Genomic DNA, 72,089 nt, shown 5'->3' on the forward strand with positions numbered 1-72,089 from the left:
TAGAGACGCCAGTAATACTGAGCGGCGTTCTCCCAGTCCACACCGGGAAAACTAATTCCAGCGGTCTCCGGAGGCAGGGCAGCAGCTGTCGGAAAAATTGAAGACCCTCCGCCGCCGATACACCGATACGCTGATTTCTCACAGGGGCAGGGTAGCGACAGCATCCGACACGCTACTTCTGATCTGTGCGTGACACTTGACGGAACTGACACAATCGCTTTACTTGACACCGGTGCAGACTATTCAGTAATGAGCCACGCCCTCGCCCAGGAATTGAGCAAAGTTGTGACGCCATGGTTGGGCCCTATCATTCGCACGGCTGGAGCATTAGTCCGGCCGGAAGGTGCACAGCCCGAATTGGGATCCGCGGTTTCGTCTACGTCGGGGAATTCGTTGTCTTGCGCGAATGTTCGATAGATTTGATTCTGGGGCTCGACTTTTTGCAGGCAAACGGTGCTGTGATCGACCTACAGGAGGCACGAGTCACAATCTCGATGAAACGGGCAGTGGCACGCTTAGACACCCGCGATCCCTGTAGCCATGCTTTGCGTAATGTGGAGGATGATGTCACGGTGCATCCACGGTGCAGTTTCGTAATGCGCGTGCAGAATTACTTATTTCATGACTTTGAGGGCATGGCGAAGGGTCATATCCCGCTGCTGCTGGAGAGGGATCTCACTTTTGCCCGAGGTCTCGTTCACCTACGGGGTGGCTGCGCTACCGCTCGGCTTACCAACTTTTCGAACGAATTTCAGCACCTGGTCAAAGGTACGGTGATCTTCCTCCAAGACGTCGCGGAGTGTCCACATTTGTGCACCGTGGAAGAAGCCCTTCAAGACGACACTGGACCTCGCCACGTTCTGCCACCTGTCGAAATAAACACCGAGTTATCGCCGGCTCAGAAGGATCTGCTTTCGGCTGTCTTGGCAGATTTTGCTGACTGCTTCGCAACGTCTTCGAAAGTGGGTCAAACTCCGGTCGCCAAGCACAGTATAATAACAGACAAGACCACGCGCCCCGCATGCCAACGCCCATACCGCGTTTCTCCAACGGAACGAGCAGCGATTCAGAGACAGGTCACCGAAATACTTTTCAACGATGTCATTCAGCCGTCCACAAGCCCGTGGGCTTCGTCGGTTGTTCTCGTCAGAAAGAAGGACAACACTCTGCGGTTCTGTGTCGATTACAGAAACCTTAATCTCGTCACTAAAAAGGACGTTTACCCACTTCCCCGCATAGACGACGCACTCGCTCGACTGCGAGATGCCCGATACTTCTCTTCGCTAGACCTAAAAAGTGGGTATTGGCAAGTAGAAGTGGATGAGAGAGACCGGGAGAAGACGGCTTTTGTGACACCCGATGGCTTGTATGAGTTTAAGGTGCTATCATTCGGCCTATGTTCGGCACCGGCCACGTTCCAACGCATGATGGACACCGTTCTGTCCGGTTTGAAGTGGCAGTCGTGTTTGGTTTACCTGGACGTTGTCGTCATATTTTCGACCACCTTCGACCAACACCTAGAAAGGTTACGCGTTGTGTTAAAAGCTCTCCGAGATGCCAACCTGACAATCAAATCGGAGAAATGTCACTTCGGCTTTGGGGAACTTCGCTTCTTTGGTCACGTGGTCAGCGCGAAAGGCGTTCGCCCGGACCCTGAAAAGACAGCTGCCGTTTCTGGTTTTCCGCACCCTACTGACAAGAAAGCTGTTCAACGGTTCCTAGGTTTGTGCTCCTATTACAGACGCTTTGTACGTGACTTTTCGCACATCGCGGAACCACACTGACTCGAGATGACACGCCGTTCCTGTGGGGAAGTGAACAAGAGGCCGCTTTCCTTGAGCTTGGCAGCCGCCTACAGAGTCCCCCGATACTAGGCCATTTTGACGAAAACGCCGCAACTGACGTCCGCACTGATGCCAGCAACGTTGGGGTTGGTGCAGTACTAATTCAGTGGCAAGACGGCGCAGAACGGGTCATCGCTTACGCGAGCCGAGCACTTACCCGCTCCGAAACAACTATTAAACAACTGAGAATGAATGTCTGGCGGTAATATGGGCCCTCACCAAGTTCCGACCATACCTCTACGGCCGACCTTTCAGCGTTATAAGCGACCACCATTCATTATGCTGGCTCGCGAGCCTCAGAGACCCCTCAGGACGATTGGCTAGATGGAGCCTTAGATTACAAGAGTATGACGTAACAGTCGTATACAAATCAAGACTGAAGCATCAGGATGCTGACTGTCTGTCGCGCTCGCCCATCGCCATATGTCCAGAAGAAACGGCCGATGATTTTCCCTTTCTGGGGGCTATTAGTACAACCCAAATGGCGCGACAGCAGAGAATGGACCCAGAGTTAGCGTCACTCGTCGACTATCTGCAGGGCGTCGACGCCCGTACTCCCCGTGTTTTTCATCGTGGGCTTCAAACGTTCATTCTGCGTGGTAACGTGCTCTACAAGCGAAATTTTGCTAACAGTGAAGAGACGTTTCTCCTTGTTGTGCCCTCCGAGTTGCGCCGAGATATATTGAGTGTCTGTTATGATGAACCCACCGCCGGCCACCTGGGGGTGCGCCGTACACACGCACGAATTCGTCAAAAGTATTATTGTCCCAGGTTACTCCCTTCGGTGCGGGCCTATGTACGCTCATGTCGTGACTGCCAACGTCGGAAGTCTCCGTCATTGAAACCCGCTGGATTTCTTCAGCCTATTGCTCCGCCGAAGACTCCTTTCCATCAAGTGAGCATGGATCTTCTCGGTCCTTTTCCGAAGTCCTCGTCTGGCAACCGTTGGGTAGTCGTCGCGACAGACTACCTAACACGGAACGCAGAGACCGCGTCCCTTGTTAAAGGTACTGCAGCCAAAGTTGCTCAGTTTTTCGTTCATAACATTGTCCTGGGTCATGGCGCCCCCGCCTGGTAATCACTGACCGTGGAACAGCTTTTACGGCTCGCCTAATTCGGTTGGTCATGACTCTGACTCACACTAGCCATCAACGTGCGATGGCGGATCACCCTCAGACCATCAACGTGGAGCGCCTCAATCGCACCCTCACCGACATGATTTCTATGTATGTGGACGCAGAACATCGCACCTGGGATGCGATTTCGCCCTATATAACTTTCGCGTACAATACCGCCACTCAAGAGACGACGCGACTGACTCCGTTCCAACTTGTCTTCGGTCGCCAAGTGAGCACGCTGTTGGATGCCATGATGCCAGTTGGTCCTTCTTGCGGCTCTGACGCCGAACTTGACGCCGACATTTGTTCAGAGCGCTGAAGAAGCGCGGCAACTAGCACGCCTCAGAATCCACCGACAACAGGCGAATGACGCTGCTCGGTATAACCTCAGCCGAAGAATCGTCACTTACGAGCCGGGCGACTTCGTGTGGGTGTGGACACCTGTTCGTCATCGCGGCCTATTTGAAAAGGTACTACGCCGATACTTCGGCCCTTACGAGATTGTTCGCCGTATCAGTGACGTCACCTACGCCGTTGTTGCCGCAGCTTCAGCTCCATCCCGAAGGCCACAGCGTTCTGAAGACCTGCGCGTGGTTCGGCTGAGGCCCTATCATGATCGTGCATGACTGAACTTTTCGCCAACGCCGCTGGGTCCTTGCGACACTTTTGTGCACCCTTTCGCTAACTTCTTCCTAGTAGCACCGCGTTGCATCAAGTCGATGCTACAGAGGAGGGAGGCAGTGATACAAGCTATAGTCGACGACGAAGCGGAGACAATCAGTGGCTAGTTGGCGTAGACGATGAAGTGGTTGCCGGTTGGCGTAGACGACGAAGTTGGTTGCTGGAACCGCGCTCAGACCGCTGCTCGGACAACTCTCGGACTTCGGCAGTCTTCTAGGCTCAGAGCGTTGCCTGGACGTTTGGCGCAGTACCCGTTACAATATGACAAGTTACAAGAGAAACGAATGCAAGTCGCAGTATTATAAAACAGTAATAGAGCAAGTGACGTAGCTGCCATTCGGGAAGGAATGAGAAGGCTACTTGTAAATTAAAACGGTAATTTTAGACAGTAGACCAGTTAACTCTGTCAGTTGAGCCCGCGTGAGCAGGTCGGGTTGTCAATGCAGATGAAGCCGCTTTGTGAGGAAAGGCATCAGCAAACCTTAGAAGTCTAAATTGGTCGACTACGTGATCAAGTGGAAGATGAAGTTCACAGGGCGCCATTAAGGGCGGTGAAGAATCCTGCTGCGCCGACTGTCACTACTTGTCACGCGCTGTATATACAGGTTACGAGGGTTGACCTGCCATCTGCAACATGAGTGGCGAAGATTTCCAGATTGCGTAATTGCGCTCTGGAGGCCGCAACGCTGAAAAACGCAGCTAAGTACTGGCATTCGGGACACGTAATTGTGATTCTACCCGCTAGGGACCATTAACTTAGCCGTCGAGAATATTCAGTCAGGAAACATATTGTTACGACGATGTTCAAGCCGATTGAGTCAGTTATGAAGTGCTACATCAGGAGGCACCAAGAGCTAGTTCCCAAAGAATCATACGGCTTAAGACAGAGAAACGTTGTGGTGATAAAAAGGCGAATGAAAGTTGCGGGCAAACGGAGAAGGCGAGGAGCTGCATTCGTAAGGTTGTGATGGTAGCCGGGGTCAGGATGATCTTGAAATAGCCAAACAGTAAGGTCGTAGTCTACAATATGAGCCTCTCATAGATGGGCTAAGGAGGCAAGGAACAGACATTGGAAGTTACAGAAAGGCATCTGGCTTGGCAGCAAATTAAACGTAGAACTAGTCATGTTATTCAGACAGAGAGCGAAAATGCCAGCTCTTCGGGTAAATTTACGATACGTGCCCTGAGAGTAGCAATAGTAGCAAGAGTGAGAAAAATTGAATTAGTAGTGGTGCCGGGGCAAAAATGCCAATGATTCGAGTTGATCGTGACTCTTGGCTGGCATAAGGGTAATCCAGGCTTTCCGGCGCGAAAAGTTGAAAGCAAAGAAGGTGAGAAGCTGAAATGACGGATTGACAATGCAAATAAACTTGACTGCATTATGCAGATGATATAAAGTTGGCAGGGCATTACACGAGAAAGTCGCCACAGTGTTAGGAATGTGTAAAGGCAATGGGCAATTGTTTGGTTGGCCCGTTTGAGCTTAGGGTCCACCTATTGAACCTTTTCAAATATGTCCCAGTTCTCATAGAGTTGCAGATTAATGGCTTTTTTGGAAATGTTTTCACATATGGCCAGCTCTATTGGCCGAGAATGAAGTTGTTCACTTCTTGCCATAAGAATAGAAATTCCTGAATATGAGAAAGATGGGACTCCATGGGTGATTGGGCTCGAGGAAAAGGGTTTGCTTTTTGACGGGGTTCCGACAATCGCGAGCGTCGAAAATTATCTGGAGCTGTAGCTGACATTGGTCTCACCCTGCTTCCTTCACACATCTACTCTTAAAATGCGAGGTATCAGACTTGTAGAACAAAACGTCACCGCCATAATTGTCGCGTCCGGTCGCTTCTATTTGCTGAAGCTTTCATGCATGTCTTCCCCATCATAGACTTCCTATTTCCAAAGAATGTTTTGTAGAGTTGCACAGTGACACCGGTCGGATCTGGGGTAATGGATAGAAAGGTGTTTCATCAGTTGCGGATCTTTTGTGCCCAAGGTCTCACCAATGCAGATATCTAACCTATATATAATGGCATGTCGTGATGTGGATCGTCTACCATGCTGTTACAGGCTGATGTTCCGTTAGCAGTAAGGCTCACACCCTCAAAGTACAAAATATATTTTCCTACCTGACAAGAAACGGAGAGCCTGTTTACATGCGTGCACGTACATCATCGTCGTTGTTCTAAACATCTAGAACTTGGTCATCTCTAGAAATGCATATAGCAAAATTAGTACCGTTAATAATGTTGTAGAAAAAGCCGCATAGGTTAATCAACTTTTACATGTGCTCTTCATTGTTTACCAGAAAAAATTTCACCCGGTCTAAGTGCCGGCCGTTATGCAGGCAGCCAAAAGCCTTAGTATAGAGGAGATATCAATGGAAATAAACATTCGAAGGAATATGCAATGACTCAGATACCTATATTCTCCTATTATATAAGTATAGTGCGTCACTGTAAAGAAAGCAGATAAGCGAGAAATATACCAGTCATCCGCTGAATTAATCCCATATGTATAGGAGGGACTCACAGAAATAAATCGAGAACCTCTGTGATTCTTATTTATGAAGAATACTAAAGTAATTTACAATTAGCAGATGATATTGCTTCGATACGTAAATGAAAAATCTGCAACCCAGTACCATTTACTTGAGAGGCTATTCTAAAAAAAAGCCCAAATTATCACTAAAAGTGTAGGCTGCTTACAGCTTTGGAATAGGCAGTGCTGTGCTCGAAATGCTAGGTTGTACGTAGTTCAGGTAAAACTACACCATTAAAAACGACTGTTTTAATAAAATGCAAGGTTTGGAATGGGATAAATCGTATATGCATGGGAAGCACCAGCACTACAGAAATGCTAGTTTACATTAGAATCAGAAATACCAGGGTTAAAGATAAGTGTATATAAGTAGATAATTGTATATTTTAGCAGTAGTCGCCTATGGAAAGACTACCTAAGTTTATGAAAAGGTTACATTTGACAGCACAGTAGGGTATTTAGACGTACATCATAAACAAAAGACGGCTAATCTATAAAATAAAAGCACCTAAATGAAGGCGTGGCCTAGATAAAAAAACGTAAATGGTGATATGCGTCGGAGGCAGAACAAAGGCGACAGACAGAAAGTCATGAGAGTAGCGCAAAAGGAATAAAAACACAGAAAGGGAACACAACACGGGCACCCATGTCATGTGATGGATCACCGTTACCGACTAGCCTAACTTTTAATTTAGACAGAAAGTATTTCATGTAATTGATAGATACAAAGACAACTCTTGCCTAGCAGGAGCGGCCTTTTTTATGTTGGCGGATTAGATTCCAAAGTTTGCAACTAAAAGTTGTCCGCACCAAAATGACGAAATGGTATTTTGAAAAACATCTGACAGGTTTTACTCTGCGGTATGGCTAGTGAAGATAGCTTGACTTATGAACTAGCTGTTCCAATATTTATTTTTTTGTTCAGGAAGCGTTGAACTATAGTCATCAATTACGTCCGTTTGGCACAGACTATGTCTTTCTGCGGGCACAACGTGTATGCCGAAAGATGTTATAAATACTTGAGACAGTACGGATGTTTACGATTGAAGTAGGCAAACATTTGTTAGGGTAGTGTGCATTATAATTCTCGCTGGCAGTAAGGTGGAACTTGCACAGTTATATTTTGCCTCAGCAAACATACAAATCTTCAAAAACGTTGCAAGAAAGGTTCAGACCAGATATAATCTCTCTATCCCTAATATAAATAAGTGGCACCGAATGATTTTATTGCTGAGCAAATATCAGTCAGTATCGCTCAAGAGAAAAGTATACAACAGTTGCATCTGACCTGTACTCACCTATGGGGCTGGAACGTGGAGGCTAGCCAAGAGGGTTCTACTTAAGTTAAGGACAACTCAGAGGGCTATGGAACGAAAGATGGTAGGGGTAACATTAAGAGATAGGAAGCGTGCAGAATGGGTCAGAGAAATAACTCAAGTTACTGACATTCTGGTGCAAATTAAGAAGAAATGGGCATGGGCAGGACATTTAGTTCGAAGAGAGGATAACCGATAGTCACTTAGGGTAACAAACTGGATTCCAAGGGAAGGAAAGCGTAGCAGGGGGGGGGGGGGGGCTAATCCGACAGGAACGCGCCCAAGAGACACAGAAGCTGGACGAAACTCTGCGAAAGGATGTTAATACAACTCTTACTGCTGCCCTCACTTCCATGCAGATCCATCTGCAGAGGAGTTCCAATGTACCACTCTGTCACGCGCTCGGTAATCACCGGAGGTCATCACCGAGACATTCCAAAAAGGGGGTGGTCGTTCGATGCCCGGCGTAGCTGGTAAGCAAACGCGGAGAATGAGATGATGTGGTGGTGGTGACAAACGTTTATTGATCAAAAAGATGTGGATGCATGCATCGGCCGGATCTATGAACATCCAGCCCCTACAGATACTGGGTGGGGTCCCTAGTACGGGACCTCAGTGGCGTCGGCAGCTGCCCGGGCACGCTCGACAAAGGCCTTTTTGCCTGCAGGTCACAGCAGCCGAGCAGGGTCGCCTCCCAGTCCTCCCGAGTGGGGTTGGGGTGAGGAGGAATAGCTGGGTTGGATGGGCAGATGTCCGAAGACTTCTCCGCACAGTGCGGACAACTGCCCGTGAAGGAGGGATTAAAATGTTTTAGTTCTGCGGGGCACAGCAGAGTGTTGGTATAAAGACGAAGTAGAAGCCGCTCCTCCGTCTTAGATATACCTTTACTCGGGCGAGGGTAAAAGCTATGACAAGATTGATAATAAAGAACAATGTCTTTAAAAGAATACGCGGGTTCCAATTCGAGATCCTGATCTAGGGGGTCGAGATGGGAAGCCCGGAAAGAGAGCGCGCGGGCGGCGGCGTCAGCTGCCTCATTCCCCTCGAGACCCATATGAGCAGGAGCCCATACTATTTTCCGGTAAGCGAGGTCCCCGGTGTAGGTGCAATTTTGAAGTAGTCGGTAGGCTAAGTAGGGCGCCCAGTCTTGCTCGACGTTCCGAGAGGCCCCTCGCGAGTCGGAGATAATTGTTTTAGAATCAGTGTGGGTAGCTGCCAGCGCAATGGCGACCTCATCCGCGTGGGTTATGGCACGGGCGCGAAATGTAAGCCTGTTAACAGTTTTAGACTGGTGGACCACTGCGGCCGTGTACCATCCCCCATGGTGGGGGCCGGAGGCGTCCAGGTAGTAAATGCTGGGTTTCGACCCATAATGGCGGCCCAGGGCTTCCGCCCGCGCCAGGCGCCGGCCATTGTGGTCTTCACGTGTCATGTTTTTAGGAAGAGGGCGTACGTGGAGGGCGCATCTCCACTCGTAAGGGAGGCGTACACGATCTTCCATAAGGGTGGTATGTTGGATGTGTAGCCGGGCAAGGAGGCGGCGACCCGACAGTGTCTTAGAAAGACGTGTGTATTGGTTGGTTAAGTGAGCCTCTCGGATCTCCCGGAACGTATTCACCATGCCCATGTGTTCACGGGGAGATCGAGGGCTCTCTTAAAAATTTTGCGCAGGACGACTTCGAGTGCGTCCTCGTCTTGTTTCCGAAGGTGGAGGTAAGGAATCGAATAAAAGATTCGACTGGTCACGAATGCATTCGCCAGCCGCAAGGCGTCTTTGCACCGCAACCCCCTACGTTTGTTAGAAACCCGGCGGACCATGCGGCCCACCTGGTCCCCCAACTTACGGAGTTTCGCCAAGGTAGTGTCCGACCGTCTATGTTGATGAATAAAGAACCCCAGTACCCGGACTTCTGTGCGTTCAGGAATTGATCCTGTCTCTAAAAAGAGCTCAATTTTGGCCGTACACTTTGGTGAGGGGCGTATGTGTACAAATTCAGATTTTTGAGGGGATAATTGAAGGTCGCAGCGGCGAGCATAACTGACTTTGGGGCCTCAGCAGCTCCTTTTTAAACCGTTGTCGACGATGCCTTGTGCGCAGGGCGGGTTCCGAAACAAAACACACACTTAGAGCGCACAAAGTAGTTCACTCACAGAGGATGGCGCACGTAGACACACCACACTTTAGCACTGCATGGCCGCCATCTTAGGTTTGAAAAACATAACGCACAACAAAAACAACAGTACCGTACGCCCCAACTTCGATTCTTCTGGGGGTCACATTTCCAGGGAAAAACGAATATACGGATATACAAAACAAGCTCTATACTTTGTACATAGTTGGGATTGACTATGAGTGGGGAACGTACGACACAGGCAGCACTTACTCTTCTGCTCGAGCAGGGAGAGAGTGGGAGCTAACACAGGGAAAGCTATACTGTTCCGAGGCAACTTACACATACACGTTCTTGAGCGCCCGACTGACGGTCACGTATACAGGTCCCGTGAACTTATGGGGTTTACAGAACAACAATTCCTCGTGTGTATAAATGCAACATGGGCAAATAATGGATGCCGCCTATTCTGTGACGCGGCCCAACACTTTCGGAATATTATCGCAGTATATTCTAGACTCACAGAAGGTGGCCCACGGACCTATACTATACACAAGTAAGCTTGCGGGAGAATCATATCCGTTATATAAAACTAGCACATAAGTCAACCTACACGTATCATACAGCATCTGAATGTCAATACACTCACTATCATGCGAAAGAATTCTTAACTTGCTAAGATAATCGGCTCCCGCGTTTTCCTTGCCCTTTATCTGCTCAATTTTGGACTGATACTCTTGGACCAGCAAGCTGCAGCGCAGGACTCTGCTGTTTAGTTGCTTGGCCCTTTGCATGTAGCTCAGCGGTTCGTAGTCCGTTCGAACAAAGAAGGGCACCCCGTACAAGTAGGCGGAAAACTTCTGAATCCCCCAAACCATTGCCAAGCACTCTCTCTCGATTGTGCTGTGCGCTGCTTCCCTGGGGAGCAACTTTCTATTAGCGTAAGCCACTGGGTGAAGCATACATCCATGCTCCTGCATTAGCACCGCGCCGAGGCTGGTTTCAGAGGCGTCTGTGCGCAGCACGAACTGCTTGGAGTCGTAGTATGGGAGGGGTCGCAACTCGCCGCTTGAGTTCTTCAAAGGCTTTCTGGTGGACCGGGATTCACTTTACGACGTTGCTCTCACCCTTCCTCGCGAGCAGGGTGAGGGGTTCGCTTATTCGAGCAAAGTCCGGAATGAAGTCGTGGTAATATTCACTCAACCAAGGAATGCTCGTACCTGACGCTTTATTCGAGGGGTTGGTGCCGCTTGAATCTTCTCCAGGGTTTTTCCAAGTTGCGCGAGTTCACCACCACCGATGCAATGCCCGAGGAACTTGATGTTCTCCATCCCGAACTCGCACTTGCTGGGTCGCACTGTCAGACCGGCTGCTTGGATCCTTGCAAACAGCTATCGTAGCGAAGAGAGAGGCTCTTCCCATGTAGTACTGACGACCAGGACATCGTCATAATAGTGTTGCACTCCCGTAATCCCTTCCACAAATCGCTGCATCAGCTTGGAAAATACTGCGGGGGCTGTCTTCATGCCAAACGGCATAAACCAAATTGGAAGAGTCCCGCAGTTGTTGAAAACGCAGTCTTGGGCTTGGACTCTTCGGTCAACGGAATTTGCCAATATCCTTTGACGAAGTCCACCTTCGCGAAGTATTTCTTCTCTACGGCTCAGGAACTCCGGAACTTTTTTTTTGAGTGGGGGGGGGGGGGCAAACTTTGTCAGGTCATAATTGTTATTTTTCAGGTAATTGTGATTTTATTTTATATCTGTTTTATTGTTATTTTATCATTTTGCATCATTTTTAAAATAAATTTAGCCACAAATATACACTTTGTAAATTTAGTTTTGCGCAATTTTGAAGCATGTTTTATCCCTAAAACAAAAATGATGTCATGAAATATTCGCAAATACAGCCTTCTAGAACACTATCGAACTTCATACTTTCAAAGTACTCGTTACTATACTAATTGAAAATTACCAACATGATTCAAGTTCAAGCAATCAAAAAGCTGGTTTAAGAGAATACATAACTTTAGAGAGCCAACAAAAGGTTGTTTAAGGGTCCCAACAACAACTTGCCTTCAGAATCTTTGCGAGAAGAAATTGGGTTGTTGGCTAAAGGGTGCCCTATTCTTGCAATCTGTCCATTTTCCCGCCAGCGAACGAAACTTTGGCAAAGAAATAAAAAAGGGCCTTCATTTGGTATGAAATATATATATATATATATATATATATATATATATATATATATATATATATATATATATATATATATATATATATATATATATATATATATATATAAAACCTTAGTTAAAAGTAGTATATGCGCGAACAATATACAATTGAGTTAAGGAAGTTCGCGCACGGCCTGTTTCAATCCCCTGGTTCTTGGTCATCAACTGTGGTCAGTCAATCAATACTTGTTTTCAATACACACTCATAGACGATAGTAAGCGCCGCAAATGTGTGCCCATTTCATGAGTACTGTGGCTCATGGAATTCAATGGAACTGTTGAAGCTTCAATCAGAAAGGTCCTACCCTTCGTACCTTTGTGCCGCAGCGCCGTCCTCTTTTCATACTCCTTCAAGAAACGCGCGGTCCTTGCAAAATTGTTGGTTACTGCACTTACCAGACACCTACTATCCAACATAAAAACGGCCGTTCAGAGGGACAGGCGGCCGTCTTAATCCGAAATGATTCTCCTTCCAATCAGCTCTCGCTTCAATCACTTTGCTCTTCCACTCGGGAGATTTTTGCAGTAAAAATCTTCCCCCCTGGCCAAAAACCTTTCGTCGTGGCATCGGCCTATTTCCGGCCAGGTAAGGTCATGGCAGAACCCTGTACCTGGCTGCCTGACCTTGAAAACGCAGCACACCATCATCCTATTCTTATCGGTGGAGATGTCAACGCGCACACAGCCTGGAGCTCATCTCAGCCTAATCAACGTGGTAAACACCTATATGGTGTCCTTGATCAAACTCTTCTTACCCTGCGCAACGAACCTAACACGTTGGCCCGCATCGGTCTCCATTCCTCTCAAGCGGACACTACACTAGACCTTACATTCTCATCACCGCGTCTTCTTCGGCGCTGGGAAGTCCTTTCTAATTCTTGGGGTAGTGATCACTTGCCCATCTTGATCACTCTCGATCGTAAATGTCTCCGCGTTCGGACAACACGTTCGGGTTTTAACTGGGACAAGTTTCGTGCTAATACTACGACCCCCTTCTAGAATATTGATCCTTCCCGTCTGTACTGCGACATGCCCGCACTCAAGCTCTCGAATATATCTCCTGTGGCGATTCCACAGTTGGCATGGATTCTCACCTGGCTAACATTTGGCGTCGCGCAGGCCCCCTCACGCAACGTTTTCGGACCCACAGAAAACGTCACAAAGATCTCGTACTTCTTCGACGACAATTCAAGCTTATCCGGTCATGCCAGCTTCACCTGCAAAGTGAGGCTTGGCACTCTACATGCGACCGTCTTGGACAAGTAGCGGGCCTATCACAACTTTGGCGTATCTTTCGTGGCCTAAATGGCAACGCACGCGGAGCCCCACCTCTCGTCGAGCTCCTTCTCAATCGCAAGAGGAAGTTATACGCACATTTTTCCCACTTGCCTGCCTAACGCCTCCACCAGCAGTTTCCCTTTTCCCAGTCAGAAACCCTGATCCAGACCTGGATCGCCTATTCTCTAAGTGAGAACTGCAAGCAGCTTTTAAGACGCTGACCTCGCGCCAAACCCGGGCATGACCGAGTCAGTTGGCAGGAGCTTCGCAATCTCGACTCGGCAGCCCAGGATACCCTTCTCAATATCATTAATTTTACTGGGAGGCCGGAACGGTACCGGATGATCCCAAGCTTTCTCTCATTCCGCCTATTCCTAAACCTGCCAAAAAACCTCGACTTCCTAGTTTGTGTTCAATCTCCCTGGCTTCACATCTGGGTAAACTCTTCGAGCGCCTGCTGCATACCCGAATTAGTCACTACATTGAAAACGTCAGTCCTGGATTTCATCCAGCTCAAGCCGGCTCCCGCACTAACCTCGGAACTCATGACTGCCTTTGGCTTTTGCGAAGAGTTCTGAATACAGCTCATCGTAAAGCGCTACCTGACTATCTCCTGGCTGTCAATATACACAAAGCCTTAGACAATGTTCGCCATGAGGTTATCCGGGAGGAACTCACCAAACGCTTTCCTAGTACTCATGCTCAAATCTGGATCTGCCATTCAGCTACAAGGTAAAGCTCCGGGACGGGTGCCCAAAACCTAGTGCTTGGATAGGGTTGTACATCAGGGCTCCATTCTCGGACCCATAATGTTCAACTTGGCCATGAGACGCGTAGCCGAGAATCTGAAACTCGGCCCAAGCGCAAGATTCGCTAAATATGCCGATGATATTACCGTCTGGACTGAGGCAGCGGATTACGTAGACAAATATTCTATGCAGACTGAACTTCAGGCCGCCCTTCTTTGTCTTGAAGATACACTAACCAAAATTGGCCTCGAACTCGCACCACATAAAACAGAATTGATTAGTATCGACGGAAAACATAAAACCAACCCCAGCATGCAGATTCATCTTCACAATGGAGGCAACACCATTGTGGTGGTTTCGAAGGTGGAAGCAGGATTAAGGAAATGCTATCCTCCAGTACAGTCCTCCAGATATTCGATCCGTCACTTCCAGTAATTGTGTCCACCGACGCTTCTCATTGTGGACTGGGAGCAGCCCTGCAAAAGAAAAGTGGCGACGAGCTCCACACAGTCGCTTTCGCACCTCGTACACTGTTGACTGCAAAGAGGAAATATCCGACCGGTGAACGGGAAACACTATCATGTATTTGGGCGTGTGAGCGATGGCACACATACCTTTGGAGTCGTTATTTCACTATTCGAACAGACCACCAAGCACTGGTGTCCTTACTGTCGTCCCAAGGACATGGAAGACGCCCACTCCGAATTGCACGCTGAGTGCCCGACTGCTTTGCTACAATTTCACTGTTGAATACCACAAGGGTTCCACAAACACTGTAGCAGATGCACTTTCTCGGCGGCAAGCACGTACCTCAGAGGCAGAGATTGCTAAGGAGGAAGAAATAATCTCGTTGATTGAGCCAGCCTGTGTTACAAAGAGAAGGTCAGGCACGCCGCCCTCCACGACGGTTGCCTGGAAACCGTCAAGACATTCGTACTGAATTCCTGGCCGCCAAAGAAGTCCATGCCAGAAGAGGCGAAGCCATTCTAGCCTATTTGGGAAGAACTGTCCGTTGTTGAAAAAACTTACTACTGCGGGTAAAGCGCCTCTTTGTTGCCACCTCCCTCACGGCTCATATCATCAGCACCGCGCACGAGACACATCCGGGTATCACGCGCACGAAGGCGTGACTGCGCGAGCGGGTCTGCTAGTCACGAATGGATGAGCAAGTGGAAATGGCAATAAAAAAACTGCCATATCTGCCTGGATGCAGATAAGTCCGCCCAATCATCACCCGCTCCGTTGCAAACTGTTGAATGGCGTGAGCAACCGTGGCTGAAGCTTGGCCTAGACATTGTTGGTCCTTTGGCGCATGCAGCTTACAACAGCCGATTTGTCATAACACTTGTTGACTACCATTCTAAATGGCCAGAAGTAAACTTTTGATGCGAAGTGTCCACAAGCCCCGTATAAGACTTTTAATAAGTGTTTTTGCCCGTGAAGGCTATCCAGGAGAGATAGTTTGTGATAATGAACCTCAGTTCACATTGCACGAATTCATCACCTTCCTGCAAAGCAGAGGCATCCGTCTATCGCCTTCGTCGGTGTACTATACTATCCCCACGCGAATTGGCAAATAGAGCGATTCAATCCCACACTGAAAAACTTCCTTCAAGTTGCACTCCTCGAATGACGACCACTCCGGAAAGCAGTCACAGAGTACCTTGCCATTTATCGATGTACTCCGCACACACAGGCGTCGCCCCAGCAGTTCTGCTACATGATGCAATGCCCCGAACCAGGCTGGATGTTCTGGGCTTCTCAGCACCAGGATGTGCGGAAGACCCAGCCAAGGACTTGGCGCGACTCCATCAGAGTCCGGCGTCAACGGCAGAGCAGCAAATGCTACACGGACAAAAGGAAAGCTGCCAAGAAGACTAAGATAGCCGTAGGCGATTTTGTCCTTGTCAGGAAACCACCACGCTGGTTCAAGGGAGGCTGCGCTTTTTCTCCACCGACAAAGGTGATCGAGAGGAGGGGACCAGCTTCTTTTCGTCTTGGAGATGGGCGTACACGGAATGCCTCCAAGCTTTCCAGGGTTCCGCAGCCCCGGTATACTGGCATGCTGCCTCCTGACACGCCGCAGCCCCGGTCTCCTGGTGTGCTGCCTCCTGCCACACCACAACCCAGGTCTCTTGGCGTGCTGCCTCCGGCAACACCGCAATCCCGGTCTCCGGGCATACTGCAGTCTGCTGAGCTGCAGCCGCCTTCCCCCAGGAACAGGCTCGGTCTCCTGGCATACTGCAGCAGCAGCCTACGAACCTGTCACCAGCGCCGACAGTGCGGCGTTCAAAGCCAGAGCCCCGGCCACCGCCCTGGCTCCAAGATTACCAGACCCATTAGTTGGGACAGACATGTACACATGTGTAAATATGTAAATACGTGTAAATAAGTACAGTGTGCATGTCTTGGGGTTTTTCTACTAATACCTACTAACAACTAATCACTAAAAATAAGGGGGGACTATGTTTTATTCAGTTTCGTTTTCGGTTTGAATTCTTTATTTCTCAGGGGGCGTTTCTGTTTTCTTTATATATTTGTGTGTATGTGTGAATAAACGGGCGTGTTCGTTCGGGTGGCTGGACTCTGCTTCCACCTTCGAAAGTGTCAAAAAGGCATTTGTTGTTTAGTTTCAGGCCTCCGTTTTTTTGATCTTTTGCGACACGGTCTTGTGCTCTTCTGCGTTTTTGCCAAAAATGATCACATCATCGATGTAGAACAACACTCCAGGGCAACGGTCGCGGATTGTCGCCATCATCTTCTGAAATGCCACTAGCGCAGAAGCCAACCCGAAGCAAATTCTTTTAAAGCGGAAAAGAGCGTCTTGAGTGATGAATGCTGTCAGGGTGCAAAAGAACCTGATGGTAAGCAAAAGCGAAGTCAAGTTTTGTGAAGTGTGCAACGCCTACCGAAGTGTGAGGCAGTTCCTCGGTATGCGGCAATTGGAGACTGCCTGGAACAATAGCTTTGTTCGGCTCACGAAATGCTACACTTATCCTGATGCTACCATCTTTCTTGTCAACAACAACAATAGGAGACACCCATTCAGAAGCAACGATGCTTCGATGATGTCAAGGCTCAGTAACCTCTGAAGTTCCTTTGATACTGGCGACTGGGGAGAATATTCAGACGGTGAAGCTTGGAAGCTACAGGCTTCACGCCTTGCCATGACTTGATGCGATGGATGAACCCCTTAGCAAATCCTATTTCCGGACTGAAAAGCGAACTGAACTCATGTGCTAAGGCTGGCGGCAAATCTTTGTTGCGGGACTGCTCGCTTGACGGTGTGGAAATGGAACGAGATAGCGGGTCATTGACAGTCGGCAGCTGATCAACAGACATGTGCAAGCATTCAAAAGCAGAACCCTCAATGCGAAGATCCATGGCTGGAATGCCGGAAAGACAGATCAGAGAAGTTCCTCGGTGAACAACATAAGCGGTCTTTAAACTGAACGTCTGCCTGGAAACAACCTGGCACGGAAATCGGCCGTTGAGAGTGGTCGAACAGAGTGACATGCGGAGCAGGCAACAGCGGAATGCTCTGTAAATATCGACTGTATTCTTGTTTCGATAGGATTGAAACAGACAACTCCTAATCGACAAGAAATGCCAAAGTGTCATTCGCGACTTGCACTTGAATATGAATTCCGCTACGTGCGGAACGCTGCAAAGTCAAAACCTGCACAGCACTGCTACATGACGAAACATGAAGCTCAACTTCAGGGACTCGGTCTTGCATTTGAGTTTATTTGTGGTTGCATACATTTTGAAAGTGGCCTTTGAGACCACAAAATCAACAAGTCTTCCCATGCGCTGGGCACTGCGGCGCTGACATAAAGAGATTGGTAAAGAGCGGACACTCCCATAGGGCCTAGCAGCCCATTTGACTGTAGCGCACCAAGCGGCCTGTGGCAAGTACTTCCGGTTTTGCTAAAAGGCGCGAGATTTGAATGCTAGCATGCGCAGCGCCCTTCCCTACCCTTTTGGCGTAATATATTGCTTTTACATAGTCTGCTATGTTTCTGCTTATTTTCAGCATGCATAACAACATGAAAATTAGATTCCCAGTTCTCTAAACTGGCCAACGCAGCTACGCCACAGCCTTTGCAAAACAGTATTGCAGAAAAGACGAAAAGTACTTTCTGAAATGAAACTTTATTTTGCTGCATATAAAACACATAAGAGATGCAACAAATGTAGAAGGATGTATTGACAAAACTTGGTATACATTAGGCGATGTACTCAGTACAGAAAAATAAAAATACACAAGGCGAGAAACAGCACTTAGGTAGAGACAAAAAATAGCCTAACGTTGATTTCCGAATTACGGCAAATGATATGTAACAAAACAGGCATTATACATACACTACAGAGTCCCAGTCGCGGCTACCTTAGCAAGGGTAACTTGTATTGTTTAGGACAGAGAGGAATACTGCCGCTTGGGGGAAAGCCACACCGTTCACTCGTCGCTTCTGCCGTGCTTCGGCTGCTGTCCGTGGGTTCATGCAGCGCTGTTGGAAAAGGAATGAAAATGATGCAGAAGGTTGCAATGAAATGTAAGGCCACTGCACCGCGCACACGTCTGTGCATGTGGGTGCGTACTGAAAATTTGGTGAGCAGCAGCAGGTATGGTCCCGAACAGGAAAGCTGTCCTTCGTAAAATTGGTACAAATGCTACTCTTGTAACGTACAGGTCAGGAAATGCAGGCTAACTGAACTATCTGAAAATGCATTTCACAGTGAGTGAAATATTCGCCACAAAACTAACAATATTCCTGAAAAACACTGAACAGCTGAAGCAATGAAGCTTGCAGCATTGTCCCGTTAAATGCAACGCTACACCACGCAAAACGAGCCGTTCGCAAAACCGCGGCCTGGCCTCACCGCAGTCGGCGAGCACGCCATGTTGGCTTGCCCTTCATACGCAACATTGCGAAGAGCAGACCACCGTGCTGAGCTAAACTGCCCGAAATGCCTCGCAGTTTGAGAAGAATGAAACATTTCTCACCTTGCAGTTGCCCTGTTAAACGCGACACCACGCAAAACTAGCCGTTCGCAAAACCGCCACACGCCATGTCACGTCACTGCGGTCAGCATGCCTTGTCATGCCTGTTAGCTTGCCCTTCACGCGCGACTTTGTGAAGCGCCGTTGCCACCGTACTGACCTAAACTGCCTGAAATACTGCGCAGTTTGACAAGAAAGTCAAGAATGCAACATTTCTCACCTTACCGTTTCCCTGTTAAACGCGACAATTAGGAAAACTAGCCGTTCAGCAAACCACGTCAGTCTGGCGGCCCCGACAGGCTAATACGCCTTGTTGGTGCAACGGCGTGCTTTGGTGCCGTCACATGACACTTTGTCCAGCACCGCCGAGATAAACTGTTTGAAATGCAGCTCAGTTTCGCAAGAACACAACATATTCAACCTCGCCGCGGTTGGAAACTGCCGGAGCATCACGAACTGCTCCTTAACTTCTCTATGCCTGAACTGCCGGCGCGCCTGTTCATGAGCTGCGAAACTTAATTGGCACCGGCCGGCATGGTCATAATAAACTGCTTCAAATGCACTTAGTTCAGGAAAAAACATTGCTCACCTTCGTTTCAAAGCGCAGTCGTTCCGCGTAGCAGCCCACGAGAGATGAAAATATGCGGTCTGTGCCGCCAAGGGCGGCGAGGCACGAGCAGGCATCCGCTCGCTCCATTCGGCAACTACGTCTGTTCCGGCGGGCTACCGCTGCAGCGAGTGCCGTCGCGCGCGCATCCGCGCATGCCAATGCTGGTGCCGCCATCCATCAATCGGCGGCAGCGCAATAAGTCGCTCGTCATTTCCTGGGGCCAGTTTTCACCGGGTGTCCGCTCTTTACAAATCTCTTTCTCTATGGCGCTGATGCGAAATGGTCCTGCGAGCCGCATCGGAAACAATGTGGTGAACCATAGCAGCTACTCAGTTCTCGGTCCCGCTCAGGCGAGCGGTTACGCTGGGGAGCACGTGAGCCGCCCGCGCCCCTCGTTAACCTCTGCTGAAAGAGAGCTATTGGCAGAAAGCTGAAGCTGAAGAATGAAGCAGAAAGCTCCTTTAGTTCTTCCGCTGCTTGCTCAAACTGAAGTGCAAATCAAACTGAGTCCTCGAAAGACAGTGTGGAACCCTCGAGCAGTAACCGCTCACGTATGCGGTTGGATGCTACGCCAGCAACGAATTGATCCCGCAGATCATCATCTTGCGAAGCAAACGAACAATGTGCGGCTAGCTCCCGTGGAGCGACAACAAAGTCATGAACAGACTCGCCTGTGTTTTGGCTGCGGAGGTGAAAACTATGGCGCTCTACGATAACATTGCACGACGTCGAAAACTGCTGCCGTAATGCGGCGAGTGCAGAGTTGTATTCGTCAGGATCGGCCGACTTGTCATGGGCGAGGGCTGCGGCGCTTGGCGCTGACGGTGCTGCTGCGGCGATGCTGCGGCGCTGCCCCTGCATGTAACGTCTGATAAACACAATGGCCCTCCGCCCCAAAACAATGCAAAAGAATAGCTTTGCGCTGCTCTGGCTTGAATGCGGCGGCTCCGGATGCCACGAAGTGCACGCTTAACCATGGCAATGACGGACGGCCGGGCGTCGGAAGGAAGAACGGGGGCGGAGCAAGCCCGGTGAAGTTCACGGCGGCGGTTCCGGACGGTGCGGCGGGGTTGGGGTAGGTAGGGGTAGGTTCACAGCATCCTCGTCGCCATTGTGGTGTTTTCGAAGGTGGAAGCAGAGTCCAGCCGTCCCGAACGAACACACCCGTTTGTTCACACATACACACATATATATAATAAAAAAACGCCCCCTGGGGAATAAATAATTCAAACCGAAAACGAAACTTAATATAACAACTATCACCTACTCAAATGGGCAAATCCGCATTCTTGACCTGCCCATCTCAAGCTGCAAGAGTCCCCAGAAATGGGTTCATCAGCTACAACGCTTTTGGCCAGCACTGCTACACACTATTCGTCGCCTGTAACACCGGCACGGCGGTGCGCGGCAACATGCGTGCCATGCGATGGCTCGAGTAGCGGCGGTCGGAAAAATACTCTGTGACACACCTGTCTTTCAACTGTCGGAGATTGACTTCGCTAAGGTCGAACGCCTTCATTGCTCAACACTACGCACTATTACCGGTCTGCCTAAGCACACTCCTATAGCCGAACTTGAGCGTTTGGCCGCTCTTCCACCGCTCACTACCAACATTTCCGAGTCACAGACGCGTTCGAATTCGTCTATAGAGCACTGTCCAAAGGCGTCGCCTGCTGGCCTAGGATGAACAGCGTAACGACCAAACACCAGCCCTATATGCATCTCTTCTCCCTTGGGAGATGCCAGTAGTCACACGCCTCCATCGCCGATCTATAAACCGCGATTTTGTCATTCCCCGGGAGCTTCTCGTTGCCCATAACCGACAATAGCGAATCTCTGATACGACTAACATATACACCAACGTATCGTTTACAAGCGAATTTGCATCTATGGACTGGGTATGCGATGACAACCCTTCCTTTTCAGGCGCTTGTGCCTGCCACCTACCTCAAGTTACCCCTCTTCATGCTGAACTCGTCGCGATGTGGGGAGCCTTGTCAGGAGTGCCTTGCACAGGAACTGGTTCAATACGTGTTCGTACTGATTCCTATGAAGCTTACAAGGAAATCGCTACTCCGGGTTCACAAGCTGCAGCTGCTATGGCCATACAGCGCCTCCTTAAACGCCACCAACTCGCGACCAGAACTGTCGTTATTCAATGGACCCCAGGTCACTCGGACGAATCAGGGGGCAATGCGGCGGCACACGCCGCGGCAATGATTACGTGCCCCCACTGTACGACTCTACCGCGCGGCGGCCTATCTCATCTACTGTGCGATTGCCCTGCTTTTTCTGCTCGACGCTCTGAGATCAAACCCTACCACCTGAACTACCGTTCCCTTCTAGAAACTGATGCTCACACAGGTATTTGCCAAGTATGGGTCGCTTAGTGGCCTGGTTACAGCAATATGATTTGAGTGGCGATCGAACTAATGGACATGAGCCTTACCATTCAATAAAGGACATTCAATCAATCAATCTTCAGAAATATGAGAAATTTTTTTTGCGTGCGCTCTTTTTCAAAATGTAGTATTTAAACAAGAAAAATCTTAAATTTGGTAATTCGTACCCAACAATATTTGCCTAAAGGTCTTGTGCTGACTTATATGCGGTGTTGAAATCTGCCAGAAACACAAACCTGATGCCATTTCACAATCTTCATGTGATGCTTTTCAACACATTAAACCAGCGTTATTGATGGGGCTCAACAAGGAGACATGGAAGTAAATGAGATTACGAGCAACTGGCTCCGAACGCGCTTGTTCGACGTTGTTGTCGGTTTCAGTTTGGGACATTTATCGTCACCATCCGTAAATTCTCATAAAATTTTTTCTACACACAAAATTTTCATTCTTTAAATGCGCATGCTTTCCGGAGCAAATAAAAGCAGGCAGAAATAGTAGATTTGGCTTTGAAAACACAAAATCATATCTTGTGTCTTCAGGAAACAAATTTTATTACTTTTTTGGGTGTATTGGTCTACAGCGCGCGTTTTATTTGGAGTGCTTCTTTTCGTTCGCCACTTCGCCCTCTAGTGGCATTGGAATCGTGGTGCTAAACACATCCCTTGGACGAGTGCTAGTGTTCGCTTGTTCACTTCCGGCTGTGAGATTGCATATCCTGTGCATGTATGCGCCAATGGATGCATACGTTACGAATACCCTCTTTAAAGGGTGGGGATGTTTATTTTCTGGATGGCCGTCACGTTAAAATAGTGGATGAATTTATTTTTGTGTGATAGACACACACGTAGATGTTCGAGGCTTTAAATCGTCTTCTGGAGACCGACTTGCAACGCACTGAACTGCAACGTATGGTTGCGCATATTGAGCTTCTTGGTCCTCAACAACTCGCGCATGGGACACGTTTCTGGTGGACATGGCGTCTTGGTCCAGCATGCTCGACCACGCGTATGTGCCGCTGTCCTTTTCTACATGTGTGACGGTTTTAATAAGTTGGCTCTGCCTCAGACGTCTATTCACACTTTTCACAACTGGCCAGTCATGCTCACTCTTTCCATTCTTAGAGCTGGCTCATTTCGTCTGTGGCGTTTTGATGTGGGCGTAATACATGATTCGCGTTCGCTTGAGAGCTTGCCGCGAGCTTTGAGCGCCTCGCTAAGTTAAAGTGCTGAAAGTGAGTGGGATGCGCTTAAATCAATTTGCCGCATGCGAGTTAAGTAAACCTTCGCGTACTACGGCGTCGCGGTTGCAGGAAAATACGGCTGCGAAGCTCCGCATTGCGCACCGGGCGGTTTGGCACTTCCCTGTGATGCATGCCTGATGTGACGAGTTACATAGCCGCTATCAGTGCCTTATTGGAACATCGTCCCTTCCTGCGGCTGCCTGGCATGGGAGATGTGGTCCATCTGCATATCCCGAGGTGCTTCGATTTGCGTGGAGAACTTATATTCATAGCTCAGCGTTGAGCGGTGCGCTCCACTCTGCTTCCCATCAGACTTGATGTTGTCGTTGATGTTGATGTTGATGTTGAGAATTGATGTTGTCGCTGCAGAGACGCATCCAGTGCTAGCTGGTTTGCCGCCGGAGAGCCCTGAGATGCATGATGTGCTTTGTGCACTTCTCACTTTAGAACAGATCAAGACAGTCTTAGAGTAAGTAAAACGCGGGTGAGCGCTTGGGCATGCTGTGCTGCCTGTAGAATTTTATTTAGATTTCTGTGACGTTCTCAGTCCGGTACCGACGAACGTTCTTCGCCAGACATTTGAACGTTTAGATTTTCCCGCCAGTTTTCGGAGAGCGCGAATAATTTTGATCGCGAAGCGTGACCCTGGATCATCTCGTTCAAAAGACTGGAAGCCGACCACGCTTATAAAGGTGTACAACAAGGCTCTTGCAGCAATTGGGGTTCGACGCTGAGAGATGGCCGCCCTCATTGGTTGCCATCAGGTAAGCTTTGTTCACGACAGGGAAATATATAGTTGTCGTATATCACTCGTGACTTTATTTATTACACACAGCGGCGCTTAGCTGGGGTTATCCATGTTTCTTTAGATCAAGCAAAAGGTTGTCATCGGCTAGAACATGGCTACATATTCGGAGTTCTCGATGATTTTCAGTTTCTGCCATATTTCGTGTTTAATTAAAGGCATGTATTATGTCAATCAAAGGACACTTTCGATGAATGGGTGGGAAAGGGACTCCCTGTGACTCACGGTGTCCAAAACGGTTGTTCCCTCTCGCCTCTTTTGTTTGCTCTCACATTGGTGCTCTATTTTATGGCGATTATTACAGACCACAGCGTCCGTGGCAACCCTCTCCCAGGTTGTCAGATGCTGCGAGTAACTACTTACGCTGATGACATTACGCTGTATCTGTGAGATGATTCGAGTCTGCAGTGCTGCTTTCATCTTTTTGAAAGATACGGCAATGTGCCTGGGCCTGCTCTCAAGTTTGGTAAAAGTATACATATTTTAATTGCCAGGCCAGAACCACGCCTCACTGGTGTCCTATATATTACGAATAACTACACAATCCACACCCTTGCGCGGGATAGCATCTTCGGTATACATTTCCGTTTTAAACGATGTGCGCTGCAAGGTGGCTTCGCCTAGCTCCTTAGAACTATCCATTCTGGAAAAACGCTACTTTGTCGACACTCTTTACTACGACAGATTATACTACCTCGCATATACAACATGTCCTCCTCTCAAGACTTTACATTCGCTTCAGTCTCTTTTGACCGAATGCTTATTGGGCAGGGGGCACGCAACTGGTATGCCATATGGCACTCGGCAGGCTGCGTTCCAATGGTGGGTTCGACTTACCTTCTTCGTCTGTCTGCTGCCGCGGCTGCTGGATTCGCAATAGCTTCTTCGTCTCCTGCAGAGATGAGTGCCCAGCGAGGTTGCTCGCTTACTATTTTTAGGCACAAGTGTTAAGCAGCGTCCCCTGATATACTGCTCAAACATAATCCACAGGCTTTCCGGATAACGGATTTTATTCGTGTAAGGTGGCATTTAGGTGCCACGCCCACCATGTCTCCCGCATCTAAACATCTCTGTGAACAGAGTAGTAGAGTCAATGGGAACTTTACTTCGTCCGCTAGGGCCTGCAGATCGCAGGCAAGGGCGGGTTCGGTTTCTTGGTTATCACTCAAAGCATCGTTTTGCCACGGCATCTTGGTGACTTTATTTGGCTTTAGGAATGGGGGTTCGCCTACACGTGGGCGTCTCCATCGATGGGGCATTGTGCGGAAAGCGCAGTGCCCTAACTGTCCACTTCAAGATTTTAGTGCACACATGGCCCAGCAATAAGTCGTCGCTAGAATCTTTTGGAAGGTAGTCCTTGCCGGTTTCAGAAGTCTTCCATCAGTAAATATAAGATAAATGGTAGATGTCTTCACGGTCCCTTAGCACGAATGCTGATTGTAGCTGGCACTTTCTCGTTATGGGTCATTCGCTGTGAGCTTGTCTCAAGCCGGCCCCAACGTGCGCTTTTTCCTGTCCTCTCGCGTCTACAAAATAAGATAGGAAGCTTTCTGACCGAGGAAATATTATACCTTGGGTATCGAGAGTTCCTTTGCCAATTGGTTTTGCCATTTCGTTTCCGTGTCGGATGGACTTGTGTGGGTGGTGTTCACACCAGCTTAGTACCTGTAATGTGATGTAAACATCTATGTCTATTCATAGCTGTATAAAACACGAAGTTCAGTTCAGTTCAGGCGTTCAGTCGTGTCCGACTCTTCGTGACCCTATGGACCATGTCACGCCACGCTTTCCGGTCTCTCACTATCTTCTTAACATCACATAACTTCATCTGCAGTGCCTCGAGGATGCCATCTAACCATCGCGTTCGCTGCCTACCCCTTCTCCGGCGACCCTCAACCTTTCCCAACATCAAATCTTTCTCCAGCGACTCCTCTCTTCTCATCATATGACCAAAGTAGCTGAGCTTTAACTTTAGAATTTGACCCTCCAATGAGCAGTCAGGGTTTATGGTCGACAATATCGACTGATTTGATCTTCTGGCAGTCCAAGGAACTCTTAAGAGTCTTCGCCAGCACCACAATTCAAACGCGTCAATTCTTCGGCAGTCAGCCTTTTTCACAGTCCAACTCTCGCATCCATACATCACAACTGGAAAGACCATAGCACGGGTTATAGGGTTATACGGATCTTGGTTGGCAGACTAATGTCTCTGCTCTTTACTAGGCGGTCAAGGCTAACCATTGCTCTTTTCCCAGAAGCAGGCGTCTCCTAATTTCATGGCTGCAGTCTCCTTCCGAGGTAATCTTGGCGCCCAAGAACAGAAAATCTGTCACAGCTTCCACTTCTTGTCCATTGATGTTCCAGGCCTTGATAGGGCAAGACGCCATGATCTTCGTCTTTTTAATGTTCAGTTTATGCCCAAACTTCTCACTCTCTTCTTGTACGCGCATCAGAAGTCGCTTGAGTTCCACTTCACTTTCTGCCATTAAAGTGGTATCATCCGCATATCTAAGGTTGTTATACGTTTTCCAGCAATCTTCACTCCAGCTGAAGACTCGTCCAGACCGGCCTTCCTCATGATGCACTCTGCATATAGGTTAAATAGGCAGGGCGACAGTATGCAGCCTTGCCTCACCCCTTTCTCAATCGGAAACCAATCAGGTAAGACCATGCCCAGTTCTGACTGTGGCCTCTTGCCCTTCATAAAGGTTCCTGAGGAGACAAATGAGGTGAATTGGAACTCCCATCTCTTGGAGAGCTTGCCACAATCTGCTGTGATCTACGCAGTCAAACGCTTTCGCATAATCAATAAAGCAGAAGTAAATGGGTTTCTGGAACTCTCTTGCTTTTTCCATGATCCAGCGAAGGTTGGCAATTTGGTCTCTAGTTCCTCTGCCCTTGCGAAACCCCACGTCCGGAAGCTCCCGATCCACATACTGCTGCAGCCTACCTTGCAGGGTTTTTAACATCACCTTGCTAGCATGCGAAATAAGCGCGATCGTGCGGTAGTTGGAACAATCTTTGGCACTGCCTTTCTTTGGAATGGGGATGTAAACTGACCTCCTCCAATCCTGCGGCCACTGCAGGGTTGTCCAAATCTTTTGACATAATGTATGCAGTGTGTTAACAGCGTCGTGGTTGAGGTTTTGAAGCAACTCAGCTGGAATACCATCAATTCCGCTAGCTTTGTTCTTAGCAAGGCTGGCTAAGGCCCATTCAACTTCACTCTTCAGGATGCCCGGCTCGAGATCAGTAATCACAACCGTCCTATGTTGGGTTTGAACATCCGGGTCCTTCTTGTACAGTTCTTCTGTGTATTCCTGCCACCTCTTCTTTATCTCTGAGGCTTCAGTGAGGTCCTTGCCTCGTTTGTCCTTTATCACGCCCAGCTTACCACAGAAGCTTCCTTTGATATCTTTGATTGTCTTATACAGAGCTCTTGTGTTCCTTAATTGGCTGTTGTCCTCAACTGCTTGACACTGTATGTTCAGGAAGGCATTCTTATCTCTCCTTGCTATTTTCTGAAAATCCGCATTGAGAACCTTGTATCTTTCTCTTTCCCCCATACCTTTTGCCATCCTCCTTTCCTCAGCTATTTGCAAAGCCTCTTGAGATAACCAGTTTGCTTTTTTGCATTTCTTTTGCTTTGGAACTACCTTAGTAGCAACTTCTTGTATTATATCACGAACATCAGTCCACATCTCTTCGGGCTCTTTGTCTTCTAGATCTAATTCTTGAAATCGATTCCTCACTTCCACAGCATAATCTAATGGAATCTGATCAAGATCATACCTGAAAGGCGTTCTAGTTTTCTGCGTTTTCCTCAATCGAAGCTTAATTTTGGCAACAAGCAGCTGATGATCGGTGCCACAATCGGCCCCAGGCCTTGTTTTTACTGCTTGTATAGCGCTTCTCCATCTCTGCCGGCAAATAATATAATCGATCTGATTCCTGTACAGACCCTCCGGTGAAATCCATGTGTACAGGCGCCTCTTGTGCTGCTGAAAATGAGTATTCGCTATGGTCAGGTTGTTTTCTTGACAGAACTCTACTAGCCTCTGCCCAGCTTCATTTGGCTCACCAAGACCGAACTTGCCTGTAATTCCGGATATTTCTTCACTCCCGACCTTAGCATTCCAGTCTCCTATGAGAAAAACGACGTCTGATGATGGGGTGCGGTCTAAAAGGCATTGTAGGTCCGCATAAAATCTCTCAACGTCAGCTTCTTCAGCAGCAGTGGTCGGTGCATAGACTTGGATAACTGTTATGTTGAAAGGGTGACCTTGGATCCGAAGTGAAATCATTCGGTCGTTTTTGGGGTTGTACCCTAGCACTGCTTTGCCCATTCTTCTGTTTACTATGAGAGCGACCCCATTCCTTCTCTTGGATTCGTGCCCACAATAAAAGACAAAATGGTCGCCGGAGTTAAATTCTCCTATTCCGGTCCACTTGAGCTCGCTGATACCCAAGATATCAATGTTCAATCTGTCCATTTCTCGCTTGACGATATCCAGTTTACCTTGCGTCATAGATCTTACATTCGACGTTGCTATGTGATATATCTCCTTGCAACATCGGACTTTCCGGTCGCTTCCCGACACATCCACAACTGAGCGTCCTTTTGGCTTTAGCCCAGCAGCTTCATTCGTGCTGGAGCTACTAGGAATCGCCCTTTGTTCATCCCCAGTAACATGTGGGACGCCTTCCAACCTGGGGGGCTCATCTTCCGGCGCCATATCGATAATGGTATTGTGACTGGCCATAGGGTTTTCTTGGCAGGAAATACTGGAGTGGGTTGCCATTACCTTCTCCAGTGAATCACATTTTGTCAGAACTCTCTGCCGTGACCTGTCTATCTTGGGTGGCCCTACACAGCAGAGCTCACGACTTCATCGAGTTTCGCAAGCCCCTCCGTCACGACAAGGCAGTGATCCATGAAGGGGATAAAACACGAAACAGATGTGTAATACACATTGTGCTTGCGATTGCTGTATATCTTTGTAGCTATATTTATTTCACAAATAATTGTACACTGTGTATAATTAGATTTAAATTTTCATTCAAAATTCTATGTATTATTATCACGAGCAGTGAATGTTTTTGCCGAATACAGTTAATTTTGATGCACTTCTTCGACATCAGGTACATTATGGGCGGTGTCTCCTGTTCTTAACCGCGTTCATTTTCAGTTTTGGTTTGGTCATATATAGTGACACATGTCAATGTATAATGACTAACAAAACGTTTTAAACAAATGGTAATGTAAGCACTTGCATTTAATGATAAGCTTGTAGATACGATGTGAAACCTCTGTGCCATTTTATTTTTTTTGTGGAGCAGTTCTTTTTTATTGTTTGCTTTTGCGTGCATTGTCGTGTCTTTATCTTAGTGGGTATCCGTTAAGGATTTGTCCCACGCTGCATTGATTGTGTTCTGTTTGTATGAAATAAAAATTATGTTTTTGCTAGGAACTCGTGCCGCGGGAATGAAGCTTGTTTGATAACAATGCATATTTTTCCGCACTCTGCTTTTTATCAAAAATTTCTGCTGAACTGCTCGCATGCAACTATGGGCGTGGCAAGTGTACTATTAAACGATAGTTTCTAATGCTCTTTGGTTGTTTTGCAGTCGTAAATCTAGGCACCACTTGGCGGACATGTTGAGAGGCTGGCTAAAAATATCATGTAAGGTATGGTTTTGGTCAATTAATATTGGTATGTGTTTCATAGGCAATACTTAGTTATTGCGATATTGATGCATAAATGAAAGAAATTAAAAAAAGAGACAAATTGGTTAAAGGAGACTACAAAAAGCCCTATTGCTCAGAATGAAAACCGAGAGGTTGCTGATGCAAATTAAGAAAATTTTTTGTACCTTATTGATCAAAAATGAAATCAAGTAACTGAAAAAGTGGAAAATTAGATAAAAGGGTAAAACTTTCGATGCTTCATGTTACTAATAAAAACTTTAAGGAGTTAAGTGATGATTTACTGAAAACGAAATCGTAAAAAGCGGGATAAAAAGCACTCACCTTGCGTTGCAAAAATCATTATATCCCCTAACCATTTTCCTAGGTAATTGCTTTATGCTAAGACTACCATTAATTTCTCTCAAAACTATCAGTATGCAGCGGGAATACGATCTGTAAACGCTTTCCCAACCACACCTGGATTTAGAAGTTCACTGGATGAGCGACGCTACAAAATAATCGTAAAGAGATCGCCAAGCGGACATCAGAGGATCTCGCTAAGGACCGCAAGAGTAATAGGCGTGAGCCCACCAATGACGTTCTGTAGCATATTATCACCTGCGAAGTGACGTGGTGGCGGTGCAACCAAACCTCAATGATGAGGTACGACCTGGGGAGCTTTAATCATTTAATGCGGAGCCCGCGGACTCGTGAGGTTGCGGCATGAGAAACGACGGAGACGATTCATGAGTGGAGGGTTCCATGGTCATGGCTAACACTATGGAAGCTAGGCGGGGTCTCGAGCTCCCGGTGATGATGGTTCGAGCAAAGCGGCTGATTGAAGGGCACCGCAGGAGCAGAGAGCGCAGACTCGAAGACCGGAGTCACCAAATTTGTGCAGATTAGTCACATGCACAAATCAATGCCGAGTTGCCAAAATATATTTGGTAGGACCCGCACAGCCAGGAGAGCATGGAAGAGTGCGCCACCGGCATTGAGTTGAGCAGCCACGAATTCTAATCTGCGCGTGCCTGGCAGGCGTGCTGGAATCGTCGGCGTCTTCAGCGGCCGGATCACGATGGTACGCTACAAACCTATATCGCCGTAGACATGAGCCAAGATCAGATTGATGATCTAAAATTCATAACTTAAGCCATTGTGAAGGGTTTGTGTGGAGTCATACAAAAGTCAAGAGCCACTCATGACTGGCGGGTTGCAAAAAGTGCAGAGACATGGGTCATAAATTGGGTGACAGAAATGTCTGTGCAACGGGTAAAATATATTGTCATGACTCAAGTCAGAGGGAGCCGTGAAGGTACACGTAGCCGAGGATCCGAGAATAAGGTCGGCTTGTAGTTCCGATCACAGTGTCTAGCACCAGCGCGCCGCTCGTGCCAACAACCGCTTCGTCGTCGTCGGCACCAAGCATGGCGGTCGCGCGGCGCTAGGCACGTGGCAATATTACCATGAGAGTGTCAAGTGACATGGTCACTTGATAGGAGTTGCATGACAGTCACGTCAAGTGGCTATGAGAGTGTTAAGCGATAAGATTACATGACAGTCAGTTACCATAAGAATGTCACGAGGCTACGAGAAGTTACGCTACAAGAGCGATTATTAACGCCCAATTAGAGACTTGGAGAGCACTGGAACGAATGTTCGCTAAGCAAAGGAAATATTCACTCCCAGGCACAATCTCCAGATTTTCTCTAAATAGCTGAACAAAGGGCTTGCGATGTATACCGCGTGCTGCAGCTGCGCTCATGCTCATAAATTTCTCCGCCCACAACACGGTGGAGGAGTTTATTGAAGCCCACCTCTCTAATCAGAGATTCCTGCTGACTCATACGAAACACGGACGAGCCGTCCTACGCAAGATAGGATGGCAGATTGAGCCAGTACCCCTCAAGGAAGCCCTTCCGGAAGACTGTAAGATGATCATGCAGAGCAAACTCCTTCCCCGGAACATGATGCCGGGCAAGGACGACGAGAGGCGCACCGCGCGGGCCAATGCCATGGCCCGGAAACTAGAAGAGAACGCCAGGGTTTTTTTGCGCGAACGCCTCGCTCCGAAAACACAGTGAGCAAATGCAGCGGTGGTGGTTACGTCAAAAGACAGACGGACGGTGATGGTACGCACCCTTTCAAAGCGTGGCACTCTCGACATGGCGGGCGAACTGATACAAAAAAGAAGCTTGACTGGTGCGCTTTATACACCCAATGCCTGCGACAAGTAAAAACTCAAGCAGACGTACAAAGGTACTTGTTGGGCGAGTTGGGAAACATCTATTGTTAGAGCAGACGGCTACCGCAGGGTGTACAGGGCATATTGACAATATTCTTCCAGCATTATGATGTCTTAAAACTTTCTCAAAGATTACTTTTTTACACTAAGAGAATAAAAAGCGTAACGTATATGCACGAACATGCATTTATTTAGCTAGCCGTGTACATTATCCTCTCCTACCGGGCAGCTTGCAGACGATACAATGGGCGCCGTGCATAGGAAACAAGAGTCAATCGCGCCGCAAAGGCGATTCTTCAATTGGCGGGGGCGCCCAGCTGTTCCTTTTTTCCTTCCACAGGGTTTACTTCAATGCTCTTCCGCCACATTTCTTCTCTGTCTGCAATTTCGTACACTTTATTCACTTAGTTGTGTTAATGTCATTTTGATGTCTACTGAGCTCTTGAACTTCGCATGATGAACTATCTCTAAAGCCATACCGCTCAATCGTGACTATTAAAATTGGTAAACGTTATTTTTTATTCCGTAAGCAACACTACGCTACGACTGAGCGATTTCGCTGAGCTCTGATGAGCCCCAACTGCGTACGCGCGAGAAGCGTGGACGTCACATGGCGCACATCTGAAGGGCAGCGCGGAGCCGCCGCCGACTCCTCCGCTGCGCGAGTCACACCGAGGTGCCGTCGCCGCTGCGCCAGCTGTGCATTTTTCACTAGTATTGACGTCATTGCTGTTCCATTTGGATTCAATTGCAAAACATTATTTCGTCGCTCATGCAGATCTAAGGCAGACGTACAGTCTTTGCCAAAAGTAACCAGGCTGCGTGTTCCGCTTCTTAGACGGTTAGTAGAGAATTCGTACTACTTCTGAACCTGTAAATCTGTGCAAAGTAAAGGCGAGCTCCTGTCCTCACTTATTAACAAGTTTTGACACGGGAATCCATGTTGGCTTTAGAATACAAGCGACAAGAAAAACTTGCAGCCTGGTTATTTTTGGCAAAGACGGTACCAGAGGGCCACTAGTCAATGGCTGGCGGCCACCTTATTAGCCCGCTCGATGGCCCGTATTTGGATCATCGATTCCGAGCTGACCAGCACGGCTTCCCACCGCTCAGGAAAAGGGAGCTGTATTATATCTGCCGCAGCCGGATCATTTCAACAGTTCTAGAGAATGTGTTCTGATGTCGTTCTTTCGAAGCATTTATTGCAGTTTCGGTTGTACTGACCTCGCGAAAAAATTTGAGGTTTCAACGCGGCTAAACCTAATGTGCAGCGCAAGCTTTGGCTGCTGGTTGGTTGGTTGGTTGGTCGGTCGGTCGGTCGGTCGGTCGGTCGGTCGGTCGGTCGGTCGGTCGGTCGGTCGGTCGGTCGGTCGGTCGGTCGGTCGGTCGGTCGGTCGGTCGGTCGGTCGGTCGGTCGGTCGGTCGGTCGGTCGGTTGGTGTGTTGGTTGGTTGGTTGGTTGGTTGGTTGGTTGGTTGGTTGGTTGGTGGGGTTTAACGTCCCAAAGCAACTCAGGCTATGAGAGATGCCGTAGTGGAGGAGTCCGGAAATTTCAACCACCTGGGGTTCTTTAACGTGCACTGGCATCGCACAGGACACGGGCACCTGGCGACCGATTGTTGCATGAAATTCAACCAGCTTTCCGTTAAACGCATCAAAGGTCACTAGCGTTCTAGGACGAGTACCCGGGCTCGAGCCCTAACGCCTGTGGCTGTGTTTCGATAGAGCCAAAAGGGAGAGGTGTCCGAGTGCTGTGCGATGCCTGTGCATGTTAAATATCCCCAGGTGGTCGAAATTACGCCGTAGCTCTCCACTGTGGTAGCGTGGCTGAGTCGAGAGAGAGCGAGAGAGAGAATGGGGTTCACAGGAACGGAAAGGAGCAGTATCTGTCACACTTGCTCTGTGGACACCTGAACCTCGCCGTAATGGAAGAGAGGAAGGTGGGACTGAAAGTGGAAAGAGAGAAAGGGGAGCTGTAGTGGAGGGCTATAGAGTAATTGATCACCTGAGGATGTTTACCGTGCGCTGACATCGCACAGCACACGGACGCCACTTTTCGCGTCCATCGAAACGCAGCCGCCGTGATCGGGTTCGAACCCGGGAACTCCGGCACAGAAAATTATTTGTTTGACATGCATCATGCCAGAGTCTACGAAGGGAGTGCTCATTGTTACAAAGGGGTAACGCGACAAGTCACGAATGATTACCTCACAATATTTCGTTTAATGAATAACTGCAGCAAATAATGCTGCAAAAACGTAATGATGGCAGAGGAGCGTATATATGCGTTCAACAGTATCTCTTGCTGGGCTAGTTGGTCTGACATTGCGTTTAACCAAAGGAAAAAACAGCGCTACATATTCGACAGAACACACAGAAAAATGAACGTCTTCCTGTGTGTTCTGTCTAATATTTAGCGCTGTTTTTTCCTTTGGGTAAACACATAGTATATATGCTTTATAACGCATATATACGCATAGGTTAAGAAGCTCTCAGGGGTCACGTCGACACAGCCAGAAGGTAGGTACGGGATAATCGTAGGAATATGGAAGAAACCTTCGCCTTGCACTGGGTACAGTCCGGCTGATGGGGATGATAAGGTGACAATTCTGAATTATCGAGTTCCTTAGCAACTGCAGGGAATGATTGTCGCGCTAAGCGGGCTTGTTGCAGTATCTCGGGATATGTAGTGAAGGGCTGGTAGTGGTCATATAAAGGAAGTGATGAGGGTACCAGGGTGAGCAATGCTCGGGCTGCGGTGAGTGCACACTCGTTCTGTCTACCGCTTGTGACGAGATATCCATGTTACTTCTTTGTCTGATGTCTGGCGTCTGGCTTGGCATACTATTGTACAGACCAAGGGACAAAGCAGGCGTCGCATGTAGATTCTGTAGGCTGTTTGGGATGTGACGTTGTCGGCACCTCGCTGAGGCTCCAAGATCTCCAGCCTATGGAATGTACCTGCAATGCAAAGTCTGCACCTGGTCGTCTGTAAATACTTATCTGGACAACTTGTAGCATGAGAAGCGCAGTTTTTGCGGCCTGGTCACTGGTTTATTTTTCAAACTAAACTGATTACTTTTCGAGCTAGGTATAGACAATCTCTGATATAAGTCCTCGCGTTTCGCGATAATTTTGCTGACACTGTGTGTTACCTCTGGGCCTGGTTCTTTGGTGGAGCTGCTACCCTTTCTTCATTGTTCGCTTTTGCGGGAATTGTCAGAACTTTATCATTGTGCGTACCCATTAAGGATTTGTCGAAGTCTGCATGCATTGACGTATTTTAACATACAATAAAATTTCTTATTTACTAGAAATTCCAGCCGCGGAACTGAAGCTAATATATGAGCACAATGCATATTTTGACGCAGTCTGCAATGTATTAAAAATTTCAATGTAATCTGCTCGGATGCAACTATGTGCACCTGGGGCTGGGTAAGTGCATCATTAAGCGAGAGTTTATACTCTCTTTAGGTGTTTAAGAGTCCGTATTGTCGGCAACGGTTGCAAAAAGTCTGGGGGTTGGGCTACAAATATGTAAGGTGTGGCTATGGTGATTGATGATTGAATGGTATTTCATAGGAATTATTAAGCTAAGATAATTGTTATTCATCGATGCATACAGAAGTGTAAATAGGAAAAAATGGCTGAAAGTAGGTTCAAAAAGTCAAATAGCTCAGACCCAAAGGGAATGCTTGCTGATGTAAATTTAAAAAATTTAGTGCACGCAATTTATCAGCAATAAACAGGAGTATGTGAAGAATGGCAGATTAGATAAAGTGTAGAATATTCATTGCTTGAGTTTTTAATAGAAACATTAAAACGTTAATTCACAAAATTTTCAAAATAAATCATAAAACCTTGCATAAAATTTGTGAACTCCTTACAGTGAAAACCAAATGGTTCATGATGCTAACGAGAAAATTTTAAGTGTAGAATTACCAGATCATTGAAATAATAAAATGACCGAACATTGAAAACAGTAGGGTGTGAAGGTGTCAATCTGTTCAGAATAAACAGAATTGTCCTTGATGCCAAGTATTGCTGTAAAAATCTTAAAGATAAAAACCGCATTTTCAATTTTCACAGATCTTGCCAAAATGAATCGTTGGATGCCATCCATATGTGTTTACGAGCAGTGGTGCAATGGATACGCACTATTCTATTACCATTTTGTATTCCAAGAGCTCGATGCTGAGACTCCCCCACCAAAATAAAAGTAGATCTGTAATTGCAAATTTACTGGTACGGACCGAACTAATTGCTAGACACCTAACTGGTATCAACCACAGTCTATAGGGCCGTAATGATAGCGCAATGAGATATTTATATAAGCATATACATTTGATATATACAATTGATATATTTAGTGCAGTGATTTGATATAGTGCAGCGGTGGCGTAGCGGTAGAACATCCGCCTCGCATGCAAGAGGACCGGGGTCCAAATCCCGGTGCCGCGCAATTCTCCACTGGATGAAGAAAAAAAAATCCGCGTGTCGATGGAATTGCATAAACAGGTTTGGGGTGCGGCCTGATGCCGTAAACACCTCCGGCAACACACTCCCTCACCAGAACAGGAGTTGGCCACCCTGGTGCAGTAACTGGCCGCAACCTCCTATGATAAGCTCCATAAAACCCCGGCCCTCAGTCACCAGCGGCTGCGGAACAACTGACCACGGCGGCGGTGAGACCTGTGACGCAGCAGGGGGTGCTAAGAAAGCCTGGCTCCGCTGGACAGGCCGCCATTGGAAACTGACCCTGGCAACGTTTAATGCTAGAACCCTAGCTAGTGAAGCTAGCTTAGCAGTGCTGTTAGAGGAACTAGAGGGCATGAAATGGGATGTCATAGGGCTTAGTGAGGTTAGGAGTCCGAATGAGGCATATACTGTACTGATGGATGGGCATGTACTGTGTTATCGAGGCTTACCAGAGAGGCGACAACTAGGAGTAGGCTTCCTTGTCAATAATTATATAGCGGGTAATATAGATGAATTCTATAGTATTAATGAGAGGGTTGCAGGCATCGTAATAAGGCTTAATAAGCGGTATAAACTGAAGGTTGTACAGGCTTATGCACCTACATGTAGTTATGATGACCAGGCAGTTGAAAGCTTCTATGAAGATGTAGAATCGGCAAGGCGAAAAGTAAAGACGCAGTATACTGTACTAATGGGCGATTTCAATGTCAAGGTAGGGAAAAAACAGGCAGGAGACAAGGCAGTAGGGGACTATGGCATTGGCTCTAGGAATGGCAGGGGGGAGTTACTAGTTGAGTTTGCAGAGCGCAATAACTTACCAATCATGAATACCTTCTTCAGCAAACGGAAGAACCGGACATGGAAAAGTCCTAACGGAGAGACTAAAAATGAAATCGACCTCATAATGTGTTCAACCCCCGCCATTATGCAAGATGTAGAGGTAATCGGGAAAGTGCGATGCAGTGACCACAGGATGGTGAGGTCCCGAATTAGCCTAAACCTGAAGAAGGAACGCAACAGATTAGTAAGAAAGAAACCCATCAACGAATTAGCGGTGAGGGGGAGGGCAGAAGAGTTCAGGATCTCGCTACAAAATAGGTTTTCAGCTCTAACTGAGGATGGCGACATTACCCTAGAGGCAAGGAACAATAATTTCAGAGATATCATTACTGAGTGCGCGGTAGAAGTAGGCGGTAGGATAGTTAGAGAGGATACCGGCAAGCTGTCTAAGGAGACGAAATATTTGATTAAGAAACGCCAGAGTATGAAAGCTTCCAATCCAACAGACCAGATCGAATTGGCCGAGATATCAAAGCTAATCAATAAGCGCAAGGTAGCCGATATAAGGAAGTATAACATGGAGAAAATTGAGCATGCTGTAAAGAAAGGGGGAAACCTTAAAGCGGTAAAGAAGAAATTGGGCATAGGCAAAAACCAGATGTATGCGATAAGGGACAAGGCGGGCAACGTCATCACTAATATGGAAAAGATAGTCAAAGTACCCGAGGAGCTCTATACAGATCTCTACAGTAGCCAAAGTAGTCAGGACCGTAATGAGATTGGCGGTAGGGAAAAACAGTCAGATGTTCCACCAGTGACGAAGGACGAGGTCAAGAAACCACTAGAAACTATGAAAAGGGGGAATTCAGCTGGAGAGGATCAGATAACTACAGATTTGCTGAAGGACGGGGGGGGGGGATATCGTGCTAGAAAAACTGGCCACCCTGTACACGCAGTGCCTGGTGTCATCGACGGTACCGGAACCATGGAAGAATGCAAATATTATCCTCATTCACAAGAAAGGGGACTCTAAGGACCTTAAATATTACAGACCAATCAGCTTACTGTCTGTTACGTATAAGGTATTTACTAAGGTAATCGCTAATAGAATCAGGACAACCTTAGACTGTAATCAAGCAGAGGATCAAGCAGGGTTTCGGAAACGGTACTCTACTAGCGATCATATCCATACCCTCAATCAGGTGAAAGAAAAATGGTCGGAATATAACCAGCCCTTATATATAACATTCATTGATTACGAAAAAGCATTAGACTCAGCTGAAACCTCGGCGGTGATGCAGGCATTGCGAAATCAGGGGCTAGAAGAGCCGTACGTGAAAGTGCTGGAAGATATATATAGTGGCTGCACAGCAACCATAGTTCTGCATAAAGAAAGTAACAAAATTTCCATAAAGAAAGTTGTTAGGCAAGGAGACACAATCTCCCCAGTACTCTTCAAAGCTTGTTTAGAGGAAGTATTCAGAGACTTGGAATGGGAGCAGTTAAGGATAAGGGTAGATGGAGAATACCTCAGTAATCTGCAATTTGCTGATGACATTGCCTTGCTAAGCAACTCGGGGGATGAACTGCAAATAAAGATTGATGACCTAGACAGGAAAAGTAGAAAGGTAGGCTTGAAAATAAATATGTAGAAGACTAAGGTAATGTTCAACAGCCTCGGGAAGGAACAGCAGTTTACATTAGGTAGCGAAGTACTGGAAGTAGTAGGCGAATATGTCTACTTAGGACAGATAGTAACCGCAGATCCGGACCGCGAAAAGGAAATAAGAAGAATACGATTGGGATGGAGCGTATTTGGCAAGCACTCGCAGATTATGACTAGCAGCTTACCGGTATCGCTCAAGAGGAAAGTGTACAACAGTTGCATCTTGCCTGTACTCACCTATGGGGCTGAAACGTGGAGGCTAGCCAAGAGAGTTCTACTTAAGTTGAGGACAACCCAGAGGGCTATGGTACGAAAAATGGTAGGGGTAACATTAAGAGATAGAAAGCGTGTAGAGTGGGTAAGAGAAATAACTCAAGTTACCGACATTCTAGTAGAAATTAAGAACAAGAAATGGACATGGGCAGGACATGTAGTGCGAAGAGAGGATAACCGATGGTCGCTGAGGGTAACAAACTGGATTCCAAGGGAAGGAAAGCGTAGCAGGGGGCGGCAGAAAGTTAGGTGGGCGGATGAGATTAAGAAGTTCGCAGGGGTCAAGTGGATGCAGCTAGCACAGAACTGGGTTAAGTGGAGAGATATGGGAGAGGCCTTCGCCCTGCAGTGGGTATAATTAGGCTGATGATGATGATGATGATGATACATTTGATCGCAATGGCGATTGGCATTCGATTACGAGCATTAGCTCTACAAAGCGCTTCTCCACTTAGTCGTAGGTGCCATATTAAGCTATAAACATGACAACCACGTAATGAGGATTTGTTTTTTACAATGTTGTAGATCCGAGCAAGAATCACCGCACAGATCGAGGAGGAGGAGAAAGTAGAGAGCTTCAGACTGAGGTCGCGTGGTAGAGACTGTGCGCCATTTCGGCACATAGATAGCCAGGGATATACAGATATTATATGCAGTATAGCGGCATTGTGGGGTCCGCCCTGCTTGTATACCTTTGGTGCCGGTACAAGGGACGGTGAGCTTTTCCATCGATCCTTCCTGGAGGTTGCAAGAACGTCAACGACCCTCTAGGAAGATAGCGGGAGCTCTGCCAGCAAACTCCACAGGACAGCGACGACGGCTTGAACGAGAAATCATAGAACACATCAAAAGTAAGCGCGTCATTAGGCGAGATCTTCAGCCTCGGCGCTGCCATGAAGCAAGTAAACTACTCAATCGAACGAACGTACTATTTTTGACATTCTCGACAGACTAAAAACATGCAACGACGGTTTGCGCGTGCTGGATGAGAAAATGCTAGCTTTCAAAGACGATGTTTGTGCAGAAAACGTCACAGCTGTGGAGGAGTACGAGGAGACTATACCCGCGGACAATGACACTCCTATTCGCCACATCAAGGGCTTTGAGGCGCATAGTCCCGCTGCCGACAGCCGTAATTTTACCAAGCAGCAGATGATCTCCCTGGAGCAGCTTGACGGTCTACGAACGCTGCTTTACCGGAAAACATCTCCGAACTGCCTTTCAAATTAACCATCGATTCTACCATTGAGTGTAAAGAGAGGCAAGTCGTAAGTATCACCGTTTTCACGCCAATGCCGAATTTACGTTTATTGGAGTCGACCTCAGAGGCACCTGCGGAGGAAGCACAGCACAACGAGTCATCGCTGAAATACATTGATTGGAGGGATGATCTTAGGGCCCAGAGAGATGTATGCAGTCACCGAGAAGCGCGTGCCGTACTGTGCGAAAGACGTTTGGGTGAGACGTATTGCAGTCAGGGACCGATAAAGATGGGACTTTCCATGAGTAAACAAAGCATCGAGCCAATTACGAGCGTTAAAAGTTCAGCAGAGGCTTCTGTGCTAAGTAAAAGAAAAATTAGTTTCGGCCCTTCAAATAAAGAAGATTGCGGACGAGCGCAACGTGTTCATCCTGCGCCTCGCAACATAAACACGGAGCGATCAACCAAATGAATCGGCTTTATCAGCCTGCGGGGAATACGAGGCTGACAACGAGGAGCATATGGGGGAGTATTGACCTCAGAAGCCACCAACACAAATATATGGAAGCGCATTCAGAGGGTGTGAGCAAAAGATTAAAAACAGCGAACAGCAGAGGTGATCAGCCTACCTCGAAGAGCTGATTAATGCGGCTACTGAAAAACATATACATAGAGAAAGACACCGCAAGAGTGACTCTAGTTGACATGCCGACCTCTGCAGAAACTAAGAAAATATGAGAGGAAAACTGAACGGATCTAATATGATGTTATTACACAAACGTGAGAACTAAGTCGTCAAATTCTGCAAGGATTTCTGCAGTGCGCAAATTTGAAGACAGCCAACCAATATCCGAACAGCCTAGCATATTTCCGGCCACTTTTCCCCAAGCGCGGGAACAAAAAGGCCAATGCGCAGAGAAAGATTACAGTGGAAACAATGTTTGGCTAGAAAGTTGTGTGTTTTTGAAATTGTGAGATGCATCAGTCTTGAGATGAACAAGATCAATGACGATTCTGCTTCAATGAATGGACAAAGCCACAAACCCATCAGGCGGGGCAGCAAGTAGCGCTACAACAAGCAGATGTCACCTCAGTAGTTCGCGTTTCCTGGAAGGAGAGCAAGGTCATCACCAGTACCTGGGCAGGTGGTGCTCTGGTCCTCGCCGGGCAGATCAGGAGCCCCTAGACATCTATAGCATTGAAGGCAACGATAAAGCTTAAGCATATCAGCAATGATAACATGAACAGTTATAACCATCAGGCGGACCACGGAGCGAAGCTGAAGCAGATGAAGGAAGGGCGCAGTCAATGATGCATTGTGGTCACACAGCGCCGAAGAAAGAGCGAATTGGACAAAGTGTGGGCTACACTGCGCGATTCAAATCTGGGCTGCCACGCTCATACGAATCCATACTGTCCTGCGCTGTTGGTGTCCAATTGCGGATGTTGGAGGCCAAGCATCGCAAAGTATAAAATATCATCATTGGCGAGCATTACGGGCGACATGCCCACACCGACTTTATTATGGTGGTCATCAGAGACCATGATGTGATGATGTTGAAGCTTCGTGCTACATCTCACCTAAGGGCGGGGAGTATGTTGCAGAATCGAGCAAGAATCTGCAAACAGAACGAGGAGCAGGTGGAAGAAGAGACCCTGTGACAGAGGGCGCGTAGGAGAGACTCGGCCACACGTTGGCATATAGACAACCAGGGACAGACAGATATGAAATGCCGTGTAGAGGCGTCCTGATGCAGTGTAGAGACCGTTACCGCCACCGCTGCTGCTCTCGCTGCCGCCGCTGCTGCTGACGCTTCTGCTGCCTCCGCCGTCACCGCAGCGCCGCTGCCGCCGCAATGCCGCCGCCGCTGCCGCTGCTGCTGTTGCTGTTGCTGCTCTCGTCGTACCCGTCAGATTGGGTTAGTGGTTGAGGCGCACGGCTATTAAGCTGGAGTACCTGCGGTCGATCCCGAACGCGGCATGCGAAATGTGAAGGCATCCGTACGCTGTAGGACGCCACTGACTTTAAAGTTTCCTGGTCGACCAGGTTAGTTAGGAGCCCTTATTATGGGGCCTTTCTCACTTCTTTGACTCCCACCTTCTTCTCTTCACTTATATCGCGGTTTATGAGTCTACCGAGAAGTGTACCAGGTGCATGCGCATTTACTCTAAAACAATTTAGATACGCACTATAAATTTGAATGTCCAAAGGGCAAGCTAATCTATCCAACCCCGACACGCAGGTAGAGGGGCGGATGCCGTTATTTGAGATGCAGACTTGTTGATCTTGGGTTCTCGGAGCCTCTTGAGCTAGTTGCATGACCAGGAAGAGGAGCTAAGGGTCCAAGCTGCGCAGCAAGGTCTCCCAGTTATCCCTCATGCCTACTTTGTTTGTTCCTCAGGCAGAGTACGGGCATTCCCATGTTATGTTGTTAAAGGTCCCTCTCACCCCCCAAAGATTACACTTACCGCTCCTGGCCTGGAGGAACTTAAGGGGGATGTAACTTCCGAATGTGATGGCGATAATTGGTTACAATATATCAATTTTAGAAGAATATGTTTAAAACAATTTATCTATTTGCTGCCGCTGCTGCCAGAAGTTACACACTTGTTTCGTTTCCAATGCCCAGAGATCGTTTGTACGACTATGTCACATTTTAAAGTTTGACTCGACCACAAATTTTTCTTCATTAAGCCCAGGAACTGGTTAGGACTGGTCCGAACCACTAACCTTAGGCTGGACGCTATTTTCAAGTGTTAATGTGGCAGACCACCTTGACGAATCCTCCTTCCGACTTTAAATTAAATTTCTAACCCCGGAAAAACCATCAGAAAGGTTTATGCTTTTAAATAAAAAAACAAAACATTGTATCTGTACATGAAATGATATTGCCTCGTGCACATAATACGTGCATTCCAGGGCGTTGCATTGAACACATAGGGCGAGTTCGGCTGAACGCGAACTGGGAGTCATCACGTGTTTAAAAGTGTCGTACGAGCTTACCGTTTATCATGAGCCTTAAACGAAGCTACGCACTTCATCTTGGGTGCTGCAATCAGTCCGTGACGTGTGGCGACATTTCCAGCCTACTCTACCAGCCACCTTTGTAAGGCCGGTTCGGAGTTGGAGACCGAGTCTCCCAAATTTCTATCTCCGTAATGATCCAGCGCGATGGTGGTTAGAATTTTCGGCAGATGTACAATGTGGTGGAAGTTGACCCGCCAGGTGGATTATTTCTCGTTGGAGCTCAGACATGGGTCTCTCCCGTTTCTCTCTACTAGAAATATTTTTCCCCATACTGGAATATTGCGGCCGTTCTCTTATTATGTGGTCGAGGGTCCTTCTCGCCCCGCATAATTACTCATTTTATGCTCTCTAGTCTCGATGTACAATATTATGTATGACAAGACTAGATAGATATACCCACCAGTTCACAAGTGCCTCTATGCAGCTTCAGCTTTTTTTATTTAATTTTCGGATTGGCAATGGCTTTAAAATACAGAAACGTCCTCATACAGCAGTAAATAATTAGCTGAATTCCACATCGCTCGCTCGTACTGCCCTCATTGGCCGTGCATTACTAGTACTACTTAGATCGTTTTTTTTTTTTCTATTGCAACTGTATCACGAGTCTTTCCTTAAACTACCAGATGCCGTAGAAGATGCCCCAGCGGCATCAAATAGTATGTTCTACAAGGTACCATGACAGCAGGGACTCTGGAACCGGGGGGGGGGGTGGGGGGGCAGGTGGACGGTCGCCCTCCCCAACGTTCATTTTGAAGGGTCGGTGCCCCACCCCCAACCTTCCCACTTTCCGACCGCTCCCCCTGAAATCAGTCCGTAGATGGCTTACGTAGCTGTATGCACTTTGCGACAATCGCAAACTGGTGGTGTACAGTGCTCTTTATATTTCTCCGTTTGGTTTCCTTGGTCTATTACGTTCTCGCACATATCCTCTAATCCTTTCTAAGTATGTAAAAGAAGTAAATTTATAACAAAATAAGTTTGCATCTTCTGAAGACTGCCAATCGTCATCTGCTTACTTTCTCTTTCTGTAACGAAGTCGTCGGCCACTTTCCTTTATCCAGCAGTGTAGAGAAGCGATGTCGTAAGTAGAGCATGCATTTGTTCCGCGATAAATATTCATCAACATTTTCATTTGGCGGAACAATGAAAGGCCACGGAATAAAAAATGATGCCCGGAGGTAGCCCACATGTTACGGGTGCGGGTAAGCCGATATTTCGACGCATCTAATTTCAAAATGTCTTTACTTCCACTGCCAGCCTCGGAAAATAAAATATAAGGAGCGTCTGTCAATAATAATGTGATATTTGTTATGCCCGTTGTTAACTTCCAACAAGGCATTCACCGACACAAGGAAACTATAAAGCTCCAAAGACGGAGTCTGGCGGCGCGGAGACAAGGACAAGGGGGGTAGGGAGGAGGAGAAGGGCAGTGATTCCGCAATATGGGAGATGATCAAGGAAAATGCATTGCCGGGTTCTGTACTTAGGCTATAGTCCCTTGTTGTGAGTCTTCAGCACACTGAAGTGCCGGAGTCGTTAGCGCTTTCGAAGAGCGGAGGCTGCTGAGGTGCACCAGACTACCACAGCTGGCGGCAAAGCTTGCCCCCCGTAGAACTGGCGAGGTCGTACAGGGTGCATACTTTCTACTGTAGCAGCCTATTGTTATTATCTCCCCTCAAATGTCTTGCACTGCAGCGTGCCTGCTTGGCCGAACCAGGGCACAGATGGAGAGGTGAAGAGTGGGCGAAGGTGTTGTGTTGAGTGTACACGTGCGCCCTTACCCGCAATTGCACAACGACCCAAACCAGCCTGGGGAATGCGCTTTTCTTCTCTCCGTACCGCGGGGAGCCCATCCTTAACTCCTTGTTCCTGTCTTCACCTCCGCAATGACCACCGAAGAAATTAAGGGGGGATGCTTTAGAATCGCACTGACAAGCGGTAGCAAAGGGTGTAGCACGCTTTTCCTGATGGCGGTTTCCGTCGAAATCACGTGAAGTAAGAGCCACGCATGCATTTTCCCATGTACAGGCTCCCCCTGCTCGCAATACTCTCACGCCCCACCCTTCGTGGCAGTAGTGGCAAGAGCTTTGGCAGGGGTTAGCGTCCTATATCCCCACCCCCAGGGCGTCTTGACGATGTGCATGTAGTCGTTTTTTTTTTTCTTTTGCTGCTGGAGTTGGAGAGCGCATGAGGGCGAGAGGAGTGCGGACTTTCTAATGAGTCAACAGCCAAAACGGGGAAATTGTCTTTTCTTACGCATTCAGTCTGCGACCGTTGGCATGAGGACGCAGTAGACGATTTTGTAGGAATCTTTATCGAACCCATATTACGCAGCGTGTTCGTACATAGGCGGCTAAGACCACAACTGCCCGTTTATCGGTACTCGATGTTGTAAGCTGTGACGCCGAACATAGTTTCTGCGCAGCCTTGTGTACAGGTGAGTCGTTTTAACAGCCTACAAGTGTTCATTCAAACTGGCCTGCCTGCTAGTGTTTGGGAGCAGAATAAACGTATGCGATGGCGACAGAGATTCGTTACCGAAGGCGTCCCTCAACGGATATGAAATAAGTCATATTTGAACAGCGACGAGAAATAACACTGTTCAGAATGAAAAAAATTTTTTCTTTCATTTAAACGTCGCGATAAGACGAGAAAGGGTAATGAAGGCTTGTCCCACACATTCCAGACGGTGGCTGGTCAAGCTATTAAATTTACTCCCTAGTTCATGTGCTGTTATCAGAATAAAGTGATGTAATTACTCTCTCTGTATTTAACGTCATGCGTAGTAGCAATATACACCAGATGTTTTTTTTTGTGTAAAACTGTACGCTCCTTCTTTAATTTTTACCTCCTAACCTCTTAATTTTTGACTGTTGCAAAATTTTGTTGTTTTTTTTTGTAATGTCAGTAAATCGTCAGTAGATCTACTTCTACCGGCACAATTGCTTTTTCTCAGTACCGCTCCCGGCGCACCTTACCTCTCAACGTTATAATAGTTAGGGTGGAGCCTAGTCTACTCGACGGACTCACACTGGTGACCCAGTAACAGGTGTGCACGAAACATGTGGCGTCTAGACGAGTGTAATTAAATTGTTTTCTCGCGTCCGAAAAACGGAAGCTGTAAAGTCAATGGCTGACATAACAGTTGTGACGAGGAAGCAGATCCCAGTTCAGCGTTAAAGATATACTGAATAAAAAATTTGCCGCCGAGATTTTCAGCGCAGATGGTAGCTACCGCATTGGGAGCGAACAAAACAATCCACTTTATGAGCTGAAATGAGCAGAAAGTAAGTATTTTAATGAATATTTCTCAAATCGCCGCACCTAACGGGCTCCTGTGAAAGCTGAGAAAGCCGCATAACATGTCGCTTTACCTGCCTCCCTCATGCCTCCCTAGCCAACCCCATCTCGAGTTGCCGCACCTCTTCATTTTTTCTTTCCCCCGTGGCACACACAAAGCACACTGACGGACGTGTTCTTTTTTGTTTTTTGTTTCGTTGCTCGTGTTCCTGCGCACAATTCATCGTTCCCTCCCAGCGCGCAAATAATTGTACTCCGTATGCGTCCCCCTCGACCCCACTTCTCAGCATTGTGCATGTCTCGACGCGGGGTACCGACACTGCTCGTAGCCGGTCAACCAACTTCAGGTGCGGGGACGGTGGCGGCGGGATCGTGGGGCCATGACGTTCTTTAGGGTAAATTTGACATCACATCCGCCGGTTTGCAGTTGGGAGCGCGCTGCCTCTCAACCGACGGCCGCTCAGAAAACATCAAAAATAGAGCCATCCGCTCAAAACTAACCCTAATTATGTGTCTGTACTAGACTAATCGTGACTTAAGGATGCAGTTGTGTTGCTTTCTCAATATTCTTGGATATTTGCTCAGTATACCTTTAAGCTATGCCCGTGCAACACCTTGGCTACTTTCGCTTTTCCCATACGAATACCGGAATTCACAAGCTTTACTTCGGCTTCGGTGTCACGGAGAGCGCCCTGAAAAGAACCCACACTTGCTCAAGCTGTGCGGGAAGGACACAAACGACGCTGTGTGTGCCGTGGTTCAGCCAAGCATTCCAGCTGCCGGGGTCTGCTAGAGAACTACACCATCGTAGCTGCACTGAAGAAGCATTTAAACTCGCGGCCATCTAAAGACAGCCGGCTCGCTTCCAATGCCGAGACTAGTTAGAGGGAGAACTGGCTGCCGACTGCAACTTTGGAACAATGCCTATACGAACACGGCAGTCACTGAACAGACAGCCAAAGAAGTGTCATCGCTATCGCTTGTTAACCCGACTATGTTCCCATTGGAGGGCATGCTTCGTGACAAAGCCTTATAAGAGCGCCGGTTCGCTGGAAAGGACAACGCGTTCTAGAAAGCATGTGGCGATCCATCATGACAGTGCACCAGACGAGCTGTTCGCACAACCAGAGCCACAGCACGGCGGTAAGTTTGGAAAAACTTGCAAAAGTTCGCCGCTGTTGGCGATAGCTGTGACGAAAAAAATACGCAGACATGCCGGTTTCAAGAAGTTGCGTGCAATTTTAATTACTAGTGGCGTGGACACCTAGAAAAGGCCTGCATCACTATAAAGATGCAGGATAAAGCAGCTATTTTACATAGTTACAGCGCAGATGCTTCAATTACACAATTTGGGACGTGACAACGGGTCAGCTTCGTCAATGCTATATGACCTTGACACCATTGCTAACCTCTGCACACGGTCTAAGTAACAGCTAACTTGATAATGAACCACCATTTGATGTATTTCGAAATGGACTCCAAACTCCAAGTCCTGTTGATCTGCTGAATAAACCCCCCCTTCTTACATTTGGTGGAGCTGCCGGTCAAGATCTATCCTCTCGACCTGAAACTCCGCAGCCGTACATTACCACCTCCTGCGATGCCTGAGGACGTCAACCACCAAGCCGTACAAGTTGGCTCGGCCATCATCTGTCCCGGCACCCTCCGCCAGCGAGACCCCGCCATCTTCAGCGGCACTAACGACCACGATGTCGAGGACTGGCTCACATCCTATGAACGAGTGAGCGTTTACAACAAATGGGACGCGGAAACAAAGTTAAGCAACGTCATTTTCTATCTCACCGTCGTAGCAAACCTATGGTTTCGAAACCATGAAACGGACATTCCATCATGGTCCGCATTTAAAACCAGCTTCTCTGAAGTTTTCGGCCGACCAGCTGTGAGGAAACTCCGCGCTGGACAGCGCTTGCGTACGCGGTCTCAGCAAGTTGGCGAAAATTTCACGAGCTATATCGAGGACGTCGTCGACTTGTGCAAGCGCGTTAACCCACACATGTCAGAGGCCGAGAAGATCAAGCACATTCTGCAAGGCATCGATGACGATGCCTTTCAGATGCTGCCGGCTCGAGATATCCGCAACGTCGCGGAAGTGGTCACACTGTGTCAAAGTTATGATGAACTGCGCAAAAAAAAGGGCCATATCTCGCGCGAACACCATGCACTCTGAGTCCTTTGCTGGCCTGACAGATGCAGGCGAACATTCTGCGCTCCTGCCACAAATTAAGAGCTTCATTCGGGAAGAAGTTGCTCGACAGCTCTTCCTTATATCCTGCCATCAAAAGCCTTCCTCACACCTAGCTCCCAGTTTGCGCCACATTATTCAAGAACAGGTAGCTGAATCTCTTCCTCCAGCCTCTCAACCCATGCCTGTTACAGCGCCGTTAACATATGCGGCTGTTGCGGCCCGACCGCCACCTACATATGCTCCACCGCCACCTGCCTACGTTCAGCCGCCTCCTGCGCCTGCGCGAGAACCTGCGCAGTTTATGCGACCGGCTTCAAGACCACGTAATCCCTGGCGCACGACGGATAACCGGCAATTTTGTTACACTTGCGGGCTTGCTGGACACATTTCTCGTTATTGCCGCAACCGTCTCCTGGTGTCGGCACCAACTACTCATGGTTCTGCATACTGGTCTCCGACGCTTCAGTATTCCGCGCCTACTGAGCCTCCAGCCCGCCCTCAGTTCTCCCCAGACCGCTCAGCCATGTCCGACCGCCGTTCACCGTCGCCGCGACGCCGCTCTATCTCTCCGATGCGACATCGACAGAACGCTTCACATGAGGAAAACTAGAGGCCGCAGTTCCTGAGGCGAGAACTGCGACCCAGTCGAACTTCCCAAGTCCTCATCTGCCGCCGACAAACCTAATTGAAGTTTTCGTCGAGGGTGTTGCTGTCATGGCTCTAATTGATACTGGTGCTGCGATTTCAGTGATGGACGCAAAACTATGTCGCACTTTAAAGAAAGTGAAGACGCCAATTGCGGGACTTTCGTTGCGAACGGCCAGCGCTCAGCATATCAAGCCTTTAGCACCGCTCGAGTAGTTATCCAGAACTCCTTTTATACGATTGAGTTCGTCGTGTTGCCAAGTTGCTCGCACGCTGTAATTTTAGGCTGGGATTTCCTGTCGCGTCATGCTGCTATTATCGATTGTGCTCGAGCTGAAGTGGGGTTCTCAACTGTGCCCGGTGCCTTACCAGACGCTGATCAATCAAATTCCGGTGCTAAAGCCCTCGTCGCCGAAGATATCGACCTGCCTCCCTGCTCTTCAGTGCTTGTTCGTGTCGTTTGTGCATCTATTAGCGATGACACCGTTCTCTTCACACCAGCCCATACTTTCCTGCGCCGCAAGTGCCTTGCATTGCCCTAGGCAGTGCTCGCTATTTCCGCTGTCCTTTCCATGTTATGGGTCTCTAACCCATTTAACTCCCCTACTGCTTTGCGCCATGGCGAATGCCTCGGAAGTATTCAGCCAATCGCATCCCTTCTGATCTCTGAGCAACCTGACGACGCGCCGCACTGTGCCGTGACTGCGCTCAGCCCCCCTTTACCTGCGCCCGCTCCCCCATCTACAGACTTGTTCCTCCGCTCCATCGATGCCGATCTTCCTTCAGAGCAGCGCACTCAGCTTTTGAACCTACTACATCACTTTCGCTCCTCCTTCGACTCTCATCAAAGTTCTTTGATCAAACTTCTACAGTCACTCATCGCATCGACGCCGGCACCCACGCACCACTACGACAGCGCCCCTATCGTGTGTCTGCAACCGAACGCCAGGCTATTGAAGAGGAAGTCGACCTATAATTATCCAGAAGGGCGTGATTCAGCCCTCAAGCAGCCCTTGGGCCTCACCTGTTGTCCTTGTAAAAAAGAAAGATGGTTCTATCCGCTTCTGTGTCAATTATCGCCGCCTTAATAAGATTACGCGAAAGGACGTCTATCCTCTCCCACGCATCGACGACGCTCTCAATTGTTTGCAAGGCGCCAAACTCTTTTCTTCCCTAGATTTACGTTCCGGGTACTGGCAAGTCCCCTTAGAAGCGGCTGATCGCCCCAAAACTGCCTTTGTAACTCCCGACGGCTTGTACGAATTCACAGTTATGCCGTTTGGCCTTTGTAATGCTCCGGCAACATTTGAGCGGATGATGGACACCATTTTGCGTGGCCTAAAGTGGAAGACATGCCTCTGCTACCTCGATGACATTGTCGTCTTTTCTCGTGAAGTTGACACACACCTCTACCATCTGAAGCACGTTTTGACCTGCCTATCTGATGCCGGACTGCAGCTGAATTTGAAAAAAATGTCGTTTTGCCGCCCGCCAGCTCACCATTCTCGGCCACGTTGTATCCAAAGAAGGTGCATCTCCAGACCCTGCCAAACTTCGTGCCGTAACAGCCTTTCCCAAACCGACTTCCATCAAAGATCTACGTAGCTTCCTCGGGCTGTGCTCTTACATTCGCAACAGCCTTTCCCAAACCGACTTCCATCAAAGATCTACGTAGCTTCCTCGGGCTGTGCTCTTACACTCGCCGCTTTATTAGGAATTTTGCTTCAATTGCTGTTCCCTTGACAGAACTTCTGTCCGGCAGTTCCGACCTTTCGTCGTGGTCACCAGCGTGCGACGATGCCTTCAACGCTTTACGACACATCCTCACGGCACCGCCTGTCCTACGTCACTTCGACCCCACAGCGCATACTGACGTCCACACAGACGCCAGTGGTAATGGTCTCGGCGCTGTGCTCGCTCAGCGCAAAGCAGGTTACACTGAATACGTGGTCGCCTATGCTAGCCGTACACTCACGAAGGCTGAATCCAATTACTCTGTCACTGAAAAAGAATCCTTAGCGATTATTTGGGCTCTTACTAAATTCCGCCCTTACCTCTATGGTCGCCCTTTTGACGTAGTAACGGACCACCATGCGCTTTTCTGGCTTTCCTCACTGAAAGACCCGTCCGGCAGACAGGCAAGATGGGCTCTTCGCCTTCAGGAATATGATGTCCGCGTTGATTACCGCTCTGGCCGCAAACATCACGATTCCGATGCACTTTCCCGCTGCCCCCTTACAGCTGAGGTCGCGAGCCTTTCCCCTTCCGACGATTCCCCGCCATCGCTTCACATCAATGACATGCCGTCAGCGCAGCGGCAAGATCCTTGGATAAACTCTATCCTCGATTTTATCTCCAATCCTACAGCTGCTTCTCCATCGCGTGCTCTCCGCCGCCATGCTTCCCCCTTCGCCATTCGTGATAACCTCCTCTACCACCGCAACTATTGCGCAGATGGCCGCAAGTGGTTGCTAGTAATTCCCCGGCAGCTACGTTCGCAAATTTGTGACTATTTCCACGCTGACCCACAATCCGGTCACGCGGGCGTCTTCAAGACATACACTCGTCTCCGGCTGTGTTACTACTGGCGGGGCATGTGCACCTTTGTACTCAAGTACGTTCGCTCATGCCTCACCTGTCAACGTCGCAAGCCATCTCCTCAACGTTCTGCTGGAGAGTTGCTGCCGTTACCCAGCCCACCACGTCCTTTCGACCGCGTCGGCATTGATTTGTACGGGCCGCTTCCCTACACTGCGGCCGGAAACCGCTGGGCTATCGTAGCCGTTGATCATCTGACGAGGTATGCAGAAACCACCGCACTTCCATCCGCCACAGCGTCAGAAGTAGCTTCATTCATTTTGCAGCGATTTGTTCTTCGCCATGGCGCACCTCGAGAGGTGCTCAACGACAGAGGACGCGTTTTCTTGAGTGACGCTGTGAAAGCCTTGCTCACCAAGTGCAACATTATTCATAGACCCACCTCCGCCTATCATTCCCAGACTAATGGCCTCACTGAGCGTTTCAATCGTACCCTTGGCGACATGCTCTCTATGTACGTCTCCTCCAACCACTCAAACTGGAACCTCGTCCTTCCGTATGTCACGTACGCATACAATACCGCAACGCAGTCTACTACTGGCTTCTCTCCTTTTTTTCTCCTCTCCGGCCGTCACCCCTCTGCTACAATCGACACCATACTACCGTATCAGCCAGACATATCAGAGTATATGCCTGCGTCTCAAGCAGCCCAGCATACGGAAGACTGTCGACAAATCGCCCGCGCATTCACGGATAAAACCCAGTACCGCCATAAATCCAACCATGACAGCCAACACTCGACACCGCACTTCTCGTCTGGCGCTCTTGTGTGGCTATGGATACCTTCCAATGCCCCTTGACTGTCTTCAAAATTTCTTGCTAAATACCATGGCCCATACCGTGTTCTGGAGCGCACCTCTCCGGTTAATTATGTGGTGGAACCTGTTACGCCATCCCATGATCTACGCCGGCGCGGACGCGAGATTGTTCACGTCCAGCGCCTCAAACCTTTCACGACCCTGCCTCTTGCTCACGCCGTAAGTCGCCAGGATGTCTCCTCTTCGTCACGCAGGTAATTGTGAAGAGGAAGAAGTGCACAAGGAACATGCCAGTCAGTGGCATGGTGATCGCTGCGCGTGCTGGATCTAACTGTGTTCGCTGCCGCTGTGTTCGCCGCTGATCTGCTCAGTCTTGCTGATCAAGTCCTGTTGATCTGATGAATAAACCCCCCATTCTTACATTACAAAGTGTAAATTTGGGGCTAAATTTAATTAAGAAATTATGATCAAATAAAAAGAATATATAATAAAACAAAGTAAAAATAGAAAATAAAAATTAACTGAAAAATAACAATAAGGAAATGACAAAATTTACCCCCCCCCCACTCAAAGAAATGTTCCGGAGCCCCTGCATGACAGCGCTTGATATTCGCACACCTCGACAAAACGGCAGCGCGTGCCTGCAGTCAGCTGCATCCCTGTATCGATCTCATGTGACGTCCCGAAAAGCAGTGATCTCCAGGCCCCGAGCAAGAATTCAATTATGTTACACGTGTTTGCGTATTTAAAAATATTGTGTGCGTGTTGTGAAAATAATATCGCATACTGGGGCAGCCATGTCTTGAGCCATATATGAAAAACCGCCATAGTTGCCCTTTCAGCAAGTGATAGCAGTCCATTCCATCACTCTTCGGGTCATACAAGATGCAAACTTCAGCACGTACTAACGACGCTAATTGCTGAATCAAGAGCAGCAGCGATAGCAGCATAAAGGGGTCCCTGTAGGCGGCAAATGTTGGTTTGCACTACGCAGCCGAAAGTCTCGCATGCTACCCGCAAAAATCCGGACTTATTACATATAGCCCGAAAACACTTCGGTGATAGCGCGACATGAACTTCGCAATTAAGGTCCGCGGAAAACTTTACGAAATGGTAGCAAAACGGAATTTTCGGACTTTTTATTCCAGAGGAAGGAAAAAACTACGCAACTATAAAAACTCAGTAAATACTCGGAGCAAGAAACAGAAACATTTGAGAGGTTTGCACATGAGGGCCGTATGACAAAAGTTAGATGGCAAGAAACAAAGAAAAGGATGAGATGATGTTTTGGCACAAACACGGCAGCCTTGTTCACACTTAGGCACAACGTATCTGTGTTGTTCATTTTATTCACAGCGCATGAGCGAACTTAAGCACCCGGCGTATATTTGGGGCAAGTTTCCGTCATTCCGATTAAGCGTTCTCGCTATCGTCTGAATAATCAGCGTTACTGGATAGAGCCGTCACTTCTTGACACTTTCCTTTGCGATTACATGTGCCTCTGCCCAGTCTATGCTGCGAGCAACGGACACTGAGTGTTCGTCGAGCGCATTTTGATCGGCGCGCCGGTTTCTGACGTCTCATGACGTCATCTTTGCTCAAAGTCACCCAACTCGCCGATCTATACTGAAAGACAGTCCGCATTCGGTATCGATACCCAACATTTGAGTATGTTTCCTTCTTCAGCTAGCACTGAGTTGCACATGCTGACTCTTCAGTTTTCGAGCTGACACATGCGCGGTCTTTGCTTCGTAGGACCGAAATGCGCGCCAAAGGTTCGCTGATGCCTGGAACATAGCGAATTCCAGCTTGTTTCTGGGTAGCACGATTAGCTTGCAGCCTGGACGTTCCATTTGTCTCTGTACAGAGTCCATGATGTGTGCAGAATAGCCAGAGGTGGAGAAGTCACGCCTTATACGCAAATCTTCAGCAATCCGGCCTACTCCTCTGGAGCACAATTCTTTTCATCGGAGGAGTAATGACACTACAGACCATTTTTGGCAATCGGGGGGAACGGACTTTACATGCAAATAATGGCCGGCTTGCGTGGGTTTTTTGTAGACGGTAAACTTTACACATAAGGATTGCTGGCAAAGGAGTATATCTAAGAACGGGAGGTGGCCGTCTATTTGCTTTTCAATGGTAAACTGTATGCTAGGCTCCAAAGTCATATAGTGCTTCTTCCTTCAGGACACAAAAGCAGTCGTTCACGTACTTCAGGATCACTTTTGGGACAGGCGTGAGGGACTCAAGAGCATGTCCTTCGATTTCTTCCATGGTCAAGTTATCGACAGTAAAAAAAATCGATGCACACACGGCGACTCCGTTATTCTGCCTGAACGGGACATCCTCAAAATTGAGGTACGTGTTTGGCAGGCAGAATCTGAGAAGGTGAGTCAGGTCATGCACATATATCGGAGTTTTTTCCGGCAGTGATGGGTCTGATTCAAGGGCGGGGGTGCATACTTCCCAGCAATGTTGATCGGCACACTTGTGAATAGTGACATCACATCGAATGAAGCCATGATTTCTCCGGTGCTGGTTACAAAGTTTTGAACCTTTTCGATGAAGTAATGGGTGTTGCGTAAGTGGGTAGAGTGTCTGCAGGCGAGAGGACAGATAACTGTTTAGAAACCTGGACACATTCTGAAGTGATGAACGCGTAAAATCCACTATATGGCGCAGAGGGACGTCAGGCTTGTGTATCTGACAGGCCGTAGATCGCCAGGACTGAAACAATGTGGCATAACTGGTAGACCTTACGTATGGTGCGGGGGAACCATACGAGAGACTGTGCCAGCAATTTATGTACTCACTCGGTACTTGGCCGTCGGATCTCGAGCGAGACGAGCGTAAGTGCTACCGTCTTCCAGGAGGGCCAGCTTTTTGGTTTTTTAGTCGCATTTATATTAAAGCGCAGTGACATTCCCCTAGTCGCCCGGAAGTATCACAATGTCTGTATTATTGCGGAGGCTTAATAATAGCTTAGTTTTCGTGGCGTAAGGGGAAAGAATAATGAATGCAAATGTACCTTGAAAAGAACGCTTACCACGCGGGTCTGGGCGTCGTGTCGCCGCGACGGGTCCACCTGGTCAATGCATTCTCTGCAGCACATATAACCTTCCTGGTGAGCGGGGCGGGACCAGTGTTGAAATTCAGGCCCATGCTCAAGACACGCATTTTCGCCCTGCTCTATTGGTAGGGCTGCAGGTTCCGCACAAACGCCTTCAGTGCATCGGAAGAACCCTCTTCCAGGCAGAGCCTCAACCTCTCCAAAACTTGTTCTCGTGAGCACGTTCAGCTTGCCGGGAATGAAGGTCAGCTTGGAAGTTTACATGCAATTGTATACTAGAGATTTCTTCCAGGTATTTGAATTGTAACCGCCGTCTTGCAAAAATACATCATTTTCGGGGTGGTGCAGTGGTAAGACGCCCGACTACGGTGCCGGCGTACCCGGGTTCGAGCCCGACCTCGGCGGCTGCGTTTCGATGGAGGCGAAACGAAGAGGCGTCGTGTACTGTGCGATGTCAGCGCACGTTAAAGATCCCCAGGTGGTCGAAATTACTTCGTAGCCCTCCACTACGGCTCCTCTTTCTCTCTTTCCACTTTCATTCCCACCTTCCTCCCTTCCACTACGGCGCGGTTCGGGTGTCCACAGAGCAAGGTTGACAGTTACTGCGCCTTTCCCTTCCTGTGAACCAATTTAAATTAACTTAACCCTTCTGATTTTGTCTCTGCATCCAGGATCCTGCGCCCCGCCGGGGTGGTTCAGTGGTAAGACGCCCGACCACTGTGCCGGAGTTCCCGGGTTCGAACCCGACCTCGGAGGCTGCGTTTCGATGGAGGCGAAACGAAGTGGCGTCCGTGTGCTGTGCGATGTCAGCGCACGTTAAAGATCCCCAGGTGGTCGAAATTACTCCGTAGCCCTCCACTACGGCTCCCCTTTCTCTCTATCCACTTTCACTCGCACCTTCATCTTTTCCCTTACGGCGCGGTTCAGGTGTCCACAGTTGCTCTGATACTGCGCCTTTCCCTTCCTATGACCCAACCAACCAACCATCCAGGATCCTGGCATGGAGAAGCTGTTCGGCTTTTGAGACGACACAAGCCAAACATGGTGCAAACCGGCCGATGCAGTAGTAAGGTACGAGGAATCAAACCTTGAGCTTGGCGGGCGAGGTTGAACTTGAGGTGCCCCTTGAATGTAGCGATCTGGGTTGTCAACGAAATGTAGTGTCGTGTCTCAGCTAGTGACGATATGCTGGCGGCAAGCCTGGCGAATATGCTTGAAGTCTATTGTCTGACGGAAGCCCGCTTTGTCGGGGTGATACATGACGAAGGTTAGATTGCGCCGAACAAAGAAAAGAAACGGATGATGTTTCGGCTCCCCCACGGGATCCTTGTGTTGCAGATTCGCGTTGAAATCAGCAAGCAGAAGGAAGACGAGGATTGGAAGCGAGAGCGCGCGAGATAAAGACAGTGCCAAATTGTCAGATTGATAAACGTAAGGAAAGCTGGGAGGAGTCGATAACCGCGAGGACTCATTAATTACATGGGCCATCTTTACAAGCGAGATCAAGACAAATTTTGGGGACGAACCTACGAGGAAGAACAGCGCTGAACAGACTGCTTCACCGGTTGCAAGCACCAGGAGAAACGTGTACTGCATACATCGAAGCCATCTTATAGTTATGCAACTTGGTCAATCCCACTATGCTTGAAGAAGACTAAGTCGGCCACCTCCTGAAAGTAATAGCGGAAGACGTTTAATATTCTTTTTATTATCATAGAGAGCCCGAGCACCACCGCTGATGTTATAAAGCATTGAGAACATTTGAGGCTCTCAAGCTGCGACGAATTACACCTACGTTTGGAAGACTGACCAATGTCACCTCTGTAGCATGTGTTGAAGCCTGTCCTTCAGTTTCAATGGTTGATGTGATACGAGAGATTGTACGCGAGGAATTATAAAGATTCTGGGACACCATCTGTGGCGAAGAATATGTGCGGCAGAGTTGTGCACCGCAGGCAAATGTTGCCGCCCTGTGGACTCCTAGGGTTAATCATAGCAGCGTTCACATATGGACAATCGGCGCAGCTCTACTCACCGTTAGGACCCCCAGCTGACGGAAAGGAGGCCCGCCTACTTTGTAAACGTGGTTCGCCAGCAGCGAGAGCTTGGCTACAACCAACGTCGCGACTTTGTTAGTGAGGACTCTTAAGCTGACTGTCGCCCTGCCTATTTAACCTATATGCAGAGTGCATCATGAGGAAGGCCGGCCTGGACGAGTCTTCAGCTGGAGTGAAGATTGCTGGGAAACGTATCAACAACCTTAGATATGCGGACGATACCACTTTAATGGCAGAAAGTGAAGTGGAACTCAAGAGACTTCTGATGCGCGTACAAGAAGAGAGTGAGAAGTTTGGGCTTAAACTGAACATTAAAAAGACAAAGATCATGGCATCTTGCCCTATCAAGTCCTGGAGCATCAATGGACAATAAGTGGAAGCTGTGACAGATTTTCTGTTCTTGGGCTCCAAGATTACCTCGGATGGAGACTGCAGCCATGAAATTAGGAGACGCCTGCTTCTGGGAAAGAGAGCAATGGTTAGCCTTGTCCGCCTAGTAAAGAGCAGCGACATTAGTCTGCCAACCAAGATCCGTATAACTCGTGCTATGGTCTTTCCAGTTGTGATGTATGGATGCGAGAGTTGGACTGTGAAAAAGGCTGACCGCCGAAGAATTGACGCGTTTGAATTGTGGTGCTGGCGAAGACTCTTGAGAGTTCCTTGGACTGCCAGAAGATCAAATCAGTCGATTTTGTCGACCATAAACCCTGACTGCTCATTGGAGGGTCAAATTCTAAAGTTAAAGCTCAGCTACTTTGGTCATCTGATGAGAAGAGAGGAGTCGCTGGAGAAAGATTTGATGTTGGGAAAGGTTGAGGGTCGCCGGAGAAGGGGTAGGCAGCGAACGCGATGGTTAGATGGCATCCTCGAGGCACTGCAGATGAAGTTATGTGATGTTAAGAAGATAGTGAGAGACCGGAAAGCGTGGCGTGACATGGTCCATAGGGTCACGAAGAGTCGGACACGACTGAACGCCTGAACTGAACTGAACGGCAAGGTGCCTGGACCTGCTCTCAATTTTGGTACAAGTATATATATTTTAATTGCCAGGCCAGAAGCGTGCCTCAATGGTGTCCTACATATTACGCATAACTACACAATCCTCACCTTTGCGCGCGGGATAGTGTTTTCGGTATAGATTTCCGTTTTAACGATGTGCGCTGTAAGGTGGCTTCGCCTAGCTCCTTAGAACTATCCATCCTGGAAAAACGCTACTTTGTTGACACTGTTTACTAAGACCAAATATACTACCTCGCACATATAACATGTCCTCCTCTCAAGGCTTTGCATTCGCTTCAGTCTCTTTTAACCGAATGCTTATTGGGCAGGGGGTACGGACTGGTATGTCGTACGGCAATCAGCAGGCTGCGTTCCAATGGTGGGTTCGACTTACCTTCTTTTTCTGTCTGCTGCCGTAGCTGCTGGCTTCGCAATGGTTTCTTCGTCTCTGGCAGAGATGAGTGCACAGCGAGATTGCTCGCTTACTATTTTTAGGCAAAAGTGTTAAGGAGCGTCCCCTTATATACTGCTCAAACATAATCCACAGGCGTTCCGGATAACGGATTTATTCGTGTAAGGTGGCATTTAAGTGCCACGCCCACCATGTCTCCCGCATTTAACCACCTCGGTGAATAGAGCAGTAGAGTCAATGGGAACTTTAAGTCTTCCGCTAGGGCCTGTATATCGCAGTCCAGGGCGGATTCTATTTCTTGGTTACCACTGACAGCATCGTTTTACCACGGCATCTACCCGACTTTATGTGGCTCTACGATTGGGGGTCCGCCTACACGTAAGCGTCTCTATCGATAGGGCATTGCGCGTAAAGCGCAGTGTCCTAAATGCCAACTTCAAGATTCCAGTCGTCACTTGGCCCAGCAATGAGTCGTTGCTCATATCTTTTGGTGGCTACTCCATACATGTTTCAGAAGTCTTTCATCAATGCAGTACAGATAAATTGTAGATGTCCTCGCGGTGCCTTTGCACGATTGGTGACTGTAGCTGGTGCTTTCGCGTTATAGCGGAATTGTTGGAAGCTTATTGACTCAAATTGGCGCCGACGGGCGCTTTTCCCTGTTTTCGAGCGTGCGCGGAATGAGATAGAAAGCTATCTTGTAGAAGAAATTTTATACCTTGGGGAGCGAGAGTTTCTTCGCCAATAAGTCTTGCCATTTTGTTTCCGTGTCGGATGGACGAGTGCGGGTGGTTTTCAGTCCACCTTAGTACCTGCAATGTAAAGTAAATATCTATGTCTATTCACAGCTGTATACTTCCCGGAACGCATGTGTAATACCCCTTGTGCTTGCATTTGGTGTGTATCCTTGTAGCTATATTTATTTTACAAATAATTGTACACTGTGTATAATTAAATTTAGTTTTCATTCAAAATTGTATGTATCATTATCATGGCCAGCCAAAGTTTTTTCCGAATAAAGTGAATTTGGATGTACTTCCTCGACATGAGGTATGTTATGACCGGTGTCGCCTGTTCTTAACCGCGTTCATTTACAGTTTTGGTCATTTATAATCACACATGTCAATGAATAATGACTAACCAAACGTTTTAAACAAATCGTAATGCAAGCACTTGCATTTTGTGATAATCTTATAGACACCATGTAAAACTTCTGTTCCTGGTTTTATTATGGAGCAGTTACCCTTTCTTTATTGCTTGCTTTTTTGTGGATTGCCATATCTTTACCTTAGTGTGTACCCGTTACAGATTTGTCGCACGGTGCATCGGTTGTCTTCTGTTCGTATAAAACAAAAAATTATCTTTTTGCTAGGAACTCGTGCCGCGGGACTGAAGTTTCACTTTGATAACATTGCATATTTTTCCGCGCTATACTTTTTATTAAAAATTCCAGCTCCCGCTCAACTGCTCGCATGAAACTATGGGCGGGGCAAGTGTATTATTTAGAGATAGTTTTTGCTGCTTTTTCGTTGATTTGTAGCCGGAAATGCAGGCACCCCTTGCCGGAAATGTTGGTCTGGCTAAAATGTTATGTAAGGCATGATTCTGGTGAATTATTATTGACATTTGTTTATAGGCAATACTAAGTTATGAGATTACTGGTAATAATTTATGAATGAAAGAAATTAAAAAAGAAAAAATGGGTTAAAGGACGCTAAAAAAAGCCTTATTGCTCACAACGAAAAGCGAGTGCTTGCTGACACTAATTAAAAAACATTTGTGTGATTAATTGATAAAAAATAAAACGAAGTAACTGAAAGAGTGGAAACTGATATAAAAGGGTAAAACATTCGATACTTCATGTTGCTAATAAAAACTTTAGTTAGTTAAGCAATGATTTATCAAAAAACAAATTGAAAAATGGGGAATCAAAACTGTGGGCGTTGCGTTGCAAAGCACATTGTAGCCCCTAAACATTTTCCTAAGTAATTGCTTTGTGCTATAACTAACATTACTTTCTCTCGAAACTATCAGTATGAAGCGTGAATACTCTGTGTAAACACTTTCCCAACCACTCCTGGCTTTCAGAAGTTCACTGGATGCGCTTCGCTACAAAATATTCGTATAGGGATCGCCAAGCGGACAGCAGAGTATCCCGCTAAGAATCGCAGGAGCAGTACGCGTGAGAGCCCCAATGATGTGATGTCGCATTGTCACCTACGAAATAACATGGTGGCGGCGCAATCAAACCTCAATTGTGAGGAACGACTTGGGGAGCTTGAATGCGGAGCCCGCGGACTCGTGAGGTGGCAGCGTGAGAGACGACGGAGACGATTCATGAGTGGAGGGATCCATGGTCACGGCTAACACGATTGAAGGTAGGCGGGGTCTCGAGCTGCCAGCGATGGTGGTTCAAGCAAAGCTGCTGATTGAAGGGCACCGCAGAAGCAGAGAGCGAAGACTCGGAAAGCGAAGTCAGGAAATTTGTGGGCATCAATCACAGACACATATCCTCATATTATGCCGAGCGGCCAAAATATATTTGGTAGGACCCGCACACCGAGAGAAGAACGGAACAGCGCGACACCGGCATTCATTTCAGCAGCCACGAAATCAAATCTCCACGTGCCTGCACGTACGGCTGTGCTGGGACCGTCAGCGTCTTCAGCGACCGGGGCACGATGGCACGCTACAAAACTATACCGCCGTAGATATGAGCCATGATCTAGAATTATAACTTAAGCCATGGGGAAGGGTTTGTGTGGAGTCATACAAAACTCAAAAGTCACTCATGACTTGCGGGTTGCAACAAGTGCTGAGAGACGGGTCATAAATTGGGTGACAAAAATCTCTGAGCCACGAGTAAAATACATTTCTATGAGAGTGTCAAGTGGCATTGTCACCTGATAGGAGTTGAATGAAAGTCAAGTGGCTATGAGAGTATTACGTGACAAGATGACATGACAGTCAGTTAGCATAAGAATATCAGTTACGCGACAAGAGCGATTACTTACGCCCAATAGCAGTCTTGCAGAGCACTGGAACGAATTCGCGCCAAGCAAAAGAAATATTCACTCTCAGGAACAATCTCCAGATTTTCTCTTAAAAGCTGCTCAAAGGTCTTGCGATGTACCGCGTACTGCAGCATCGCTCATGCTCACGAATGTCTCCGACGCAGTCTCTGCAGAGCTGTTTGTTCTTGGCCCGCAAACTATTCTAATCGTTACTTTTCGAGATTTGTATGTTTCTTCACAAATATGAGAAATTATTCTACGTGCACTCTTGGTTTAGATGTGGTAATTAAACAAGAAAATTGTTAAATTTGTTACTTTGTACTCTACAATATTTGCCTAAAGGTCTTGTGCTGACTTATATGCGGCGTTGAAATCTGCCTGAAAGACAAACCTGAAGCCATTTCATAATCTTCATGTGATTTCCTTCAACACATAAACCAGCGTTATTGATGGGGCTCAACAAAAAGGCATGGAGGTAAATGAGATTGAGCAACTGGCTCCGAATGCAGTTTCAATGACATCGTTCCGCCGCAAATGCGTTAGCCCACCTTCATAGTTGGTGATTTCAACTGTGTTGAAGACCCTTACAGAGATGTTCGCGGTAGGAGACAAGGTAGGCCCTATAGCGGGGCCCGAGCCTTAAAACAACTGGTACATAATTTCAAACTGAGAGATGCCTGGATAGAGTTGCACGGTGAAACGTTCGTTGCCACATGGCAACGAGGCAGGAATAAGAGTCGGCTAGACCGCTTTTACTTCCCAGAGAATCTCATTAATTATGTCACTAGTTGTGAAGTCCTTACGTTCCCACCCGATGTCCCGCGCATCTCCGACCATTACCCAGTTTTAGTAACACTCCACTTCAATCACCCTGTGTCACCTAGGGACCAGTGGAAAATGGACTTGACATTGGCCCACGACCCTCAAAGTGTAGCTTCCTTGAAAGAAGCCTTAGCAGGAACGTGCAGCCACGCTCCTCAACCGAGTAGCTGGGACGCTCTAAAGACCATATGGCGAACGGAGCTCATTAAAGCAGGTCGAAATAGAAGGGCACGTTTAACTGCCGAAATAATCGATACACTTCGTAGGTATCTCAAAATAACGGCTTGAGGGGCAAGTTGGTGCATCATCGTATTCAGATATGTGGCGCAAATAAACACAAACACAGGAGAAGATACACAGCACACGCGCTGTGCTGTGTATCTACCAACTGTTCTTCTTACAGTTGGTAGTGTGCGCGTGTGCTGTGTATCTTCTCCTGTGTTTGTGTTTATTTGCGCCACATATCTGAATACACTTCGTAGGGCACACATTGTGCGACGGGGCGTGCCCCTCACGTTCACAATGCCTGACTATCTGAACCAATTGCATGCCCGCTATGAACTCTTACTTCGACTCAACTCCCGAACTGCGGCGCAGACATACATCAATGGAAGGCCGATCGCAGACCCTTCTGTACTGCGCAGTGTTCGCTGTGGCTCGTTAGAATGTCGAGAGGTGATCCCTTTCGTTCTGCTGCCGGACGGAACACAGTCTGATCATGCTGATGACATTGAAGCCGTTTTTAGCACGCACTTTACGCACTTATTTACAACAGAGTGTAGAGATTCCGCGAGCCAAAGTACAACCATAAGCGATTTTTGCACAGGCATAGCCTGCATTCCTGAGGAGAGTCGTGATAGTCTGTGTGGCCCAGTCACCCTAGAGGAGCTAAACTTTACGCTCCAAAGGATGAATACCTCTGCTGCCGCAGGCCCTGATGGGCTACCACTTATTTTCTATAAAACTTTCTTCACCGAAATACACGCCCACCTGCTATCAATGCTTAATGGACTCCTTACTGATGGGCTTCGGTCAGAATCATTTCGTGAGAGCAAAGTCATGCTCCTCCTGAAAAGTGGAGGCGTACCATCTGACCCGAAAGCATGGAGGCCCTTTTCATTACTCAATTCAGACTATAAAATACTTGCCGCCATACTGGCGCATCGCATATCATCCTGTCCCCCCGAACTGATAAGCAATGTCCAGACATGTTGTGTGCAGGAGCGCACAATTTTTTCTCCTTTAGCGCTAACCCGTGAACTCTTCACGTATGCCACACGCACGCAGGTCTCGGGCGTCTTTGTTTCCCTAGACCAAGAAAAAGCGTTCGATCGGGTAGAGCGAAACTATCTGTTTGATGTACTAGAATGTTTTGAATTCCCTGCGGATCTGATCAATGTCCTAAGACTCCTGTACACAGACTTGGAAGCCAGTCTCGTGATTAACAATCGAATCACTGAACCCCTCCCATTGAGCCTTGGCATTCGACAAGGATGCCCATTGTCCTCGATCCTGTTTGTCCTTTGCATAGAACCCTTGCTCCACCGGATACAATGTTGCCAGTCATTACGGGGCTTTCCCCTCCCAGGCCAAGGCGAGATCAAGGTTGCAGCATATGCAGATGATGTATCCCTGTTCATCAGAGATATTGACAGTTACAGAGCCTTCCTGCAGCTCTTCCACACATATAGCCACCTGTCGGGAGCGCGTCTCAATCCAGCTAAACGCCAAGATCTCAGCTTTGGGTCTTTTAGGGGTGACTTCCCAGACGGAGTGTAGTTTGTAGATGGTGTCAAAGTCCTGGGCGTCACGTTTTTGGCGTCCGGAGAAGTAGCCCGCACCACCTGGAAGGAAACAAAACGCAAAGCTGAAAAGCGAACAGAAATAGCCAAAACATTTCACCTACCGTTCTCAGAACGCACATACCTGATCAAAACTTCCATCATAGCATCTCTTTTCTATGTTGCCAAGGTCGCACGTCCTCCTCATCGAGTCCTTCAGTGTTTAGCCACCCTGTGTGGCTCATTTTTCTGGGATGGCCATGCGGAAAGCGTGGCAAGAGTTTTTGTTCGACTCCCTACCAACATGGGAGGCTTCTGCATCCCAGATCTTGATGTCATGTGTCGTGCATTGGCCTTAAAAACCATGTGGGACCTGATTTCTGACACAATGTATCGAGTCAGCGAGCTGTCCTCATACCTAATGGGTATGTCGCGTCGTTTCTTTGATCTTCCTGTTCGGAAGGGCCCGGCGGCCGAGAGGCCGCCACCCTTTTACATGTATGTAATAAACTCATTGCAGTTCTTTAATAACACGATGTCTGAATGTGACCCTAGAGAAATGACTGCGAGCGAGCTTTGTGAAGGTGTAGCGCTCCAAGCTCTCGACGATGACCAATGCAGGAAAATTCTCAAAAGAAGGCGGATGAATCGCACCATTGTTTCCCTCCCAGCAGATGTAAGAAGCTTTACTTGGCTCCAGCAATGGGAAGCGCTACCCACGGCCGATCGTCTTGCGGCGTGGGGCGTGGCGCCCTCCGCCTCATGCCCGCAATGCGGTTGCACCGAAACTTTGAATCACGCCGTCTGCAAATGTCAAGTTGCGCGCATTTTTCGGCGCCTTGTAACCCGCATGTTTCAGACACACATTAAGTGGCAAAGCCGTCACCGAGATGCCTTTGCCGAACTCATCATGTGCATTGGCGCTTTTGTACTTTGGAAGCGGAGAGGATATGCGCGTCTGCGGGGACGCCCGCAGAGAGCCATGTTCCCTCTGCTCCATCGTTTCAGAACTCTTTCATTGAGGCATCTAAATAAAGAACTTGCAGTGCTCGGGGAGGAGGCCTTCTTCCTGCATTGGTCAACGCGCTTCATTTCCATTGTTAATGGAAAAGTGACCGCGTCCATCCTTCCTTACTAGGAAGGTGGACGAGTGTTTGCCTGTACTTTTGTCTACTTGCATATCATCTCCTTGCGTTGTACGCAAGCTGCTGCATATTGTCAACATGTGTAAAACACCAGTAGGATGTAATAACCAAATAGCATATTTGTATGCCTGAATGCTCATTGTATTCTTGTAACTTTTTTGTAAGTGCCCTTTATTGCTGTGTCAAAAGATCATCATGAAGCCTTGTCCTGTACCAGAACCTTCAATACCAATAAAATTCTCTTAAACGAGTTTCAGTGTCAGTCATTACATTTCAAAACAAGTTTTTGCAGATTACTTCGCTGACTGACCTCATCGTGTGCCCCGCGCCGCGGCTGCTATCGTGGTGTCCAGGGCCATAGCGATGGATCAACCACCACCGGTCACAAAGTGGGATGCTGCGACAAACATGACTACTAACTTTATTTCTCCGAAAGCGTCGTGAATTCCATTCCCTTTGTCTGCGCGGCTTTTTAATAAGAAAAGTTTGTTATCACCAGCTTGAAGAATAACAAGGAGGTGTTGCCCCGCTTTGATGTCCACTTCGAGAGTGAGGCCCGCATTGCTGTAAATAAATAAGGCGACATAGAATGCATTGCCATAACTTTGAATTAAACCGCACGCTATGATTGCCACAGAAACTTTGCAACTCTATAGCGTTAGCGAAGACCAAATACCACAGCGACGCTAGAAAAGTTTCCGTAGGGATAGAAACTCCCGAGGTGACGAGGTTGCGATAACGGCCCGAGCATGTCTGCAAGTGATAAGACCGCCTAATATACCACATGTTGGCCATCCATTGCAAAGATTTCTACAAGAGCTTAGCCTTTTCTTAGCCGCTTTTTACTCACCACCGAACACTGGTAATATTTTTAAAAAGAATAATGTATTATGCGCAACTAAGACTACTAGCAACAGTTTGCTGGGGGGCGATTTTAATGTATCGGTAATGATTGGGACAGGGAACTCCCCGACACGCTCTGCAATAGTGTGGAAGCCTTTCTCGATCTTCTGGTTTTAAACTATTTCGCAAAATTAGTTAAAGAACTCACCCTGAATCAAAATGCACCTCTCCTCACAGTAAATTTTTTTTCTGGTTTGCAACAGCATTCTCCATAGGAAATAAAAGGTTCTTAAAGGCATATTCTTCGACAGTCTGGTTTGTCTGTCCATGCAGTTGAAATCTTTTTCGAACAAGCCAGATGAACGCATGGTACCAATGTTTAACATGCGCTGATTATGTTTCATTTTTGGACAAGCTTGACATATCCTTTCAAAATTTTCATGCTCTTTGCCGTTGAAGAGAGAACTACTTTGACGACGTATGGCGCTTTATAAAATGTCTCGAAGTGTAATTAAGGACTTCTTGCCATTGAAACGCAAATTAAGCGCGAAACAATTACCCGTGGGTAACATGAGAAATTGTTCGACTGGGATAAAAGACTAAAACAATAAGAAAAGAACATCTGAAGCTATCATGCGGTTTCAGTGCTAGCAAGCCTGCAGAGAGGCGTTGCAGCTAAACTGTCCAAAAAACGACTAATAGCACTGCCATAGGTCTTGCACACGGGATTTCGTTTCATGAGCATATAAAAGGCCTCATAAACTGAGAGGTGTTGTTGTGGCTGTAGGAAGAAAGAAAAGAAAATGCACGGGCCTGCTACTGGCTGTGTAGCTGAGCCACCTCCGCTGCCTCGTGCGCACAGAAGAGAAGATAAAGAAAGAAAATTAGAGAGAGAGAGAGAAAGACGCGCGCCGGCAACAGCCGTCGTCCACCACCCAAGCGGTGGCGGGTGCAATGACGGCTTACAAGAGATAAAATACGGTGGCAGGCTATCCCTCACCGCAAGCTGCGCTGACCTGCCTGTCCCAGCTGCGTCATGGCCAGGAGCAGCCACCCTCCGTTCGTGCGGCACGACGTTGTTGTCGCTGTACGAAGAAGGAAAACAAATACGCGGGCCTGCTGCTCCCTCTGTAGCTGAGCCACCAGATTGATTGATTTATAGGAAGGGATAAGCGCGGTAACTGTCTCACTTATTTTCTGTGGACACCTCAACCACGCCGTAAGGGAAGGGACGGAAGTATTAGTGAAAGTGGAAAGTGAGAGGAGCCGTAGTGGAGGGCTACGGAGTAATTTCGACCACCTGGGGAGCTTTACGTGCGATGACATCGCACAGCAAACAGACTTCTCTGTTTCGCCTCCATCGGAACACAACCGCAGAGGTCGGGTTCGAATTGGGTACTCCGGCACAGTAGTGGGGCGTCTTACCACTGCACCACTCCGGCTTTTTTTTTTTCTGACATGGTATTTGTTACACAGAGAGGGTTATGTACACAGACTATTTACAATTCCTTCAGCCATTGCTGAGATGCACAACAGAAGACACAACTTTTTAAAAGGCAGGCAAAAATAAGCACCGTGTCACCAGCGGAAACCAATCAGGTGTAAAGTCTTTTTCATCATAAGTGTCCTTCAGTTGCAGCATCATTCTGCTAAAATGAGTCTAGGCGGAACAACAGGTTCAGCGTTGCGAACCGACATGCGTGTCTTCCACAAGCTATGAAGTCCAATAAGGAAAAACATGTCATATGGTTCGTAATCAGATTGTGTAACATCAAGATACCGCACACTGTACGAATTTAGAACAGTCTTTCTTTAGAGCTCTTTGCAGCACATCCCAAAAAAGGATTGCGTCTTTGCAATTAATGAAACAGTGCTCAATTGGTTCGGGCACATCACAAAGACGGCAGTTTACAGAAGATACAAAAATATTTTTTCTGTGGAGCCATGTGCTAACAGGTAGAGCTTCGGTGTGTAATTTAAAGAAAAATGTTTTCGTGCAAGTAGAAATCTGCATTTTGCGCACTCTTTTTAACACATCATGACCCTTAAAGCCAAAGTATAATGAACAATACAGTGGTGGCGGAAAAAGCATTGCTACCAAGTCCTTGTATAGTATCTTGCGCGAAACAGAATATAAGTACTCATTCGAGAATCGTACTGTCAAAAAATTCACCGAAGCATAAACTTCCTGCATAAATCCTAGTAACTGCGGGCGATCAGTAAAATCTGAAAAAACCGCAAAGTCGGGAAGCAGATTCATGAAATTAACTTGTAGGAATGCTCTAATAATCGGATGTGAACAATCACGAAAAAAGAAGAAACGGGCAACTAACTGCCTTACATACAGATGCACTAAGCCGAGCCCCCCTGCACAAACAGGTCTGAATAGGTTATCACGCCGAATCGGTTCAAAATTGAATGACCAAATAAACGTCGCAAATATTCGGTGAAAACGCTGGACACAGCCTAGCACAGTGGAGGATCTGAAGCACATAATAAAGTTTTGTCGCCAAAAACATGTTGCAGGCCTGAGCCCGACCGAATGTTAAAAGCCGATAGGGGACAAATGTATTAGCATAACGCTGGACTACTGAAACGCGCTCTTTCCAGTAATTTGAACTTGACTTAAATGCATGCAGTGGAACGCCTAGATATTTAGGGGGCACACATGGCCATTTAATTCCTTAATATAGGGGTGGTGTGGAGCCCCACGAACCAAACCAAAGGCCGGAACACTTGGAGTGATTCATCTGAGCACCAAAAACAACGCCAAATTCTTCTATGCTGGATATAACTTTTTCTATGCTTGGTTTGTCAGTGCAGAAAAACGCAAGATCATCCGCATATGCAAGCACTTTAACCTCATTTCCAAGAAGAGGGAAGCCATGGATATTACTGTTATCTAAAACACTCTGACAAAGTGGTTCCAAGTAAAGAGCAAAAAGCAGTGGAGACATCGGACAGCCTTGCTTCACAGAAGAGTTGATTGGTATGGGGCTTGATAGGTGGCCATTTACAATTAGGCGAATCAAACAATTTTTATAGCAAAGTTGCACCCCCTTCAGTACCACAGAACCAACGTTCGCTCGTTTCAGAAGAGAAAAAAGGAAAAAAATGACGTACTTGAGCAAATGCTTTTGCGAGGAGGACCTGAAGTAAAGCAACCTGATCATGAGGGCAGGAGCACGATTCGAGGACTGTGCGCGCAATATGTACATTAGTTTGTATGGCTCGGCCCCTCAAGCCGCACGTCTGGTGAGGGCCAATGGGAACCGACGTTGCGAACTGTAGGCGATTTGATATAAATTTGGCGAAAATCTTGTAATCCACATTTGCCAGTGTGATTGGTCTATAGCCTTCCACTGAGCGTAATTTTTCTTCATCGGTACTCTTTGGGATTAGGACTGTGTGGCATTTTGTAAAAGTCTCGGGAAGGGCTTCTAGATCAAAACTTATCGCGAGGACATCTAGCAGGATAGGAGCAAGAACAGTTTTAAAAGCTTTGTAAAAATCTGAGGAAATGCCATTAGGACCAGGCGTTTTTGAGAGAGGTAATTGATCAATTGCCACTTCTACCTCTTGCTGCGTGAAAGAGCTACTAATTACAGAACAATCATCTTCTGATAAAGGGGTCACCAGGGATGTGAAACGCGAGATGTTAGAATTTCTTGCAAGAGGAGTGGCACTTAACAACACGAGTAATAATCCACGAATGCGGACGTAAGCTCATTCGTACTCGTAACCAATGTGCTATTACGCATAATTCCCTTAATCAGCTTTGCAGTCGCATGATGACGTTCATCAAGCAAAGCTTGCCGCGTCGGCCGTTCGCAGTGCAAAGCACGCTTGACAGGAGATCGAATTAAGGCACCCCTGAATCGTTCCGCATCATGTCTTTGTAACTCACTTTTCACACTAGCAATTTCGTCCGTATATGATCCAGGGGATTCACATTCTAGCTCATACAGGGGACACATGTTTTTGTTAAGTGTCTCCTCCTGATGTTTCCTGTAGAAAGATTTAATTGAGCCAAGTTCAATTGCTATCGCATGTTCTTCCTGCTTGAACATTTCCCAAGCGGCGAACAATGGTAGATTTCTGGAAAAACATGATTGGAGCTGTGAACGCACACGAATGCTAAATTCTTGATAATTTACCAGCGATGAGTTTAACTTCCAAAGTTCCCACTGCGGCCTATACTTTGAATGGTCATTGCCACCGAGCCGGGCTACTACCATTCTATGATCAGAAAACGAAACCAGTATAGTTTCGCAAAGAAGCCAGCGGGAAACTAATGTACAAAATGCATAGATCCGGTCTAGACGAGCGTGAGAATGCCCCTGAATGTGGGTGAATGATCTAAAAGCACGGCAGGACGCCCCTGTATCAACCAGTCCCGAATCTTCTGTAACACGGAACAAAAGTTCTTCACTCCTGTCACTGCGTGCGTCTGGACTAGAACGATCCAAGGGGTTGCAAACACAGTTGAAGTCACCCATTAGCACAAGATGTCGGCCACAGTCAAGTAAACTGGCTATGTGTTCAAAAAACTTATGCGCTGTGTCACAGTATTAAAAGCATAAACATTAATTATCCGCCATGGCTTCCTAAAGAGTAGAAGATCGCAACATATCAACCGACCCTCCGCGTCGATATTATACGTTAGGCTGCGTCTTTCGCAGAAACAGAAAAACCCGGCGGGGCGAGCATAGTCTGCAAAAAAAGACTGATTGATTGATTGATAGGAAGGGCAAGGCACGGTAACTGTCTCACTTGTTTTCTCCACGCAGGGGGCATCTGCTAAAACCGATGTTTGCATGTTTTGTGCGACACCACAGACCCCGAGCACCCACGCTAAGCCGTGCGTGGCATCGCCGTGTCTGGGGAAAAGGAAATCCTGGTGGTTGAGTCGATGCCGAGTATCCGGACCTTTAAGGCCCCTCGGCGGAGGCAACACACCACTTTGGCACATGCTTCCCATAGACAACACCTCCGGGCTGACCCATCCGGGGGACACCAGCAGTCGCCTTTTCCTATCCTGCCCTCCATCTTTCACTTTCTTATCTTCTATCCTACAACTCTCCTGTACTCTACTCTCTTCTTGGTTTTTCCTTACTTCCAGGCGGCGAGGGTTAACCTT

At 47.8% G+C, this 72,089-nt stretch overlaps 1 pseudogene; it reads right to left on the minus strand.

The window, feature by feature from the left end:
• Positions 1 to 19,745: 19,745 nt before the first annotated feature.
• Positions 19,746 to 20,666, minus strand: LOC146181017 (uncharacterized; annotated as a pseudogene).
• Positions 20,667 to 72,089: the final 51,423 nt, after the last annotated feature.

Source organism: Amblyomma maculatum, chromosome 8 (assembly GCF_055883805.1).
Source record: "Amblyomma maculatum isolate TAMU_Amacu chromosome 8, ASM5588380v1, whole genome shotgun sequence".
In the NCBI taxonomy this organism is placed as follows: Eukaryota; Metazoa; Arthropoda; class Arachnida; order Ixodida; family Ixodidae; genus Amblyomma; species Amblyomma maculatum.